The sequence below is a fragment of the Lygodium microphyllum genome, unplaced genomic scaffold, assembly GCF_053477565.2.
Source record: "Lygodium microphyllum isolate KBCC unplaced genomic scaffold, Lygodium_microphyllum_v1.1.10 scaffold_254, whole genome shotgun sequence".
Taxonomy (NCBI): domain Eukaryota; kingdom Viridiplantae; phylum Streptophyta; class Polypodiopsida; order Schizaeales; family Lygodiaceae; genus Lygodium; species Lygodium microphyllum.
In genome coordinates, this window is record NW_028229736.1 from 34,136 (window position 1) to 101,722 (window position 67,587).

A 67,587-nucleotide genomic window follows, 5' to 3' on the forward strand; every position below is an offset into this window, starting at 1 on the left:
ATCTTCTTAAGCTAAACAACTATGGAGTTATTCCAAGGCAATGAGATTCTAGCTTAAGGAGTAGTCGAGGAGCAAAGAAGCTAGGAGTTTGAAATCATACCCAAGAGAAGCACTTTGGATTCTAAACACACATTATATTCTATGCTACTTACATATGGACAAATGTTTTTTTATTGTTAGATAAAGTGAAAGGCTTGTTCTATTACAAAGAGGTTGGTATTTAGGATTAAGTTCAACATGAAGATTGTAGATTCCTCTCCTCCTTTGAACACCCATTTCTTCCATTTTTTGAAAAATGTAGAGAAAATAACATAGTTTTTTTCCTAGGGAAGAAGGAAGCAATGGTAGGTAACTACTACCAATAGAATATCATCGTCATTTATAATCTGAGGCAAGTGAAAGAATGCAAAATGAAAACATGATGGGAGAAGATGGTGTGAAAAAGTTCATGATAGTTAAACATTTGAAAGATTTACCTAATGGTCAAAGTTTTCAGACATGAATCATTAAAGTTAATTTTTTGAGCATTAGTTGTCATCAATCTACCATTAAAGGTATGAAACATCTTCATTTGAGAATAACAAAATAGTTTTTCAAAAAATAAATTTGAGCTCAAAATAGAAAAAGAGAGTTTTGAATTAATTATTTTGGAAAATTTGAACTCTCTCTCTCTCTCTCTCTAAGTTGAGTTGGCATTTCTTACAACTCTTCATAATCTCTATAGCTGCTACTCCTATGCCTATTGGTCTCCTTATCTCTATCTATGCTTCTTGTTTTCTAGTAGCAAGTCTCCTCTACTACATCCTACCATAGTCGACTGCAAGGTAGCTGACCATGTTGTAGGCAAAACATTGTCTTGGGCAACTAGTGTAGTATATCTTATGGATCATAAATTTCATGTGCACCAAGGGGATCTTGATGGCCTAAGGAAGAGAGCCAATGAAGAAGTGGGGACCATAACCTTACTAGGTGGTTGTTGAGGATGCCTCTCTATCACTGTGTCTATAAAGATCTTATCCCTTTGAATGAGCAACCCAAAAGATCTACAATCTAGACCATATGGGGAAAAAAGTACTTGTTAAGGCTAGGAAAATGCATTAGAATAGTTGCGTTGCCTATGAGCATGGAGTAGTCCTTGCCCTCAATCCACTAGTCAAAGAAGGCCATTATAGTCTACACATCTAACAAGCTAGTTACACACATCACTTTGAAACAACTTTGGTGTTGTGAAGTTGAGCCTAAAACATCCCTTCCCTAGTAGCAAACATACTTTGATAACCCTCATAGGGATGCATGGGTCAAAGTTTCAATGTGTGCATTCGTGGTTTGTCACCTTACGAATCAATATGCTAGAGATAAGGCCTCTAAGACTATCACTTTGTCTCTAGTGTGAGCTCTATATTAGGGGGGTCAAATGCTATTTATGAGATAGTATTAGTTGTGGAAGCTACGGGGGTTGCATTAGAGTGCCTTGTAGGAGAAGAGGGAATGACTACTATCTCATAAACCTACTTTTCTCCATCTTGCTAATGTGCAGGTTCTCACATTTCTAAATTATCAAAACTTTGTTGGTTCATCACTAATAGTGTGTAGGAGAGGTAGATGAATATGCCAACAAGGCAGGTGAGCTAGTAGAGTGGGTAAATGGATATGGAAGTGTGAGTAAAAGGAAGGAGATTGTGCGAGCTAGCTGGTTGAAGAAGTTAATAGTGGGGAGGAGTAGGAACATGGAAAGGAAGTGGCAACAATGGGTGGAGGCAAAAATAAGTAGGATGTGGTAGGCTAGGTGCAAGATAGAGGAGACATGAGTATTGACAACACAAGGTGAGAGCTAGAGGAGAAGATCTAGGTATTGGAGGGTAGAACAACAAGATTTGGTAGGGTAGGTGGGAGCTAGAGGAAGGCACAAGTGTTGGCATGGCAAGCTAGAGTTGGCAAAGACCATGGGAGTTGGTAGGGTAGGCAAGAGCTAGCAATGACATAGTTTGTTAGCATTGCACTTTAAGACATATGCTTATACAATGGTGATGAAAAGGTTGTGTATGTCCCAAAAAAATTACTCACTCTTACCTTTAGTTAAGTTATCCACTTAGCCCTGAAATGTGTGGATATCTTGCTTTTCGAGAGAAGAGTTTATTTTAGAAAATCAAAGAAAAAGGGTGCTCTCTCTCTCTCTCTCTCTCTCTCTCTCTCTCTTCTCTTAATAGGCAAAAAAAAGGGCAATACTCTTGCATGATAGTGCACCCTTGCAAGACAATGACATAGTTGTAGATGTTAACTACTCCTTTATTAAATCTCATAAACAATTATCACTTACTTTCATGCTACTACCCTTTCTAAAATAGGTGACATCAATTATTTCATGCTTCCATGTTGCGGGCCATTGTGATGATATCACCTTGTTATTACAAGGTTCTATCTTTTCCATCCTTTACAAATAATTGAACTATCTTTTCTAAATGTGATAGGTTTTTGAGATGCCAGGCTGCCCATATGTGCACACACACTCTCTCTTGCACAAACTAGCTCACCCTTCACAATATTTCCATATACTTCGTGTGTGTGTGTGTGCGTGTGTGTGTTTGCATGTATTTCGCTCATGAGTTGCCATTGTATTCTTGAAGGCAACTGTGACCCAATACTCAATTTAGGTTAGTTATACGTAGCCATGGGCACCCAAAAGAGGTAGCCATGTGTATAAGGCATATGTGTGGTCAATGTAGGCTGGTCACACGTCGACATGAGCGCTCGAAAGGGGCAAAGTCAAGATACATAGGGATGTGCATACGGCATATGCGTGGTATGCAGCATGCCGCTAGTGTGTGCAACCACACCCTCAATACCAATTTCAATGTTTGCTTTGGGATGGAGCCCGGGTGCCAAGGTTTTAAAAGAAAACCATCAATTTCAATGTCACAAAGTCATTCCAACAACTTTATTTTGGACCACAACATATGACACGTCAGGAAACTTCAGATGATGTGGGAAAAAGTACACCACCTTTGAAACCGAACGATGGATGCCGAGAATCCATAGAATTGCACAGCAACGAGACATAGGAAGGAGACATGGCCTCCATGCTCAGACCTTCAATTCACATCAGGCACATTCCTGCTACTGAGCTTCTGCCATCATCAAATGCAATCCACACAAGGCTGGGTATCGGTATCGGCAATCCCACCTCCAAACTGTACTCTTCTCTGCAGCAGACACGTCCGCCTTGGAGGGCTTCCAAAGACTCCGGAATCTCTACAGAAACAGAGCCCAGCTCTGTATCAGATGCCCAACTCGCTCCATCCAAAGAAACCAGCTCTGTATCAGCAACCGAAGTCCCAAGCGGCATAGAGAAAGACGCTTATGAAAGGCTTTTCTCAAACTTGAATGAGGCGAACCTGCAACACGAGCCAGGTCTGATTGAGTTTCTTAAGAGTACACTTGGTAAATTGAAATCGTGATTATCAGGATGGGGCAATTGGCAGCAAACCTGTAGGATTTCGGTCTGAATCAATCATTGGACTAGAAGCAGTTGGTTGATAATGCTTTAATTTAATCTCAATCAAGTTTTTTGTGGAAGTATTGTCTTATGCAATGATGGTGCAAGTGATGCAATCTCAGGAGCTGGAAATCCAAAACTGCATTACTGTGCATTTGCAGGTTACAGTGTTTAGGCTTGTAGCCTAACTCTATGTGGTTGTTTTTTAGTAATGAGACTTGGCAAATTGAATTCATAATTAGCAGGATAAGGGGAATTGGCTGCAAACCTGTAGCATTGCGGTCTGAATCAATCATTGGACTGCAAGCAGCTCTTGGATAATGCTTTACTTTAATCTCAATCAAGGCTTTTGCTGAAGTATTGTCATAAGTAGCCATGGTGCAAGTGATGCAGTCTCAGGAGCTGGAAATCCAAAACTGCATTGCTGTGCGTTTGCAGGATACAGTTTTAGGCTCCCAGCCTACATCTATGTAGTTGATTAAATAGCATTCAATTGTCTTGTTCTGGTAGATCTTTTAGTTGGCCATAGACTTGGGGAGACTCCCTTGAGCATTGCAAGAGCCGTTTGAGTCCTCCAGAGGCTTATGTAGTGAGTCCATATAGGTGACTCTCAAGCTTCACATCGTTCAAAGTTCATGTGATGAGCATGCTTTTGATTTCAAAGTCTTGATGCAGACTCTAGGAAAAGCTGATACCTACCAAATGCTTCATGGTGAGGCTAAGAAAACTTAAAGGAGGAACCCAGGTTAGCTTGGCAACCTCATCCAGTCAAAAAAGGCCCTACAATAAATCAGGTCCTAAGGTTCTGGGGCCAGTACAACTCCTATGAAGCAAGTTATCTGAGTCAAGTCACCGCTGCGTAACTTGCCATAGAATTCAAGAAAATTAAGGTAAGCTATTAATACAAGTACATGATATCATAAGTAACTCGTGTTTTCTTACGTGGTGAGCCATGAACAAATGACCCATGTTAAACAAGCACTCATCAAGGAGCTATCAACAAAGTTTTTATGGGTATTGCTCTCAAGTTTTTGGATACTTGAATCATTTTACAACAACATAAGATAGTAACTAAACCCATCCACAAGGCCTTTTGGACTCAAATTGAATGTAACTGCACTACTATCAAGGCATTTCTAAAATCCCTCATCCACCTATACATGATAGCACTCTCTTTGTCAATATATTCCCTCTTCAAAGCCTTTTCATGCAAGAGAGTGATGATGCTTGCATGGCTAGCTGTCTCAAGGTGTTCGCAAACACAGATTGCTATGGGATCCTTTTGTTAGCCATATATTTATGTATGCATGTGGCATTGCCTATTTCCTTATTTTCTGCATTGTCTTTTGTCAATTGAGTAGCATAATGGAATCCTGATTTAAGAAAAAGCTAAATCTTATTCCGCAAATTGCCAACCTTTTAGGCTCATGAGTTTGGCAGAAAAGGGAAGGGCATGGAGTTAGATGCTAAGATTGCGATTGAGTCCATGGAGGATTACTTTATATCCACAGGGATGAGCATCGCAAACCAAACGATGATTGCTAAGCTTAATTTGATCGATGAAATATACCTCTAGTGAAAGCAATGGTACAGAAACAGTGGCTTCTTGCAAGTCATCATTGCATGGGAAGAGATCAATAAGGCTAGCCATTGGCTTCAGACGGCCATGGCCTCCATATTCCCTTGGCCATCTCTAGTCTATTTGGCCTTCTCACCTTGGCGTTGAAACTTCTCAAAGGTCTCCAAGTATGTGAGCAAAGCTTTATCAAGGAGAGTTTGCCAATTCTCAACAAACTGTGTTGTGCAAATGTCCCTCATGCCCAAGGCTTGGGGTAAGCTCACATACTTTTGACAAATTGAGTGCTAGAATGACCACTATGATGCTTGTAGACACTTGTTGGTGTACATTTGGGACAATTTTGTCATGAGAAGGACCTTTGTCGGTGAGATCAACGGTAGCACTTTTAGGGCAAACTTGGATTCATTCGAAGAGTATGCATTGTGGAATTAGTATAGTTTAGTCACCTATATACCTCTTCACTAGTACTTCGTCTTTGACACCCTTGTGGGTGGTTGGGAAGTTTCCCTATTGATAAGCATATGAGCTAACCATCCCTTTTCCTAGATGCTCACAAAAGAAAGTTTTGGGGCTTTTTAAAAGAAAACAAATCAAAAGAAAAGAAAAAGAAAAGGCCACAAAAAATTAAATACTTTGGGCTCTTGAGAGAATACAACCATCACCTCTTTAGTCTAGGTAGGTTCTTGGGTAGCCAACGAGCACCCATTGATTAATATCCTAGCTGCTTTGGGGTGGGACTTATCAGGGTAAAATAGAGGTACTTGTTCATTGATGCGGTAGTCTTGGTAGGCCATTGGGCAGTCAACATGCACCCCTTTGTTGTCGCTGCCTTGGTTGCTTTGGGATGAGATGTTTTAGATGAGCTATGCTTTGCAGTCTCTCTTGCCTTGATTTTATGGGTTGAGAGGGGGTGCTAAGAAACAAACTTTAATCCCATTTTTTCAGCTCATTAGACATCCCCAAAACTCAAACATTAAATGTATCTAAAGTTTCCAAGAACCCCACATCTAATGCACCCAAAGTGTCTAGGGGCCACTTGAGATAGCCCGGGCACCTCCCTAGATAGTTGGTTGCATCATGTGTCTATACTTGGGGTTCTATCTAGCCGCTTTACACATTTTGAAAACCTTTTGCCATTCTCCACCATTATCTGCATTAGCCTCCACGACTACTTGAGCACCTATTCAACACACTCTAGCTACAGTCACTAAAACCAATCCTCATTCTTGGGTAGGGCGGTAGTAATCTAATTTAACAATAATTATAGCAAGTAATTAATTCAGATAAATTGAAATGCACATTTTGCTACTTTAATCTTGGACGATGGAGAGCATGTTGGCCCCAAAACTGACACCCCTTGTGGTATTTCTTTAACTTGAATTGCAATCTCGATGGAATAAAATGAGATTCCGTGAATCTCCTGTGCTCTCCAATTGCCTCTTGTTGTCATAAATGACTGAAAAGCCTTCAAACCAATTTGCCCCTTGCTTTGCTTGCAGATTGGCCTTCACCTTGCTCCTTGAAAGACAAATTAAGCCCCAAATCAGATATGGGATGGCTGGCCTCTTGAATCTCCTTGAAATTCCTTAATTTCAGCTGTTGGAATTCAAGCATGGGGGAAATTGTTCACTTGCCCAGGCGTCCTTTTACAAGGATGATGTGAAGATCATGTAGTGCAAAGGAGAAGATACACAGGGAAGACATGTTGATGATGAGGACAAGAAGACAATGTTGAGATCTATAGGCATCAAATGAAGTGTAGGAGCCCCCTCTCAACCATAGATATGGAGGGCAAAGGAGCTTGATATTGGTCTTTGTGTGGTGCCAAGAACCATATGAAGAGGAGGAAGAAGCATCCCAATTGGAAGAGCTAGGGTGAAATAGCTACCATGGTAGCATTAATAAATGCTTGACAATTCACCTGAGGAGATGAAGCCTCCATACTAGTAGATGAATCTCAAAGGAAGATGAAACTACAAGGCAATGGCTAACAACCCAAGTCTTTAGTTTAATAAGGACCAATGCAAACTTGCAATGTTAGTCCTTAACTGAAGTTTGAAATACAAAACCCAATATGTATGTACCAAAAAAGACTAGAACTTGCATACCAATGTTTCATGTTGAGGTTCTTTGATACTAAGCAAAGAAAAGTAATGGAAAGCTAATGGAAAAATAAGATTAAAAATAAATGAGTAGTCTACTAAATGAATGTGTGTAGTGGAAGAAAAAGGAAAATCCTGGACTCATTAGACTAATGAACTAAGAGTGGAAGTGAATATTACACTAGCCTAAGGATATTTCAGCCTAAGATAAGTGTGTGGCCACCAATGTGTGAACTCTTAGAAGATCTTTGCCCAAGCAAGAAGTGGACCTAAGTGTGTTGCATCATGGGCCCTTCGAAGAGTGTCCACGAAAGCATGTGGTGTGAAGTCTAATAGAGTGAGTGTGGTAGATTGATCACCCAAACATTTAGGGGTCATGAAAGGTGGGGACTATACGTATGCCACATGTCTAGTGATACACCAATGAGGTGGATGGGTATGAAGAGGAACAAGAGTAGTAGGTGTAGTTACTAGAGGACCCCCTCATGATTATCCAAGTGGAGGAACAAGAGCAATAGGTGCAGCTATTGGAGGAGGATCCCCTCTTGATTGTCAAGGGGGAGTGTTATGAGTATGTTTATTTTTCATGCTTAGCTTTGACATTTGTTAAGTTGTGGACATGTGAGGTGCACATGTCAAGTGTAAGTTAGTTATGTCACAGTGACAGCCTAAGTAACCCAAGTAAAGAGTTGCTGACATTGACAAAAGTTGTTCAAAGCTATGCTGGATAGGTACTTGTGCGTACTCGGTGTTAGTTTGGGCCTAAGCCATTAATTGGGCCATTTAATGTCCAATTGTGATGCTAGGAAACTAGATATTAATTAATAAATTAATGCTAGTTGTAGGCCAAGTAATGTTGGGATAATTAAATGCCCTATGGGGGTTAGCGCTTTATTGGAAGGCTAGTTCATGGGTAGCGTCAAATGAATAATTAATTAAATTTTAAAAAATGAATTCTGAAAGTTAATTAATTAATGTAAAAAAGTGCAATAAGAAGGTTGCCAAGTGGCAAAACAAGTTGCCACTTGTCAAAATTACCTATGAAACTGAGTGAGGATTGTTTGGGGTTGGCTGAGGATGATTCTAGCTGGTTACTGCATTGTGGAGCACAGAGAGAGAGAGAGAGAGAGAGAGAGAGAGAGAGAGAGAGAGAGAGAGAGAGAGAGAGAGAGAGAGAGAGAGAGAGAGAGAGAGAGAGAGAGCGGGCCCTGTTGAACGTTGCCTTGTCCCTGCCCTCCTCCGTCGACTGTCCAGCCTTGCCAGATTCAACTGTTTCTGCCGCCCTGACGCCCTCTCGCCCTGACGCCCTGTTTCTGCCGCCCTACCCACACCGCCCTGTCAACTTAACCTCTGCTGCGGTCCGAGGCGCCGCCTGCGTGTGCCCCTCCTTTCGTGCAGAGGCGCCCAGCTCCTGTGAAACCCTAAACCTGACCTTCGTCAGAGAGGCAGCGTCCGGGATCGCGTGCCCTCTGCTCTGTACACAGAAAGAGAGAGAGAGAGCGAGTGTGTCGGTCAGTCCTTCTGTGAGATCAGTTCGTCACACACGATGGCTGGTTTGGATCTGGATTTCCTAGACCAAACGGTGGCAGCACTTGGCCTGGACTCTGATGCGGAGGAACCCGAGGATATGGTTCCGTGCACTGAAGAATTGCCCCCGGGTCCTGACATCCAGCCTGCGAGCAAACGTACCAAGCACACCCCGGAAGAGATAGGCGTTACTCCGGATCGTTCCTATGCGCAGGTTGCTTCGGATCCGGTGGACTCTCAGGAGGTGGACTGGGAGCATCTGTTGGAATTTGCCAACACTCTGCTTGGTGAATATGTTCAACACAACCAGGAAGCCTTCTCTGCCTCTGCTCCAGACGATGTTCTGGAAGCTACCGTAGCCAAAAACTGTCCTGCGCTCCTTTTCGGTATTTTATGATCGCGCGGTGATACTCTTCTTCACCGGTCGCATCCCGCTGCTTTCCCGTATTCGCCAATGGCTGCAGAGTCTGCTACAAGGGGAATGTGTTGAAGAGATTTTTGTTGGATCCCGGGGTTTTTTTGAGGTCCTTTTGAAAACGGAGACGCACCGTGCTGCTATTCTGTCTAAACTGCCTTTGTTTTTTGATCGTCGGTTGGTTCATGTGGTTCCATGGCGCCCGATGGCAGATTTCCAGCGCCTCCTGCAACGTGAATGCCCTGTGTGGGTAGAAGTGGAAAATTGTCCGGCTGTTTATTGGCCGCTATTAAAGGATGCTATGGCCGCTGTGGGCACGGTTTTGGTCCCTCCCAGTCTCAGGGCTGTGAATCGCAACCGCTTGTGCATGTTATGGGATACTGCACGGAAACGGCCTGCATGGTTACGCCTCAATTGCGCCGGCATGCATCCGTTACATTTTCGTTTGAAATGGGGCAATTTTGTTGGCCATTGTTTTTCCTGTGGACAGTTGGGGCACTTTATGGCTGAATGCCCCGAGCAACAACACGTTTCAGATACAGCTCATGTTGCTCCGCCCATGGAAGATATGGTGTGTGATGCTCCGTCGCTGGATCCTACCCATCCGCCCCAAGTTCTGGCTAAAGGTAAACAACAGATTTCGGGTATGGATTCCCGTGCTACTGATTGGGTTGAAGTACGCGCCAAAAAAGGCAACAGGATTGGTGCAGGCATGGAGAATACTGGGCCTTCTACCTCACACGATTCCATGCGAACATATATGCGCAGGAAGGAAATGATGTCGTCAGAGCGCTCTGCTCCTGCTATGGTTTCTTCAGCCCCCCGCCATCAGCCCGCCAGGAAAATGTATTCAGATCGTCTCAAGGGTCCACCTGCACAGCTGGCCTTTGACACCAGAGGCAACGTCATTACTCCGTGGGACCGTCGTTACCCACGTTCTAACCTCAAGCAAGCCGATATGCCGTCAACTTCCAAATCTGGTCCTCAGAACTCGTTTGCGGTGTTGGCAGATTTCTTGGATGAGGGAGTCCTGGACATTCTCGCCGACAAAGTCAAATCGAGGCAAGCTGTGCCTCGTACCTGATTGGGTTTTGTTTACACATGAAAATTGCCACGTGGAATGTGCGAGGAATTTGTTCTCGTCACAAGCAACATGCCATGTGGACGGCATTGTATGAGAATCAGTGGGATGTCCTGTGTGCTCTTGAGCACAAGAGTCACAGTGACGCCGGTAAAGTTGTGGATTGCCATGGCTTTCGTTTGTTCTATGCAGGAACACAGGCCATGCGTTATTCGGGTGTGCTCATGATTGTACATGCCAAATATCAGCCGGTTCTTATTAAAAATGATGTTCATGGCCGCTTTTTGGTGGTTGAAATCTTATTCGAAGGGGAAATCCTATGGTTACTTGGCCTCTATGCTCCGAATGATTCGTTATCTCGTCGGGAGCTTTGGCAGACTTTACAGACTTCCTTGTCACTTGGCAGACGCGGCTTCTTCATGGGGGATTTCAATATGTGTGTTGATTCTTCCCAGTCTACATCGGAGCACTCGGTCATGGATGCGCCGGAAAGTCGTATGTGGCACGACTTGGCTCTTGCTGTTCTTAAGCAAGATCTTTGGTCCTGGCTACACCCGTCTTCTCCAAGCTTTACTTTCCATTCGGCTCAGTATGCCACAACATGGTCGCGGTTGGACCGCATATATATCATGCAGAATGATGATTTTCTGCCTGAGATGCTCGAAATAAAAGTGTTGCAGCAATATGTCTTGTCAGACCATTTCCCTCTGCAGTTCGAGTTGCTTGCACAACCCATTGCCCCCTTCAAGCAATTTCTGGAGAGACTCCCTTTGCGTTTCAACTCCTCCTACTTAAAGCATACTATTTTTCAGGGCTATATGCAGCAAATGCTTGACTGATTCTCCTTGGACTTTTCCTCTCAGGGCACTGCATCATTTGACCGATTGCTCTCTAATGTGCAGCGGGTTGCTCGGCAATATGGGATCTATCATGCCTCTCTTTGTCGGCGCCGTCGACAGGCAGCGGAGGACTTGCTGCTTTTGGTTCGCTCCCTGCTGATGGACACTCCGGATGATGCATTTCTGCTTGCACTGGCCCTGCGGGTGGCCGATCTTATTAAAGAATTCCAGTTAAAATCGTATCAGCAGGCCAAATTGCAACATCTAACAGAGACCTTGCAAGATAGTGCATGTCAGACCCATAAGTTCTTTCGAGCTCTCCATGCCTCTCCTGCTCGAGAGAATTTGACCAGACTCGAGGATGCACAAGGCCACCTTATCCTGGATCCACAGACCATTGTGCATATGTGCAGGAATTATTTCCGTGACCTTCTGGGTTCTGCTTCTCCTCCGTCAGCCCAAACTACTCAGGCCCGTTCGGTCTTTTATGACCTGGTCCGCAATCAGTTACCGCAGGACATGCAAGCTACTCTGGAGTCAGATATTGGTGAAGCAGAGGTTATGGATGTCTTGTTACACTTGCCCAAAGATAAAAGTCCGGGTTGGGATGGTCTCCCCAATGAGTTCTTTGAAGCTTTCGCTACCCAACTGGCGAAACCATTGCAGGCTCTGTTTCAGCAGGTGTGGGAAACGGGGATCATGCCTCCCTCATGGAAACAAGGTCTTATTAAACTGCTTCCAAAAGTTCCTTCGCCATCTAAGTTGACACACTGGCGCCCCATTTCTTTGATGGGTTCCATGTACAAAATCTTTTCCAAAGTAATGGCGAATCGGCTCCATAAGCATCTCCCTGCCCTTGTGCACCCTCTCCAGTACGGTTTCATTAAGGGCTGAAATATTCTACACAATGTCTTGAATGCCCAATTGGCCATTGATTATGCCCGGCATTCTAATCAGGAGGTGGTGTTGGTTCAACTGGACCTGGAAAAGGCTTTTGACTATCTGGACTGGTCTTTTGTTGCTGACCTTATGTCCGCTATGGGCTTTGGTGCTCGGATGTCTCGTCTGATCTACACCATTAGTGCTGCGGCGCCTTCGCGAGTCATGCTGAATGGAGGTGTTACTGAGCCTTTTGTCCTTGCCCGTTCTGTCAGACAGGGGTGCCCTTTGAGCCCTTTATTCTTTGCCCTTGCGACACATCCAGTTCTTTCCATGTTATCACATATGGCCGCCTCTTCCCAGCTGGCCGGACTGTCGCTTCCTACAGGGCAACATTTCATTAGCCAATCCCTGGCGGATGATACTTTTATGGTTTTGCGTGCGGATAAGGATAACCTTCGAAAAGCATTGGATGTTTGGGGTCTCTTTGGCCAGGCGTCAGGCCTTCGTATCAATCCGCTCAAATCAGCCATTCTAAGCTGCACGGAGTCGGATTTGCAGTCCTTGGACTGGCAAGGTTTGGTTGTTCCTCGAGGTTCCATTGTCAGGCATCTTGGATACCCATTGGGGGTTGATGTTCCCCCGAAGCAGTTCCTGCAGTGGATTTCTCAGAAGATGATGGCCAAGTTTATGTACTGGATTCTCAGGCCTGGCCTTTTCATGTTTGCCTCAAAGTAGCCCAGATAATTATGTTGCCAATGATCACATATTTCTTGCCATTGTTGCCTTGGACTCCTACGACTCTGAATGCTCTCACTCAGTCTATTCGCTTCATGCTCTGGAAGAAGGACTCATTGAATGCAGGTATTTCCTGGATCTCGTGGTCGCATGCGTGCACCCCCAAAAGCATGGGTGGCGGAGCTATATTAGATGCCCAAACCCACATGCAGGCACTCCGTTGGTCCCTTTTCCGCGCCATGTGCTCGGATGATCATCATCCGTGGGTCGCTATCGCCCGTTCTTTCCTTGAGGGTCATGGGCTTCGGCATGGCAATACCCGACTCCGGAGTTCTTGGTGGCACGTTCTTAATGCGGATTCGCGGTTTTCCAGTTCTTCTTCATCGTTGCTTACTCATTTGGTGTGTTCCTGGAAACATGTCCTTCGAAAGGCTCAGTGGCACCCAACGGAGGATCGCTTGGCTACTAACTCTTTTCAATTGGAATTACTGGCAGTCTCGCATCTACTTTTGTGGGAAGGTAAACATGAGCTTAGACCACAATTCAACCGGATGGCACGGTTGGGCCTGTCTTCAGTTGCGGATGCCACCCTTGCCAGTCGCAATGTGCTTATCTCGTTTCGTACTGCTAGGAGGATTTTCCGGATCCCCCGTGGTTATAGGCCTTTATGGGATCAGCTCGTGACGGTGCTCCAGAACAGACAACCCTTTCCTGCTCTTGCTTTGGATCATCCCTGGCAGGATTGGGACCTACAAGGCCGGCTGCCTTTCAGCAAAGCTTCAGCTAATCAAGTGTATCATCTCCTGATTAAAGACAATCAATGGCTAGTTACTAAAGCAAATGCTTTATGGGGATTGCGTAAATCCCGCTCGTGGTGGAGGGTCACTGTGATGGAGGGCTGGGTTAACAAGACACCCTTTAAATACAAAGTCTTTCTTTGGAGAGTGATAATTGGGGGTCTTCCGCTTGCTTCGGCTCTTTCCAAGCGACGAATCTCCAATGGCACCTGTTTCTTTTGCACCACTACTATGGAATCCGCCCGCCACCGATTTATATCCTGCCCCGTCGCTAAGAAGGTTTGGTTATTTTTGTCGGCCATTTGGCGAGGGGTGGTTGGTATCACACTGCGCCCCTTTGATTGGGTTTTGGGCCAGCCTAAATACCCTTCTCCCGCACAGCCACATATGAAGCTCATGTATCATTTTCTTCGCTACTGGGGCTGTTGGCATAACTGGACCATTCGGAATGCTTTTCTGTTTGACTCCGCCCATAATGTTCAGCGACATATTGTAAGGCTTAAGGGCCTCTTGTATTGGCAGTTAGCTCTTCTCCATCGTTCTGATTTGCTCTCTACGGAGGACTTCCGTCCTTGGCATATGGCAATTTCCTCCTCATCCTTGCCATGAAATTGTAACTTGTAGTACTTAGCACCTCTTCGCATGATGACTTGTATTGTCGTCATGTATCTTGTAATCAAGTAATCTTGTATTTTTTTCGTAATTAATACAATTACCTTTTACGAAAAGAGAGAGAGAGAGAGAGAGAGAGAGAGTAGTGATGGAGAGAGAGATCGCGTCGCCTGTCGCGCCGCCATAGCCTGGTTCCCCGTCGTCAGCACCTGCGCGTCTGCTTCCATGTCATCGCCTGCAGCTGCTGTCTGGCCGTCGTCCGCAGGGCCGTCGTCCGTCGCCCGTCGCCCGTAGGCCCGTCGCCTGTCGCCCGCCCCTGAAGCTCCGTCGGCCGCGGCTGCCCCTGGCGCCCTGTTGCGCATCTCCCACGCCACGTCGGGCGCGACTGAGTCTCCCGCCCCGCTGCTGGTCGGCCCATCGTTAGCGGCCCCCGCCCTGCTATCGCCCGCCTGAGCGGCGGGCTCTGCACCAGCGTTTCGCTCGTTTGCCCTCTGTGTTTAGGGTTTCTGCTGGCGAGGCCCCTGCCCTGCGCCCTCGACTATCCCGCGCTGCCGTCGACTACCAGACCTGTGTTCCACCCTCAGGCCCTTGCACTGTTAGGGTTGCGCCCTGCCACACGCGTTCTTGGGACAGGCCACGACTCAGGCTGACAGGTAAAGCTCCGGTTTCATTGGCTGTGTTTGTGGAATTCGTCCTTGGACAGCGCCGCTGTACAGGAAAGAACGAGAGCGAGAGAGAGAGCGCGAACGAGAAGACAGCAGTATGGCTGGCCTGGATATGGATTTTCTCGACCAGACGGTGGCAGCCCTTGGCCCTGATTCCGATGCAAAGGAGACAGAGGATATGGTGCCATGCACGGAGGAGCTGCCTCCGGGTTCTGAACTGCCGGGTTCTGAACTGCCGCCTGCTGGCAAACGCTCCAAGCATACTTCTGATGAGCCAATGGGTCCTCAGGAACGTTCCTATGCGCAAGTGGCCTCTGATCCTGTGGATTCGCAGGAAATTGACTGGGAGCATTTGCTAGACTTTGCCAATACTCTGCTTGGCGATTATGTCCAGCATAATACTGAATCTTTTTCTGAAGCGGGAACGGATGATGTGCTGGAAGCTACGGTGGACCCTAAATCAGTCTTGAGATCCTTCTCGGTTTTTTATGATCGTGCAGTTATCCTTTTCTTCACTGGCAGGATCCCAGTGCTGTCGCATATTCGCCAGTGGATGCACCATTTATTGCAAGGGGAGTGTGTTGAGGAGATCTTCCTTGGACCTCGCGGCTTTTATGAGGTGCTGTTGAAATCGGAACTGCATCGAGCTGAGCTCCTGTCCAAGCTGCCACTATTCTTTGATCGCCGCCTGGTCCATGTTGTACCATGGCGCCCCATGGCCGACTTCCAGCGTCTGCTTCAACGAGAATGCCCGGTGTGGGTGGAAGTGGAAAATTGTCCGGCGGTCTATTGGCCAATGTTGAAGGATGCGATGGCGGTTGTGGGCACGGTGCTGGTTCCCCCAAGCCTCAGGGCAATGAACCGGAACCGTTTATGCATGTTATGGGACACGGCCAGGAAAAGGCCCGCCTGGCTTCGCCTCAGTTGTTCAGGCATGCATCCTCTGCATTTTCACTTGAAATGGGGCAACTTTGCGGGGCACTGCTTTTCATGTGGGAAATTGGGGCATTTCATGGCTGAATGCCCTGAAAGGCAACCGTCTTTGGAGGATGCGCAGGTTGTGCTGCCCAAGGATGACATGGTGCTTGATGCTCCGCCCTAGGAAGTCATGGATAAAGGCAAACAACCGGTCCTGGGTTTGGATTTCTGTCGCATGGACTGGATTGAGGCACGTCCCAAAAAAGGTAAAAAGTTGGATGCAGGCCTGGCAGATCCTGGGCCTCTTGTTTCCCAGGATTCCGTGCGCACATATACGCGCAGAAAAGAAATGGTCACTTCACAGCAGGCTCCGTGCACTACGGCCCCGTCTGCCCCCCGTAATCAGGCTCCAAGGAAAGTCTATACTGATGGTCCCAAAGGCCCTCCTGCTAAGCTGGCGTTTGATACCAAAGGTAATGTGATTACTCCCTGGGATCGGCGTTATCCCCGCCCCACTCCCAAGGCAGTGGATTTACCCTCTACCTCTAAAGCAGGTCGCCAGAATTCCTTTGCAGTATTGGCTGATTTTCTGGATGAGGGCGTCCTGGATGCTCTCACGGAAAAGGTGAAATCGAGGCAACAGGTGCCTCGTTCCTGACTTTCTTTTTTGAAGAGATATGAAGCTAGCCACATGGAATGTGCGAGGCATTTGCTCTCGCCATAAGCAACATGCCATGTGGACCGTCTTGCATGAAAATCAGTGGGATGTATTGTGTGCAGTTGAGCACAAAAGTCACGGTGAAGCAGGGAAAGTTGTGGATTGTCATGGATTCTGTCTGTTTTATGCAGGCACCCATGCTACGCACTATTCGGGCGTGCTGATGATTGTCCATGAGAAATATCAGCCTGTCCTTATTAAAAATGATGTGCAGGGCCGCTTTCTGGTTATCGAAGTCTTATTTGAAGGAGAGATTTTATGGTTATTGGGCCTCTATGCGCCGAATGATCCCGCATCCCGACGGGATCTTTGGTCCACTTTGCAGGCCTCCATGTCACGTGGCCGAAGGGGGCTTTTGATGGGAGATTTCAATATGTGTATTCACTCTTCTCAGTCCACTTCAGCGCATTCGGTAATGGATGCGCCGGAAAGCCGGGTGTGGAATTCCTTTGCTTTGCATGTTCTTAAGCAGGATCTTTGGTCCTGGCTTCACCCTTCTTTTTCGGGGTTTACTTTTCATTCCGCACAATATGCAACTACTTGGTTGCGGCTGGACAGAATGTATATCATGCATGGGGACGATTTTCTTCCCGAGATGCTGGAAATGAAGGTCTTGCAGCAGTATGCGTTGTCGGATCATTTCCCCCTTCAGCTGGAGATGCGGGCACAATCTATTGCACCTTTTATGCAGCTGCTGGATAGGCTCCCGTTACGTTTCAACTCCTCTTATTTGAAGCATTCAATTTTTCAGGGCTATATGCAGCAATTGATCGAGAGGTTCTTATTGGACTTCGCCTTTGAGGGCTTGCCTTCATTTGCACGGTTGCTCTCTAATGTACGGCGTGTTGCTCGGCAGTATGGGATCCATCATGCATCGCTTTGTCGCCGTCGTCGATCTGCAGCAGAGGAGCTACTGGCTTTGGTCCGCTCCTTGCTCCTGGATTCCCCAGATGATGATTTTCTGCTGTCATTGGAGAGGCGTTTGGCCCATCTTCTTCAAGTATTTCAGTTGAAATCTTATCAGCAGGCCAAGCTGCATAACTTGACTGACACATTGCAAGATAGTGCCTGCCAGTCTCATAAGTTCTTTCACGCCTTGCATGCGTCTCCGGCTCGCGACAATATGACCAGACTCCAGGATTCGGAGGGTCGCATGGTCACTGATCCGCAGACCATTGTCAATATGTGCAGAAATTATTTTATGGAACTCCTTGGTTCTTCTCCCTTGCCTTCTAGCCAGGTTACGCATGCCTGCTCGGTCTTCTATCATCTGGTCCGCCAGCAGGTTCCATTGGATATGCAAGCCACTTTGGAGGCGGATATTTGCGAGGAGGAGGTCATGGATGTTTTGTTGCACCTACCGACGGATAAAAGTCCTGGCTGGGATGGTCTCACTAATGAATTCTTTCAGAGCTCAGCCACGCAGTTGGTGAAGCCATTGGTGGTCTTGTTTCAGCAGGTTTGGGAAACAGGGGTCATGCCCTCCTCATGGAAAGAAGGCCTTATCAAACTGATTCCAAAGGTCCCTTCACCGTCAAAGCTGCAACATTGGAGACCAATCTCTTTGATGGGCTCCATGTATAAAATCTACTCCAAAGTGCTGGCGAATCGGCTTCACAAGCACCTTCCCGCTATTGTGCATCCTCTCCAATATGGTTTCATTAAGGGCCGCAACATTCTGCATAATATCTTAAATGTGCAAATGGCTATTGACTATGCGCGACACTCCGGTCAGGAAGTGGTATTGATTCAATTGGACTTGGAAAAGGCGTTTGATTATGTGGACTGGTCTTTCATTGCAGATCTCATGTCTGCTATGGGCTTTGGTACCCGAATGTCCCGATTGATCTACACCATTAGTGTTGCGGCTTCATCCAGAGTTATTCTCAATGGTGGGGTTACAGAGCCCTTTGTCCTTGCACGCTCAGTCAGACAGGGTTGTCCTTTGAGTCCCCTCTTCTTTGCCCTGGCGACTCACCCGGTCCTTTCAATGTTATCCTCCATGACAGATTCGGCTCAGCTGGCAGGGCTGTCTCTTCCTTTGGGTCAACACTTCATTAGCCAATCTTTGGTTGATGACACCTTTATGATTTTGCAGGCGGACAGGGACAACATTCGCAAGGCATTAGATGTTTGGACGCTTTTTGGTCAAGCCTCTGGGCTTCGCATCAATGCCTTTAAGTCCGCCATTCTCAGTTGCACGGAGCCTGATTTACAGTCATTAGGCTGGCAAGGCCAAGTGGTTTCCCGTGGCTCTATTGTCAGGCATCTTGGATACCCAGTGGGGGTGGATGTACGGCCAAAGGACCTGCTGGACTGGATTTCACAAAAACTGGCGGCAAAGTTTATGTATTGGAAGTCGCAAGCGTGGCCCTTCCATGTCCGCCTCAAAGTGGCTCAGTCAATTATGCTCCCAATGCTATTGTATTTCCTGCCATTGTTGCCATGGACGCCTACTACTTTGAAGCCTCTCACTCATCCTATCCGTTTCATGCTATGGAAGAAGGATTCTCTGCAGGCAGGCATTTCTTGGATTTCATGGTCACATACATGTACCCCTAAGCGGATGGGTGGTGGAGCTCTTTTGGATGCAGAAAATCATATGCTAGCTCTCCGTTGGTCCCTTTTTCGGGCCATGTGTGTGGATCATCACTCGTGGACCATCATAGCCCGTTATTTTCTTGAGGATAGTGGGCTCCGCCATGGTAACACCCGGCTTCGGGCCTCCTGGTGGCATGTCCTTAATGCTGACTTCCGTTTTTCCAGCTCCTCTTCCGCTTTGTTACTGCACTTGGTCGACTCTTGGAAAGTGGTGCTCAAAAAGGCCCGTTGGCACCCGGTAGGGGACCGCTTGCAGACTAACTCCTTTCAGCTGGAATTGTTGACAGTATCGAGACTACTTTCATGGGAAGATAAACATCAGCTCAGATTGCGATTTAACCGCATGGCCCGTTTAGGTGTGACGTCGGTTGCGGATGCTACCCTTGCCACGGGCAGTGTCCTCGTATCCTTTCGGACTGCTAGGCGACTTTTCAAGATCCCGCGCGGATACCGTGATTTATGGGGAAAGCTTTCGGCGGAGCTTCAGGGCAGGCAACCCTTTCCTGCCCTGGCTGTGGATCGCCCTTGGCAGGACTGGGACCTTGCAGGCCGGTTGAGTCTGGAAAAGGCCTCTACTAATCAGGTGTATCATCTTCTTATTCAGGATCGCCAATGGCTGGGTGACAAAGCTAATACTGTTTGGGGACTGCGGAAATCGCTGACATGGTGGCAGACAACGTTGATGGAGGGCTGGCTGAATAAGGCACCTTTCAAATGCAAGGTCTTTCTTTGGCGGGTAATGATTGGTGGTCTTCCTCTTGCCTCGGCCCTTGCCAAGCGTCGCATCTCAAATGGCAATTGCTTCTTCTGTACCACAACGGCGGAATCGGCTCGACATCGTTTTCTTTCTTGCCCGCTCGCCAAGAATATCTGGTTACTCTTGTCGCACATTTGGCGCACTGTGGTGGGCTCCTCGCTAACTCCTTTCGACTGGGTTTTTGTGCGCCCGAAGTATCCCACACCGCCACAGTTGCATATGAAGATATTATTTCACTTTTTCAGATACTGGGGATGCTGGCACATTTGGACCACGCGCAATGCTTTTCTCTTTGATTCGGCCTCTAATGTACCGCGCCATATTGCCAGGCTTAAAGGCCTCTTGCACTGGCAGTTAGATCTCATCCGACACGCTGACTTGCTCCCTCGGGAGGATTTGCTTCCTTGGCATATGGCAATTGCCTCTGGGTCGTTGCCATGATTCGTGTAACTTTTTAGTGCATTACTACTGGGATTTTCCCCACGTTGGCCTAGGGCCCTCGTGCCTCTTGTAATCAGAAAGAGAGAGAGAGAGCAAGAGAACTTCTTCACCTGATGGCTTAGTGTCATCAACTATCTTGTAATCAAGTAATCTTGTATTTTTCGTAATTAATATAATCACCTTTTACGAAAAAAAAAGAGAGAGAGAGTAGATTTTAGTTATATCTGTGTTTTCTTTTATGCTGACATGATGGTTTGATGCAAAAAATGTGAGACTTGTATCCTTTTTGTTTGGTTGGCCTGAAGGCCAGATGTAAATATTCCAATATTAATATACACTTATTCATGAAAAAGAGAGAGAGAGAGAGAAACCAGCGTTCTCGAATATGGTGGTAAAACTTGATCAAGCACTTAATTGCAATAATTAATAATTTAGCATAAATTGAAATGCACACATTACCTTAGCAATCTTGGACAATAGACACCTTGTTGACCCCAAAACTGGCGCTCCTTTCAGTGGTTCTTTAACTTCAATTGCCAATGGATCAATTACAAGCCGAGATTCTTTGATCTCCTTAGCTAATCCAAAAGCCCCTTGCTGTACAAACAATTAGGAAGCAATTTGGGCCAATTGCCTCTCGATGTTTACCCAAGACTTGCACAAATGGAATCACCAACTGGCCAAATGTTGCCCCAATTCACAATGGATGACCTGACATTTGAAATCCCTATCAATTCAACAAATTGCAGGTGGTGATTTCAATGTATGATGCCTTATTCTATTGGCCCGAGTCTTGAGGTGGCTACTAAACCCTAATTTATGCAAAAATTTAGGGTTTACAGAAGTAGAAATCCTCCCACCGCCGATGCTCACCAAATCTAGCTGAGATCTGCTAAGAATGGCTGAGAAATGCTAAGATCTTTTGAGAATTGATTAGAGAAGGTGAGACAAACCAACATGAGAGAGAAATATGATCTTTTTCGTGAGAAAACCCTAAAATCTGCCTGCTGCCTGCTTTAGCCTGCATTTAATGCAGTCACCTATTGCTAGACGCCTCCAAAATATTGTCACCTGATTAGCAATGTTGTTGCTAGCTCTTGGAAGGTGTCTTCTCGCTGTCCCTTGCTTGTTGAGGCCCTTGGATGGTTGTCTTCTGCAGCACATTGCTGTTCTTTGATCAAGAAATGGACTAGCAACTCCCTCCCTCTCTCTCTCTCTCTCTCTCTCTCTCTCTCTCTCTCTCTCTCCTAGGCTGTAAGACTAACTGAATGGCTGAGACCCAGCCTCCAAAAACATTTTCTTAGTTTGCATAGGCATTTTTGCCAAGTGGTAGTTTTTTAAATCCATTTTTTAACATTATCTAGCCATTTAATTAATTTTCAAAATTAAATAATCCTTAAAATTAATTTTAGCCCTTTTGACCATGCCCAATTAAAGGCTCCATAATTAAATTGGCTAGGCCATTTGCAACTTGGAGTGGTCGCCAACCTTTGTTGACCCTTAGATGAGCATTAATTAATTAATTAATTAATGCTAGTCCCTAGTATCACCACTAACACCACTTATTGGCCAAATAGCTGTCGTTGTTGGGTATTTGACTCACGCCTCACTTACGCCTACACTCATATGGGAGTGTCGGTGATTAGTAGGACACTGGGGCACTTTTTACTCTCAGTAGGAGAGGTTTTTTCCCCCAGACTTATAGTCTTATTGTCGCATGTGCTTATGTGCTTATGTTACACACTTATGGGCACTTACTGTGTGTCGGGTGTGAACACCCCCTACAACCCTAAGGTTTAAGGGTTGTACTTTGTACTTTCAGGTTACACTCTTTCAGTCTATTCTCTTGGGTGTCGTGCTTCACTCTGTCTCTCACTCTCACACTGTCTACTGAATCCCGGCTGCACCTCGATCCTTCCATCTCACATTTGGTATCAGAGCAGTCTTCAGTCTGCTGTCTGTAGCCCCCGCTAGCACTGCCCAGTTGAGCCGCAGCTCGTCTGCCCACCCGTCTGTCAGAAGATCGTCCTGCATTACCATCGACCAGTCAGCCAGCTCGCCTGGGAGCATTGCCTTTCTGCCTGTGCCTCCCCTGTACCACACCCGTCAGTAGCACCGCTTGTGCCTGTACCTGCGCCACCTATCCCTACCTACGAGTGATGAACCTGCGTCTCCCCTGTAGCGTGCTCGCTAGGGACATCAGCCTGTCTCCTACTCCCGTCTGCGTGTGCAGTGCCGCCTAAGCCGCCTGTCGTCCTGTTCGTCAGCGCAGTCCACGTCAGCCACGGCGCCGCCTAAGCCGCCTGTCGTCCTGTTCGTCAGCGCAGTCCACGTCAGCCACGGAGCCGCCTAAGCCGCCTGTCCTGTTGTCCTGTTTGTCTGCCCAGTCCATGTCAGGTGTGTTAAATTTTTTTTTAATTTTTTTTTTAAAGCCCAGAACAAAGCTCTGGAAGAGGAGGTTCATACGCGGCAGGCACAGCACAGGTGTGGGATAAATTTGATGCAAATTTTTGGACTGGATCATCAGAATTTTTGGGGCTTTTGTGTATTTTGAGGACAATTGCATATGAACTGCTGGTACAGTCACAAAAGACTGTTTTAACAGAAATTTTGGCAAAAATTTTGGGGATTCTGATATAACAGTGTTGCTGAGCATTGTTTGCACCTTGGGAAGCGTGCATTAAAAGACAGTTTTTTGACAGAGTACGCCCTTGCATATTAATTGCAGAAGTGTGTTTGCTGCAATTTCTGGAAATTTGCAGATTTCCAGTCAATACTGCTTTGACATTGCTCATTTTGTCTTTGGAAATTTGCATCATGGCAAATCAGGGAGGTGATGTCTTTACGTATGTATCCAAGGAAGACAGATTGGACGGAAACAATTATTCGCTATGGTCATTCATGATGAAGAATGTATTAGTGGCCAAGAATTTATGGGATTATGTCAGTGGAGAGGAAACTCGACCGGGAGTTGTAGCTCCCGTTACTCCTCCTCCCCATGGCGCACGTAGACAACGGGGACCTCAGCCCGCTCCACCTCAGCCACTTCCTCCAAGAACTGCAGCTCAAAAAGCTTGGGATACACGTGATGCACAGGCCTTGTCGCTGATTGCTTTAGCAGTTCAGCGGTCCATCATACCTCACGTCCGTTCGGCATCTTCTTCACGAGATGCATGGTTGACTTTGGAGCATATGTTTGTAGGAAAGAATGAGACTCAGATTTCTTTCTTGAAGAAAGAGTTGGAAACTTTGAAGATGAATGAGGGTGATTATATGCAGGATCACTTAAATAAGATTCAGGACTTGAGGGAGCAGCTCATGAATGTAGATGAGTATTTTTCGGATGCACAGTTGATATCCACCACCTTGAATTCCTTACCTCCTTCGTACTTGTCTTTTCATACTGCATTGAACCTCACCATGATGATTGTTGAGCACCCACTCACTTTTATTCAGCTGGTTAGTTTGCTTCTAGAGGAGGAGCAAACACGGAAAAATAGTGGTGTGGATGCTATAGTCTCTGAGCAGGCTTTTGTGGCAAGACAGAAAGGCAAAAACAGCAAGGTGAAAAATGCTCCACAGAGTTCTGGCACTTCTGGCACATCGTAGAATCAGACACAAGGGGGGACGCAAGCAGAAAAAGGCAAATGTCACTATTGTAAGAAGCCCGGCCACTATATCACTGAGTGCAGGAAGCGTATTGCCAAAGAGAAGAAGGGGTCAGGAATGTCTGTTTCTACTACTCCTTCCATTGCTAGTGAGTCCGCGTCCTTTGTTGTGGACAGGGACTATTGTTTTTACACTTGCAGTTATGACATCTCTTGGGCCGATAGAGCACTTAGCTCTACAGAGGATACTGACACTTGGTTCTTTGACAGTGGTGCTTCTAGACATATTACATCTCGCAGAGATTTGTTTGCTTCAGTTAGTGCACCTCCCGTTGGGAAATCAGTACAGTGTGCCAATAATGCATCATACCCTGTTCATGGTATTGGGGAGATTCAGCTCACAGCCATTGATGGCTCTATTCTCCGCCTGTAGGATGCTTTGTTTGTGCCTGGAATCAAGAAGAATTTGCTTTCTATTTCTTCTTTGGCACGTTATGGTTTGCAGGTCACATTTGATGATGACCGTTGCATGGTTAGAGATAAAGAATGCATGACTTTGGTCTTGACAGGATCTTTGTGTCATGGTTTATATGAGTTGGATGCTCTTTCAGTAGATCAGTCGGCATACTTGACATCCACTCTTACTCCTGCTATGATACAGGCGGAGTTATGGCATGCTCGTTTGGGGCATGTAAACTTTGGCAGCTTGATGCTTTTGCAGCGTACTCAGATGCTGGATGGCTTACCTCTCTTGGAGAGGCCTCCTGAGCACTTATGCGAGGGATGCATTTTAGGGAAAATGCATCGTTTCTCATTTCCTCGTGATGTTGCTTTCAGAGCAACAACCAGATTGCAGTTGGTGCATTCAGATGTTTGTGGGCCTGTGCAAACCATGTCATTGGGCGGTTGTTATTATTTTGTGACATTCATTGATGACTTTACACGTTTTTGCTGGGTCTACTGTTTGAAAAAGAAGTTAGAAGTGTATGATGCATTTTTGGCTTTCAGTGCACTTGTTGAAAATCAATCTGGATGCAAGATTAAGACTCTCCGTTCGGACCGAGAGGGGGAATACATGTCCTCTATGCTGAATTCCTTTTTGCAGCAGAAAGGCATAGTCCATCAGTATACTACTGCCTATACTCCACAGCAGAATGGGGTAGCAGAGAGGAAGAATCGGTCACTCATGGAGATGGCCTGATGTATGCTGAAGGCAAAAAGCTTGCCTCATAGTTTTTGGATGGAAGTAGTTATGTGTGCTTGCCATATTTTGAACAGATGCCCTACCAAAGCCTTGAAGACCATCACACCTTTTGAGGCTTGGAATAGCCGTAAACCTTCTGTTGGTCACTTTCATACCTTTGGGTGTCTTGCCTATGCCCATATTCCACAGGTACTTAAAAAAAAAGTTGGACAACAAGGCTGTTAAGTGCATTTTAAGGGATATAGCAATGAGAGCAAAGGCTACAGACTCTATGATCCCGTCACAAAGAAGGTTTTTGTCAGCAGGGATGTTGTTTTTGATGAAAAATCAGAATTATCCTTGGCTGGTTTGGACACATATCAGGCTGCCCGTGATGTTTTTGAAGGGCTGTTGCCCATTACTTTTGGTGATTCAGCTGGAGCTTCAGAAAATGAACCTAATGTTCAGACAGCTGCTCCTATGGAAAGTGCAGAAATTCAGCCATTGGCTGATCGGAATATTCAGCATCATGCTGAAACTGAAATTCAGTAAGAGCTTGCACACAGTCAGGATGCTAGACAGTTACCTAGATGGTATTTGCAGACTATGCAAGATAGTCCTTTGGATGCACCCATGGCTGGTCGTACTAGAAGGCAAACTCGGTTGCATGATTCAGCACATACCATGGAGTTTGTTATGGCAGCAAGTACTTTTGATAATGAAGAGCCTGAATGTTATGAGGATGCACAACACAGTGTGCATTGGATGGCAGCAATGTAAGCTAAATTAGATTCTATTACTAAGAATCAAACTTGGGATTTGGTGTCCTTGCCATTTGGGAAGAAAGCCATTGGAACGAAATGGGTCTACAAACTGAAAAGGAAAGCAGATGGATCCATTGATAAATACAAGGCACGGCTTGTAGCTAAAGGCTACGCACAGAAAAAGGGCATTGATTATGAGGAGACATTTGCTCCTACTTCCCGTATGATGACCATCAGGTCTATGATTGCTTTGGCTGCACATTATGGTTGGACAGTGCATCAGCTAGATATCAAGACTGCATTTTTACATGGGGAACTTCAGGAGGAAGTTTATGTATAGCAGCCCATTGGTTTTGCAGTTGAAGGCTCAGAACATTTGGTATGCAAGCTCAAAAAGGCACTACATGGTTTGAAACAAGCTCCTAGAGCTTGGTATGCAAAAATAGATGCTTTCTTGCTTGGTCAGGGGTTTCTAAACAGCTCATCTGAGTCTACCCTTTACGTATATAAAGAAGGGGGATCTATGCTGATTATATGTCTTTATGTTGATGACCTTTTGCTCACTGGAACACATGCTGATCAGATTTCAGCATTCAAACAAAATTTGCAGCAAACATTTGACACGTCTGACTTGGGAGTTTTGCATTACTACTTGGGCATCCAGTTCATACATAACGCTCGAGGTATTGGGCTATCATAGTCAAGGTATATTGGGCAGCTTCTTGAGAAGTTTGGCTTACAGGATTGCAAGCTAGTTTGTACCCCCATGGAACCTGGACTGAAACTGTCATTACATGATGATAGTGATTTGTTTGATATACATACATATGCTCCTGCAGTTGGATGTCTTATCTATCTCTGCAACACTAGGCCGGACATACAGTTTGCAGTTTCAGCTTTGAGCAGGTATATGCATCAGCCACGTATGTCACATTGGCAAGCTGTCAAGCGTGTTTTTCGCTACTTGCAGGGTACTCGATCTCTTGGGTTGCTTTATGCTAAGGGGGGACCACTGCAATTACATGCTTACAGCGATTCTGATTGGGCTGGTGATTATGATATACGTCACTCCACTAGTGGCAATTGTTTCTTTCTTGGCTCTTCTTGCATTTCTTGGCTTAGCAAGAAACAATCCACTGTTGCCACATCGTCATGTGAAGCTGAATACAAGGCAGCTTTCACTACCACAGTTGAATGCGTATGGCTTAGACGCTTGCTAGCTGATTTGGATGTATCTGTTACGGAGCCTACTCCGTTGTTCACTGACAGTCAGAGTGCCATTGCAGTGGCACGGAACCCAGTGTTTCATGCTCGTACGAAACACATTGAGATCCATTATCACTTTGTCAGAGAGAGGCTACATGCAGGTGATATCAGCCTTGTCTATTGTCCTACCACCAGTAATGTGGCAGACATCTGCACCTCAATCCTTCCATCTCACAGTCGTAGGGTCAAAACTGACACCAATTGATGCCCAAAGCCCAGTTGGCATAACTTATTATAACTTTTGCCTTTGATACCCATTGCACTGTCTGGATTCTTAGCTTGTTATCATGAAATAATTGCCATGTGCATCACATGTGCTAAACAACCTTGCACATTTGATTAATAACTTAATCAAATGTTATCGGAAAGATTAAAGCATCTCAAAATTTTACGTCCCTATGATAGACCTCCCCCTTGAAATCCTTGTAATCGTCCTCAATTACATTGCATTGTGCCAAAGGAAAAGCATATTGCACTAGAATTTCCATAAGGCATCACAGTCACAACATTGACGACTATTGTCCAACCATGCCACATGCTCCAAACCTTGTTGAAAAATTTCAGTTAGTATAAACATAAGATAATACCTAGAACTAGCCTAGAACTGTTTCTAGAAAACATTTGGATGCATCCATAACTCATGTTTCTCAATTGTTGTGACTTCATAATCATAGTAAAGCATATCCTCAGCATAAACCATGACTGAAATTGTCAATGGCATTTACTAACATGCTACTGTCCATGGAACTAGCTGTAAACCATTGAAAATCGAGCACAATGTGATCATAAAATGATCATTTCCTGATCTAAGAACTGATGGTAAACTACTGCAAATTTGACCCGAAGCTGATTGCAAAAATTGACCAATAATCGATGCAATAACTAGTGCAAAACTGATCCCAAAAGTGACCATAAACAGTTCTCAAAGTGACAAAAAATTGAGCCGAAACTTATCAAAATTTGATCTCAAAACAAAGGCAAAATCCTGTACCGAGTTGATCATGAATTGATCCCAAATTGATGCAAAAGTATAGTCTTAAGTGTCGTGGTAACAACCATACTCATCTGTATACATCTCACAACGACTAGTACATTGAGTAGTGACCCCATGGTAGACATATTGTCAACACAATACCTTGGATACATGCTAAATACATTCGAGATCCAGTACATATGAGAGCTGCCCACAATTGGAGGAGTGGAAGTGCTACCTTTCCCTTGAGCATCAGGCAATACTTCGGAATCCCTAGTTTGTTGAACTTGACCGAGCTTGAACTGAGGTCGGCTCTAACTGAAAGGCATCTAGGTAAAGCTACAGCAACTGAGGATGGTTTGTCAAGTTATCCTCTTCCATCCATTTTGCATCGAATAATTTTGAAACTTCACCAAATATCTCATGAAAACTTTACCTCTAAGCTTTCTTTCCTTATGTGCAAGATCTATTTAGATACCAAAATCTCATCTAGCTCCTCAACCTTGAATTGAATTTTAGCAGACATATCCTCTGGCACACCACCATGAAAAGGCCTCAATAAATTGATATGAAAGGTGTGTATTTGCCAACATGGAGGTAATTTCAGCTCATATGCCACATCGTTGATCTTCTCCTCTCATCCTTTCATCTTTTTCAGCCTTGCCTTTTGAATACCAACAATACATAATCACTCTTTCAAGTTGCAAAGCACATCTATAGCGATCAACTGCCTTTTTTTTCTTTTCTTATGATCTCTGAAGTGCATACTTTATCTTTGCATAGGTTGCATCCAAGTTTTTTATATAACAATCAGCCTTAAAGATCTTATCCTTAGTCTACAAGATAGGTAGTACCTTTTGCCACCCTCAACCACCTCAAATGGAGCTTTGTTAGTGGAACTATACATTGTATTGTTATATGTAAACTCAAGTAATGGCAAATAGTGCTCCCACTGTGTCTTGTGGTTGCAAACTTAGCATCTCAAAAGATGTAACACTGTGGACTTGGCTTTCTCCTCAAATTGACCATTTGTCTGTGGATGGAAGGATGATGAGAATTTCAACGTGGTATCCATATTCTCAAACAACCCCTTCCAGAATAAATTGGTCATCTGAGGGTCTCGATCATTGACGGTCGGCTTTGGTATAATACCATGACACTTAAAGATGTGTTGCAAAAACAATTGTGCCATATGATCAACCTATATTTTCTTACTCACCAGAATGAAATGGGCCTGTTTGCTAAACCTGTAAATGATAGTTAATGTACCATCATTCCTTGTAGGTGTCCTAGTAAGCTCAAATATAAAATCCATTGCAATGCTTTACCAAGGCCTATCTGAAATAGGCAAGGACTGCAACAAGCTCGGCATCTTTTGCCTATCATGCTTTACCTTCTGACATATGATGCATGTTCTAACAAACTGCTCTACATCATGCCTCAAAGCTGGCCAATAAAAGAAATTCTCCATTGCCTTGACTGTGGCATCAATACTTGTGTGTCCTGGATACAGAGGAGCATGACTTTCAGTAGTAATTCTAGGCCTCAATTGCTTTGTGGCACACAATTGTCCATGCATCATTAGAAATCCATCTCTAAGCACAAAGTGCTCATGCCTCTGACCATTGCAAAGTTGATTATAAACATTAGTAAAGTTTGCATTAATAGCATATTGCTCTTTCATGGCATCCAACTCACATTGATAAACCATGTTTATGACTAAAAGTTGTGGCTTATGTGATAGTGCATCAATCACCACATTCTTTTTACTATCAATATGTACAATTTGAAAATGAAACATAGAGAGAGTGTTCACCCATCTCATATGCTTCTTTGACAACTTTGTCTACATTAGAAAGTATCTGAAAGTTTGATGATTTGTCTACATTGTAAAATCAGCCCCCAACAAATAATGTTTCTACGTAGACTGTGCATGAATTACAGCTAAGAGCTCTTTCTCATAGATCTACAAATTCTTCTCTACATTGTAGAGATTCGGCTCTCATAAGTCACAAAACGGTCATCTTGCATAAGAATAGCCCCAATGTTGTTACCACATGCATCACACTGAACGACAAATAACTTCCTTAGATTGGGCAATACAAACATAGGATTTGAAGTCATCTTTTCCTTAAAATTTTCAATTGCTGAAATTTCCACTGCTATCCATCTAAATGTCACATTCTTCTTTTATAAAGTATGCAATGGAGATGCAATTTCAGCAAATCCGCGTACATACTTCTTGTAGTAAGAACATAAACCCAAGAAGTTGTGGATCTCATGTGCATTTATCAAAGGTGGCCATGAGCATATTTTGTCAACCTTTGCAGGGCCCATGTGAATACCATCACTTGATACCATATACCTCAAAAAGTGGATTGCATGCAAAAACAATTTACTTTTCTTGCCATTGATAACCAGCCTATACTTACGCAGTTCATTGAACACAATGTCCAAGTGTCTTCTATGCTTTGCCTCATTCTTTGAATAGATGATCATGCCATCAAAGAAAGTGTCCACAGATCCTGTATGTGGTCTGAAAATGCAATCCATTATCCAATTGACCATAGCATAATTGTTGCTCTCTCATCGGAAAATGGACCAGTGGCTCCCTCTCTTTCTCTCTCCTAGGCTGTGAAACTAATTGAATGGCTAAGACCGAGCCATCAAAAACATTTTCTCAGTTTGCATAGGCGTTTTTGCCAAGTGGTAGTCTTCTAAATCCATTTTTCAGCATTATCCATCCATTTAATTAATTTTTAGAATTCAATAATCCCTAAAATTAATTTTAGCCCTTCTAATCCTGCCCAAAATTAAAGGCTCCATAATTAAATTGGCTAGGCCATTTGCAACTTGGAGTGGTCGCCAACCTCTGTTGACCCTTAAATTGGCATTAATTAATTAATTAATACTAGTCCCTAGTATCACCAGTGACACTTATTGGCCAAAGAGCTATCCTAGGGTCAAAACTGACACCAACTGACCCCCAAAGCCCAGTTGGCATAACTTATCACAACTTTTGCCTTTGATACCCCACTGTACCCTCGAGATCCTTGGCCTGTTATCATCAAATAATTGCTATGTGCATCACATGTGCTAAACAACCTTGCACATTTGATTAATAACTTAATCAAATGTTATTGGCAAGATTAAAGCATCTCAAAATTTCACGTCCCTATGACAGAGAGTGTTGCTATAGTTGGCATCGGTAGTTCGTGTTGTGCATTTTGAGCTAGTTAGAGGGGCTTCTATAGTAGGCAACTACTCTCACGAGGTGATCAACATCAGGTAATTTCAGTTTGGGACTGGCGACGACCATCTGGGGTCCATAGATCAATAACAAGTGACATCATTTTTGTTGTTCTAGATTAGGGCAACAATTGGTATAAGTAGTTTCTAGTGATAGGATTGGGGAATTTATTCTCTATAGCTTTCTTTCTCAATTGCCATCAATTTCTTGATAGTTCTCAACCATTTTCAGCTTGGGTTAAAGAGCAATTGAAGAAAATCTGGTTGAAATCCTAATTCACAATATAAATTACGGTTTCCAAAGCCGCCTCAAGATGTGTGCCTAATTATTGAAGGCCCAAGTACTCATTTTAGCAGCTGAGGGTATTAACGGCCTACAGTTACTTTGTACATAGTGCATGCACACTTGTACATTGCAAGTGGTGGCCATCTATCATTGTCACTTTATTCTTTATTCTTTCTATGACAATAGAATAAGGAAAGGCAGATCACACATTGTGACTGTTGGAGTTTCCACATACTATCTTGCTCTTTCTTGCTTGAACCTCCATACCTCTTGCTTCTACTTGTGCTCTCACTCTTACTCCACCTTTTAACTGGTATTAGAGTGGGCATCTAAGGAGCTTCAGTGACATTCACTTCAGCCCGCGAGAGCTTCGTTTTGAGTTTTCATGGTAGCCACTCCATAGTTGTCTCCGTACGTCGTACAGTACTGATCGTACCGTACGATCCGTATGGTGCGGTACGGTACGATACACATTTGTACGATAAAATGGGGCTACTTTTGCTGCCCCATCTATGTGTCCTCCTGGGTTCTGTTGTCTTTAATCCAGTGCGTTCCACGTGCGTGGCACTTTTTGGGGGGGATCCCTCCTTGGATTCCATCTAGCTGGTAGCCCTCTTTGATCCTTCTCTCATCTACAAAAGGTACTCCTCTCCTCCATGCTTCCACACCAATTTAGCAAGCATTTACCATTCTCATCTTCCTCTCTTAGATCTTGAATGGACTTGTGATTTGTCATTTTCATCTCCCTATGAAAGCATTTGCCATTCTCAAATCTCATCTCCCATCCCCTCTCTCTCACTCTTGCTCTTTCAACTTTACCCCAACCCTCAGGCCTTTCCCTCTCTTTTAACTTTCAAGTTTCAAGAGTGGAGACTCAAGCATCACACACACACACACACACACACACACACACACACACTCTCTCTCTCTCTCTCTCTCTCTCTCTCTCTCTCCCTTGGGCCTCTTCATCCGTCATCGGCACCATGACTTGTGAGAAGCACAAGGCCTTCAATTTACACGCAATCTATGTGGAGAGGGACACAAAGTAGTCAAACTCCCACCATTAGACATGCAAGTATTGTGGGAAGTGCTATACAAGTGGTACAACTTGACTTCTCCAATATCTTTCCAAGACGGGGGGGCAAGTTGCTCCATGCAAGGAGATCTCTTAAAACATTGCGGAGGAGATTCTCTTCAAGATGAGAGGGCAATCCACAAGAGGAGAAGGAAGTGGCTTATTGGCACCAACTGCTATGCCTACCAACAAGGAAGTATCGAATGTGGGGGTATCTTCAATCGATGTGGAAGAGGCCTCTACCATTGGTGGTGGGGGCTCCACATCCACATTTGGCTCCAGTAAAAGACAAAGAGTGGAGGCTCATGCGATGCCGAAGAGACAATTCTCTCTCTCTCAAGCTCTCGGTCATGTTCGTGGATTGATTGCCTTTCTTAGAGAAAGGCAACGCCTTGCAAACATTGAAATTGCACGCACGGTGATTGAGTGCAATTTTGCATTGAGTGTCCTAAAGTTAGAGCAATGGAAGAAGATGGTAAAAGCCATTGCCAATGTGGGTCCATGTGAAGGATGGGGATCGGTGTCGCGTACGACATGAGGATGATTGATAAAGAGAAGGAGAGGATTGATAAAGTCCTCGATCCGATTTGGGCCGCATGGATAAAATATGGTTGCTTCATTCTCATCGACGAATGGAGTGATCATAAGAAGAGGGGCATCATCAACATACTCATCTCATGTCCACTTGGCACTTACTTTTTGTGGGCTGTAGATACCAACAAGAGGGAGAGGAAAACGATGGGCGCATTCATCTACCGCCACATTCGGTAAACTATCATTGAGGTATACATTTGTCATTGCCTTTTAAATTTGTTTCACTTTCTTTCATTATTATAATTGATTTATGTATAACTATCTATTTCCCTATTCTAATTTCTAAATTTTCTCTAATATCTATCTCGATTCTCTCTTTTCCCCTGGGCCCCAACCCCATCTCTCTTTATTCTTGAATCTTGAAAGTTGAAACTTGAAAATTTCAACTCTCGAGTCTCTCTTTCTCTCTCTAACCTCCAAGTATTGTTAGTATACTTGTAATTTGTAAATTGTGGTTGTAGGTAGGCCCCTTGAATGTGGCGCAAGTTGTTACTAACAATGCATTGAATTGTCGGCGCATGGGCCATTTGCTTAAGGTCGAGTTTCCCACAATTATGTGGACTCCATGTGCAAGTCATTGTTTGGACTTGCTCATGGAGGACATTGGAAAGCTTAAGTGGGTGAAGAGGGTGGTCCGCAAAGCTACATCAGTTGTCATCTTCTTCACAGTAAAGGTAAAGGTGCTTATGATGTATCGTGAGCATAGTATACTGGAGTTGAAGAAGCCTTTTTCAACTCACTTTGCTTACATGTGGTTATTGTTGGAGCGCCTTTATGAGGTGCTGTCCAGACAATGGTGTCTACTCTATGGAATGAGTGGGATGAGCATGAGATAGAGGAGGCCAAAGCCATGTAGCGCTTGTGCCTTAATGAGCAGTTTTGGCAAAAACTCCGTGCTGTTGTCGTTGTCATAACTTCTTTTATAGGGTGTTATGTATGGGCCTTCTTGTTCACTTCTTTAGAGTGGCATTGGTGGAGGCACGTGCTTGTACAGTGATCACAGAGACACAATGTGCACATGTTTTAGAGATAGTAGAGAGGAGATGGGCATGTGCATCCATGCCCATCTCTGGTTTTGCCGCATTGGTATATCTAGCCTACAAGTTGCTGGTGGTCATGGATGATAGAGAGTTCCGTTCAAACCAACTTGCTTATTTGACTCATGTGGTCTCTATGGATGACCACAATGCAGTGCTGGAGGAGCTAGGATGCTATGCAGATCAGAGAGGGCATGTGGCTTTTGCTTCTCCCACTTGTTGGAGGAGAAAGTCACTTGTGAAGCCTTTATTTTGGTAGCAAAACTTTGGATAGGCATTGGAGACCCTTTAGCCCTTAGCCATGACGGTCCTTGCCCAGGATTACTCTTTGGATGCATGTGAGAGAATCTGGAGTGCCTATTCTCTCATTCACACAGAGATTCGCAATCGGCTTAGTACATGACAGTTAGAGTGGCTAGTCTATTGCTGCACTAAATTACGCATGATGAGGGCTATGATGAGCATGGGTAGTTTGAAGTAGGTAAATTTTAAACACTTAATCATAAAATTTAAAATTTGTTGTTTTAAACTTTGAACTTTGAAGTTTATACTTTACAATTTAGACTTTATCATTTACAATCTTACGTGCATCACTGTATTGTGTATGTGAATGTTGATACATTCAAATTGATGGGCGACACTCTTCCGAGTGTACATTAGGAGGTGGACAAGGATGAGATGATTTTTGTAGAGCTCTATAGTGAGCTTATAGCAGCAGATACTCGTGACACTCACAATCAACATGCTCGTGGGCGAGGGTTCAAGTAGGTGGTAGCAGGGGCATGGTCATTTGATTCCCTCCCAACATCGAGGAGGGGTGGTTCGAGTGGCTTACAGACATATGTAAGGTGGGGCTCTCGTAGCTCATCCTGTGCCTCATGATGACATCCCCCCCTTGCCTACACAACCGCCACCTAGGGAGCCATCATTTGATGATGATGGTAACCTTATCAGTGAGGATGAGTATGAGTGCATCTCATCATCCGATGCCAAGGAGTCATCTTCAGACTCTCTTAATGAGTACTCAGATGGTTGTGATGATGATGATGATGATAATCATAGTGATGCCTCATCATAGATTCTTAGGTCTCTCTCTTTTTTGTATCTACTATCATTGTAGCCACTATGACACACTAGAGTCTAGATTGTAGTCTGTAGTTATATTGCATGTTTTGCACAGCCCATGCGACCACGATGGTCACCCTCATGTATTCATCTTATTTTGTAATGAAATGGCTATTTTCACTCTAAACATGTTTTCTATCATTTGATGATTTATGGTTTTAAAAAAATCACGTTAATTTTTTTTGGTACTAGTATTGTACCATACCTTATAAAATCATAAGGTACTATTTAGTACCGTATTTTATCGTACCTTACTGTATTGTACCTCTTATACCTGACAACTATGAGCCACTCAATGAGGTATGCATCAGTCCCGCTGCTTCTCCGATCACTTCTACCCTTTCAAGCATTGATCAAGGCCTTCCTTTGGACCTCTTGAGCCTTGCCAAGTGAGCCTTCAGCCACGACTTGCCGGACCTTAGGTGCAACTAGTGTGAATTGTGCCATTTTGGGTTCTTTTAGCTCTTGCTAAGCGCTAGCATTAGTGGTCACTTGCTTGGTATCCTCCTCGGCATTGAAAGGCTCGACTTTGAGCATTGTTTGGACTGTTTGAAGTCAGCCATTGACCTACTGTTCAGGATAGACCTGTTGTTCGTTGTTTGGACTGCAAGTATTTGCTTGGTTAATGTTCTCGTGATGCTTATGGGGCAAGTTTGTTATGCCCGGATGATGTATTGATGCTTAGGAAAGCCTTTTGGAGCGATTAGAGCTTATCTAGCTTAGCATTTGGAAGGTTCTTTGTTGTAATACCGTGTGGGCAGCAAGCATACACAATGAATGCTTATGGATTGAATGGGTACAGATGCTTTGGGGATGTTACATGGATGTATTGATGCTTGACATTTATTATTATGCTTGGATACATTTATGTAAATTCTCATTGTTGCAGAGCTTGGTTATTCGGGACAATGGGAGTCTCTTGCCTATGTATATATGCTCAGTTGGTTTCGGTATGCACTGTCCTTGTAGACATTGATGATTGTGGGCTGTTTTAGCTTTGGTTTGTATACCTGGCACTTTCTTTGATCAGACGGGTTTGTCAGCTTTGCTGCATTCTTGGTTATGTAGTTGAGCTTTATTGTTTATATGCAATGAGTTAGTTATAGATTGATGGATTTTTGTTGCTTTCAGAGATCTCTTATACATAGTTGGCTTATTTACATGGTAATCTTTTGCTTGGTTTGCATCTATGTATTTGACATACATATTTGGGTCTCTAACAACATTTGATACCTTGGTGGTTTTATGCTCTTTCTTGCATTGCTAAGCAAAGCAATAAAATTTCACGTCCTCGTGATAGACCGTCCCCTTCAAATCCTTGCAATTGTCCTCGATTGCATTGCAATGTGCCAAAGGCTACAACATCCATTGCCACTATTGGAAATACATGTTGGTATCGTAATCAAACAACATGTGCACCTATTGCTTAACTGCACGTGAAATTCTAGTTACTTAAACTAGTTACAATCCATACACATGAATCATAACCACTGTTAGAACCATGAGGGATACATCCACATACCAAAATCCAAGAATGTTTTGACCATAAGGCATTGTAATGCATAAACTTATGCAATTGTACTTCTTTTGCATCACTTGCAAATGTACATTGCATACCATCCATGTATCCCATACATGCCTTGCAAATGCACATCAGATCCAAATATACATTTCATGTATTGCACTATATGTATACCAAACCACAGTGACTAGTACATTGAATAGTGATCCCAATGGCAGAAATACTATCAGCATACAATAACATGGATGCAAACCAAGTATATCCAAGATTCACTACATAACCGAGTTGTCCATCATTAAGAGAGTGGAGATGAAACCTCCCCCTTGAGCATCGGGCAATACACTGGACCTTCTATGCTCTAGTGAACTTGAATGAGCCCAATCGGGCCTAACTAAAATACATAAAGAACCTCTAACTTTACTTGCCTCAAAATCTTCGTCAGGTTCTATGCCTTTGTCTTTTTGGAGTATGGAGCTCCTTTGTACTTTCACATTGTTGCAATTCTATCTTAACAAGCATGAAATCTTGCATCCAATAGACAATTACAACAAGTATAAAATTCACATAAACTAAAAATACACACGGCATGCATTGATATCCTTTGTCGTGGTGTACATTTGAATTTCATCTCTGTTGACTTCCCATCTTGGTATTAGAGAGGATGAGACAGGACCCATGGGTGACTTTGGTGTGGCATGCAAGGGGCATGCAAGGCCCCCTACTTCTATAATTAAGAAGCTTTGCTTGCACATTCAGAGTTATGTGGATAGTAAAGAGTTCTTCATAGCACCATTGGAAGGATGTGATATATTTTACTTAGAATGCATTGGTGCCATCATATGCATGCAATGCTTGATATCCATGACAAAGTTGTAATTCTTCATCATAGGGGCAAAGTCCATACTTTGGATCTAAAATTGAAATGGGAATTTGTCTCTATTATATTAGCTTTTGCTATTTCAAAAGTAATGAAAAATCATCTCTCCACATTTTTATTAAGGATAAAGATCATAATGAAAGTGTTGGAAATGTGTCTAACTTGGATAAGGATCACATTTCATTTATGAAAATGTATGTTGATTGCTTTTCTTAGGCACTTGGGGGCAGTTATTACTTGACAAGCCAGAGGATCATGCTTTGAACTACCATGGAGTCCACAAACCTTGTAAGATCTCACGAGTTGAATACGATCTCATTCTTATGTATCGAGCTCAATAACAACAGATTGGTAAATTTGAGTTTCCCCTTTAGATCCGGTGCACCAGTCTAGTGATTTTGCAGGAAGGAGAGAGGCTCCATATCGGTCTGGCCATTGTGATGTGGAAATTGGCATGGAGTACAAACCATATTCCTCTACCACCATCATCTCCATCCTTACATCTTTCATCTTTTTCACACACTTCTTCACCTTTATTCACTCCCATGTCACGTACGCATGCTACTTCTTCTCAATCTTTTGAGTTTGTTTCCTCTTTTCCGCAAGGTATCAGAGATGCTTATGATATAAGGAACTCTTCAAACTAAGTATTGGTTCATTAGCCCCAAAGAGGATAGGTTTTTCCAATTGCACTCAAAAAAAGGTAAATTAAGATACAAGTTTTATGGCGAGTACTCCATCTTTTCCTTTAGCTTTCACATCTCATGGTCAATTTGATTTTGGTGATTCATCTTTTTCATCATTTGCATTTAATGGATAAAAGGAACCTAACACATTTTCCACATCTACACAAATGACAAATCCATTTAATCTCCGACCCATCCCACCCATTAGTTCCATTGCACCGTCCTTTCAACCTCCATTAAGTGCACCTTACATGTCTTCACACATCACATCGGGGGGTTCTTCACCCTTAAGTACGCCCTTCAGGATATCGTCTTTTCTTCAGTCAGGTGGTGTCTCCTTGATGGAGGCTCATCCTTCCATCCCTATACTTTTGGATTTTTCATGGCTTGGGAATGGCACCTAGCCTTCACCGAGTGTGCATCAGTTGTTGGTACCACAATTTGCATCCATGGCATTACCTAGTGAGCCTTTTGGTCATTTTGTTGTGCCCTAGCCAAGGGCTTACTTGTCCGAGTGCCTCTACCTCCATTGGCACTTTATAGAAACATTTGTGTTCTTGTGCTTTGTGTGTGTATCAATTGGCATCCATGGGACCTTATCAGTCTATTTCTGCCTATCCCCCTCCCCCTCCTACTTATTCTCCTTCATCACCTCCTCCTTATTCCACCTATTTGACACCTCATAGTTCTTCCTTCTCATTAGCCAAATATGCCTTTAGTGATAAGACTCGTTTTAATGAGTTGAACTTCACTATTCCCAAAACCTATGGGATCTTGTGTAGGGGTTGAAATGCCAACGTGATCCAACACTTGTTTCATATGAGGTTGTCTGCTCATGGAAGGCTAGGAATGCCTCCACTATTGTCAAGTTGACGCAAGGTCTCTTACCTAAATTTTATTCATAGCTTCAACATTTTGACTTAGTATTTGAGCATTGGGTATACTTGACTGACTGCTATGCGGCTCAGGATGGGACTCGTTGCATCAATTTGGATCATGAGCTCCTAAACATTAAAATCATTGACCGGGATGACTTGAAAGTCAAGCTGGACGAGTATCGGTAACTTCTCACCGAGGTCTCTACCAAGGCCTCTTAAGTCCTTGAATAATCAGGTCACATTATTTCTAAACAAGTTGTTGAGGAAATACTTTCATTTTGTGCAAAAGGTAATCTCATTGTCCACTATGCCCACTTTCTATGAGTTTGGGTGTTAGCTATTATGTTATGCTCGATTGTTCGATCAGTTTTATCATTTGACTCTATAGAGGGGACTCTTGTTGCTTCTTCTCAAAAGGAATAGCAAGGGAAGAGTAAACAAAATCAAATTTCCAAATTCCAATCAAAATAAAAAACAACATCAAAATGAGACTAGAGAGACCCAAGAAAACTCCTAGTCATCTTTAAAACCTGGGTGGCAAAGTGTATCGAAGAAAAATTGGTATTGTCAACATTGTTAGAAGGCTGGCCACTTTGATGACGAGTGTTGATAGAAGGCAAGAGGCACAACACCAAAAGCCCAGACCCTTGCCTCTCAATCGAGCAATGCCTAGCAAGGGAGGAAAGGTGGTAGCAACCCTCAGGAGGGGTAGTGGTGAGGCTAGGTCCATGCTATCACCAATCAGCCATCATAGTCAACAACGTTTTCAATGCCAGAGGGCTTGTTTGATTGGTTTGCAGAGGCCCACTTATCATAGCCAAGTACTTTAGCTACTCCTTGGATTATGGATAGTGGAGCCACCCATCATATGACTCCCATTGTGGACATTTTCATTTCCCGAACCCCTACAATTGAGCATGTTTGAGTTGGAAAGGGGGATCAGATTGTGCTACACTGGATGATGTATACTATGTTCCCTAGCTAGGGGTGAACTTATTATCCATTTAGCATCTTTGCCGACGTCGAGCACTCTTCTTTATAGCGACCACAGTTAAGGTCCTTGACTCTCAGATTGGTTTAGTGATTGCTCACGGTGAAGCACAACCTAGTAGCCTGTACCACATGACAATTTCTTTTCGAGCTGAGAGTTGAGAGCTCTAAGTTTCACCACCTCTAGGCTTTAGCCGCTACATGGGAGCCTACAACCGCTAAGCCTCTTTGGCATTTTCACTTAGGACATCTTGGATACGACTCTCTTGATGAGTTGTTGTGTCGACAGATGGTTGATGGCCTTCCTCGCCTCCTGAAGCTATCACAAGATGTCTGCAAAGCTTGTCAACTCCATTTCCTCACTAGTCTACTCATAGAGCTCAGGTGCCTCTTTGATTGATTCATGTTGATCTTTGTGGTATGACATGCATCGGCACCTTGAACGGCACACTATACTTCTTTTTGATTGTGGATGATCATTCTCGTTACATATGGATGTACATTCTTGAGCATAAGTCTTCACATATTTTTTTTACTTCGGTATTGCTAGTGCACATCTAGACTGGTTGTCATGTAGGATGCATGAGGAGTGACAGTGGGGGTGAGCTCATTTCTACGAGTTTTTGGAGTTGCTATAGGAGCATAGTATTTCATGCCAACTTATCTCTATCAACTCCCCTTCACAAAATGGAGTCGTAGAGCATAGGAACCGAACCATCATGAACATGGCACACTCTTTGTTGTTCGTAGCAAAGCTCCTTGAGTGCCCTTGGGTTGAGGCTATTAACACTCTGATGTACATCCTCAAATGGTGTCCGATTGCGGTGGTCCCTTAGAGGATTCTGTACGAGGCATTCTTTGGCTCTCAACTTGTAATTTTCCACTTTAGAGTCTTTGGGAGTCGCTTTTGAAGCAAAAGCTTATCATCTATTTGATCCTTGGATAAACAAGATGATTGTTATGAGAGATGTAGTGTTTGATGAGAGGGACATTGTACTGTCTTTTGTACGAGATTCCAAGCCCTTTTCTCACATTATCCCCTTGGAGATAGTTCCTTTTGAGCCAGGTCTACTACCCACTCATGATCCACCCGTAGATTTATCATTTTCTAGGCCCCCTTTATGAGACCCGTTACCTCATTGGTACTAGCAGACCATGCAGGATTTGGGAATCTCTTCACCGGATTTGACTCTGCATGGCCCTAGAAGATCTACTCGGCTTACATCTTAGGTATCATGCATCATTGTTTACAACCAATTATATAGCGCATTTTGAGCTGGATAGTTGGCAAGAGGCTCTTCAGTACCCCCAATGGCGAGAGGCCATGGAAAAGGAGCTAGAGAGTATTGACCGAAATGACTTGTGTTAAGCTAAAACACGCTTTACAGATGATTAACATCTTTAAACAGCCTCAAAACATGCTTAATTAATGAAAAATGCAAATTTGATGCGTGGTTCGAAAGAGTTTCAATGTTTCCCCAAAACCCTAATTTTTTGGGGTATCCTTCAATATCTATAAGTAGATGGGCTGCCCACCATTCAGCCTTATCCTTTTGTGCAAGTTTCTCATGCTACTGTGCAGATTTCAGCCATCAACCACCTACCATCTGCTATCTAGCCATCATCGACTGCAACCCATTACTATCTAGCCCTAGGCGGCGTGTTTCCAGCCATCGCCTTGTTGTTTGGAGGTCTCCACTTGCTGCATCATCTTAGCACTTGATCACCTTGCGTTTTCATCATTTGGTGCCAAGTGACATGCTACTGCCATCTTTGCCATCAGGCGACTATTGCAGTACCTGTGTTTTTGCTGTCCAGCAGGCCATCTACATCAGCAAACACATCTCCTGTTGTTGCCTGACAGTTCTCTGCCTCGAGTGATTAGTTTTCAGTTTTCCTCTGGTGGTACATTGCTGCACTTACTAGATTTCAGCTATCAACTATTGTGCTTTGGTGACCAACCTTTTGTCCTTCATTATTTAGCACTCTCTCATCTTTGATTTGTGGTTACTGCACTTTTGGGATCTATCTTCGGTGGATGTCATTTTTTGACACTACATTGCTCTGCCCTTGGGCATTCTGTACACTCTTACATTCATTTGCAGCATTCATTGACTTCAGAGTTTCTTCTCTTTGTGTTTGAGTTTTGAGTTTTTGTGTTTTGCGTTTTGGGTTTAGAGTTTGAGTTTTGCTTGTCTCTATCTGAGTCTTTGTGTTTTAGTCTTGGTTGTTTATACTAAAAGTTGATGGGACTTTAGACAAGTACAAGGATAGCCTTGTGGTATAAGGGTTTCGATAGAAGCAAGGTATTGACTATAAAAAGACCTTTGCTCCTACTGTGCGGTTGACATCCTTTCGTTTGTTGGTTGCACTAGCCGCTCACTACGGTTGTCCAATCTATCTGATGGATGTCAAAAGTACATTTTTGAACAGTTATCTAGAGGAGGAAGGCTATATGAAGCAGCCTCTCGGATTTTCTTCTATTGATTTGAAAGATAAGGTCTTGGTTTCATAGGATAGAGGGGTTTCTTAGAACTCACAAATACCATTCTACCCCTTATGACCCAAACTTATGTGTTTGTACTACTTCAAAGGGTGTCAGCTATATCTTGCTATATGTAGATGATTTACTTATCATTGGCTCAGATTTTGCTGCCATAGTAGAAATAAAGGTCTAGCTTTGCTCGACTTTTGAGTTGACAAATCTTGGTTTGTTGTCTTATTTTTTGGGGATGGAGATGGTTTGATTTTGGGATAGTATTTTTGTGTCTCAATAGAAGTATGCTCTTCAGTTAGTGAACCAGTATTACACGAATCAGACATGATTTGTGACCATACCCCTTGATCCCACAGTTCATCTTTCTAAGGATACCCTAGGGCAGGAGCACACCTATAGATCTGTGGTAGGGAAGTTGTTTTGATTGATTCACAGGAGGCCACATTTAGCTTACTCAGTTAGTTTGCTTAGGTAATATTTCATTGCACCTAAGATGTCACATTGGATTGTATATCTTTGTGTTTTGAGATATTTGCGGTGTACCTATTCTTATGGCCTAACTTATGGATTTGGTTTATATTTACAGAAATAGCAAGAGATCCTAATACCTAGCGTTCCTATGGTGGCTACCTCTTTACCTTGGACACACACTTATCTCTTGGGCCAACCATAAGCAATAGAGTGTGATGGCTTCCACATTCGAGGCAGAGTATTGGACTCTTTTTGATGATACTACGGAGGCCATCTACTTGAGGAGCTTATTTGCGGTGCTTTATTTTCCATCTAACTCTCCCACCGTTGTCTACAGTGACAACGAGAGTGCCATTGCCCTTGCGAATAATCTGATCATTACACCACAAATCTGGCATGTGGGGGTCCACTTCCACTTTACCAAAGAGCAGGTTGAGCTAGGTACCATATGTCTAGAGTTTGTATCTTTATTCGTCAACTTTGTAGATATATTGACCAAGGCGATCAGTCGACCGAGTTGTAGAATATTCTACCCAAGATCCGGCTTAGGTACACTCTCCCCTACTTCAGATTGATGGGGAGAGGGTGATTTCCTCCAGCTTTCCCTTCTAGTTTGAGAGGAGGCAGTTTTTTTCTCTTAGTGGTGATAGGATGTTGGTTACATTTTCTTTTTTAGACATTATGTATATTGTATTTTGTATCTTCAATTGTGTCATTAGGATGACATGATTGTAAAAGGACGCTTAGCAAGTGAACAATTCCCTTGCGAGGACACTATTCAAGTTGCACCGTTGCATAGCACTTTGCATGAGCATGATCACATTTGCATTGCCTCCTACATAACTCCAGTGCATTCACATTCTGTTTTATAAACATGTATATGTGCACATTTGTCCCTTTTCGGTCTTTCTGAGTGGTCAACTTTGGATCTACCATATTCGTTGCATTACACATGGCAGTCTCCCTTTCTTACTTAGCGTCGGTAGCTTGCTTTTCACACATCTTTTTTATCTCTCCAATATTCACCATATTTGCCACACACCACTAGCCTCTTTCTTTGTTATCTCCATCTAGTAGTGGTAGGGATAGCTTGCTTAATCTGTAAAAACAGTTAGATTTGGCTACTAGTCTCCCGCTTGTTACTTAATTGATTGCCATCTCACCTTCTTGAAACAATCATTATCAAATCCAAAAAAAAAAAAAACATTGTGGTTCCATTCGCCTTTGCAAGACTTGGTACGTCATTGGGCAGTTGATGCACATCCTTTGCCCGATGCTCTGGCCTCTCTGGGGTGACTCCTTGGACTCCCTTGGTAAGATAACCATCGCCTTTGTAGTCTAGGTAGGCCATTGGGCAGCCATTGTGCACCCTTTTTCCGATGCTCTAGCTGCTTTGGGTGGGAGGCCTTTGGGTAAAAACACTTCAAAATAAAAACACTTAAAATTTTGGGTTGGCCTTTCTCTCTAGCTCAGTTTTTGGGCTTGAGAGGGGGTGTTGAGCTAACATAAGCATTACATGCTAAATTAGCCATTGAAACAATCCCAAAAACCCTAAAATAATACACCGTTTGAGAGAGTTTTAAGATAGTGCGTGGTACAAGGTCCGGAAAATTTCTATAAATAGGCATGCTATCCTCCATTAGGCTCAATCTCGCTTTTGCAGGTTTGAGGCACTCTAGCTTTGCTGCCCACACCTTGTTTGTGGAGGACATTTCAGCTGAAGTTGCCCATTGCTGTTTACATCCATTAGGCGCTTGTTTTCAGTCTCTATTGTGCAATCTATATCAATTTCTATTATGTTTGTTAATCAGCCACATCGTCTACAGTTGGTGAAGTGCTGAACTATTGCATTTGTGATTTGCGGTTGCTATACGGATTGCCATGTCATCATATCTACGTTTCTACTGCCATCAGCTTGCCATGCCATCGTACCTGTGTTTTTGCTGCTGCCAGCTTGCCATGTCATCATCAGCTTGTTGTGTTTGCAATTTTCTCTCATCTGCCTCAATTCAGCACCACACACTGTCGCCTTTCTTGCTGTTCGACATCTGGAGGTTACCTTGATGTGTTTCAAGATCCGATAGGAGTACGACACACTCTCCTGCTCAGCACCTTTGCCTTGGTCCTTGAGACGAGAGTTCAGGATACAATTTTCATTGTTGTACGGTTTGTTTGCTACACGAGCATTGTATATTGAGTATTTAGTCATTCATTCAGATTCTACTATGTTCATTGTCTCTAAGTTACACTAACCCTAATTGTGTTCTTTTGAGTTTATGCTTTGTCGTATGCTTTGATTTATGTTTCTGCGCTGGGGTATCTCTTCACACATTGACATACTCATACTAGTCATTTGTCTCCTAGATGACTTAGATCAGGATCATGCACAACAAATCTAGCAACAAAGAAGGGTTTTTGTTCATATGAATCAAAAGGATTATATGAACTTGACATCAGGCCTGGTTATGATGAAGAGGAGGTTTGCTAGTTGTCCCAAATGTGGCCCTCAGTGGAGAGGTGGCCGGCTTCACCAACTGACTTTAACTGATGCACAATTCTTTTTGAAGTGTAGAGTTCCAAAAGAGGATTTCATCAAATACTTCGTGAATTCCATGTCCAACATTTGCTCTATGTTTGTTGAAGAAGAAGGAGATGGTGCGTTGTCCTTGTTGAGACAATAATTCTTATTGAGAGCCTCTAGTGAATGAGAAACTTGAGAAGATGCCTTAGCTTCCCAAGAGTAAGGTGTCTGAGCCATTGCGAGTTGGTTATGTGTCGTACAACTAAAACACTAACCCCCCAACAAAAATGTAAAAAACACACAAATTCAAAAACAGGGGAGAGTGAAATCTGATGAAACTGAATGAATGCTGAATATACATGAGTGACTGTACATAATGCTCAAGGTTACCAACAGCCAATGATTGTTGTGGGAGTGGGCTGAGGGAGGATCTTATGTGTTTTCCAGTGGAGATGGACCCTGAGTACACTCACCATCAGGCAGAGGAGAGGCTGATGAAGAAAAGTGCTGAAAATGCAAAAACGACTTGCTATAGATGAAAACGTAGATCAAGATAATGTCGAAAATTGTTGGAAAATTGAAAATACAACAACTAGAAGTTGAAGTGATGATGTGGTAGTCAGAGCGGCCTGATCAGCAATCATGTGAAGTAGAGCAATAGCTGTGTGAAGCTGAGAAGTGGCTGGAAATTGTAAATAAAGCTTGGTTTGACAATGGTGAGACATGCTGCACAAGTGACCAGCAGGTTGCACTAGTGATGAGGAGACTGGGTGGCTCCAAGATGAAGCAAACATAGTAGTAGAGGGCCTCCAAGTGTTAGCAATAGTAAGTTGGCCTGCTCTAGACAGCAACCCCAACACTTTGAAGGATGGCAGCCAAAATTGGAGTGCATTGAATAGGTGTTGAAGTAGTCGTGGACGTTGATGGAGATGATGGTGGAGAACGGAAAAAGGGATTTGAGATGTGCAAGGTGGTTGGAAAATTCCCTATTTATAGACACATGAGCCAGCCAACCATGTAGGGTGGTGGCCGAGCTATCTTAGGTGGTGCCCGGACACTTTGGGCGCATTAAATGTGAGCCCTTGTACACTTTAGGACCTAGGTATTTGAGTTTTGGGGATGTTTAATGAGCTGAAAAATGGGGGCTAAAGTTAAGTAACCCTTTCTTGCTTAACACCCTTATCCCTCATTCCATCATTCCAGCCATCTATCGTCAACCTCTCCATGTCCGTTGATGTCTACACCCCTCTCTCAGCAGATACGTTAGTTCGTGGTGCTTTGTGGAGTGCTGTTTGAGCTGTCCATGCAGTCCTCCAGCTAGACAACCTGATTTTGGGAGTTTCCTTTGCATCATCATCATTTAACTCCCTTTGCCGAATTCCCTACAGTCTGCCTGCTGCAAGGCAACTTTTTTTTTTTTCGTGAAGATAATTGAATTAATTTTAAATATTTACATCAAACCATTAGGTCAGCATTCTTTTTTTTCGTGAAGATAATTGAATTAAGTAGAAAATATATACATCAGACCATCTGGTCAGCATTCTCACTAAATCTCTTACATTCTGTTACATCAGACCATCAGGTCATCAAAGAAAGTGACAAAAGACTATTAGGACTATAACACAAAGAGAAAATCACACTGTTGGTGTAGAGCAAACAATAGCCAGCCAAGGGGCAGCTCTCTCTCTCTCTCTCTCTCTCTCTCTCTCTCTCTCTCTCACATTAGACCATCAAATCATGAGGGAAATTGAGGAAAGTGCATTAGGACTTTAACACAAAGAAATCACACAGAAAGGATAGCTGGAGTAGAGCGAACAATAGCCAGCCAGGGAGCAGCAATGTCAGGAAGAACCAGGTCAAGTGACATCATAGATGAAATCTGCCATAGCACTAAACCTCGAACACGGGCCACATGACCATGGATGCCCGATACAAAGTCAAAAATAAAGGCATTCCGAGTACACTAAATATGCCACAGGGCAATCCATCTAAGGAAATGGAAAAGATAGGAATAATCAGAATGCAAAGAAGACATAGAGGGCATGTTTCCCATAATCCACGAACGGGCTATTATCTGGTGCTGAGTCGCAGAGAACCACACGTGGGAAATAAAACTCCAGATCTGTAAAGAAACCGGGCAGGAGATAAAAAGATGAAGCAATGTTTCATCACACGTAGTGCAGAATACACAACGACCAATAGAGATCTTTCAGGCACGCAACACCTCGCCATTTGGAAGGCCGCCAAATCAGCAGTCTCCACATGAAGACTTTACCTTGATACGAAACCTTAGACTTCCAAAGTTGAATGAATCTTTCTTGCCACTTCTTTTTGCCATCCTGAATATGCAATAGTTATTAATCTTTCTAGTGACCCATTTCTTGGCCTCCATCGTGTGATGATATATTTGGTTAGCATACCTCTTCTCGAAATCATCAGGAAGCACAATCATCCAGTCATGCCATGGATACAATGGATGTAGCGCAGGCAAAGGAGAGAACCTTTGAAGTCTGACGTGTAAGGATGACCAGATGTCACAATATCCACGGGGCACCCTAAAATTCTGACGAATACGTTGAAAAGAATAAAGACAAGATTGCCTAGGAATAACACCGTCAAGAATTGTTTGCAACCCCAAATAAGCCATCCGATTAAACTTGACTCTTTGCAAATCTTTGTCCGGCCAATCCAACAACTTGGAGGATGCAATTATTTCTCCTTGTAGCTGTGAAGGAAACTACTAGGGTTTGCACTGAGGATACACAGAGTGTACGACCATGACAGAAACACAAAGAGACAGACACAGACACAGAGGGAAAAACTCAAACCCTAAACGCAAAACTCAAAACTCAAACCCTAAACGCAAAACTCAAAACTCAAACACAAATAGAAGAAGGGAGAGAGAGAACACAACTCTGAAGTGAATGAATGCTGTAAATGAATGTAAGAGTGTATAGTGTGCTCAAGGGCAGAGCAATGTCGGAGTGCGACATCCATTGAAGACGGATCCCAAGTCTGTGACCAGCAGTCGGAGTGTAGGAGTGCTGAATAGTGAATGGCAGCAGGCTGGTCACCAAAACAAAGCAGTTTGGAGGCTGGAAACTGGTAAACGCAGCAATGTACCACCGATTGGAGGCTGGAAACTGTGCACAGTTTGCTGTAAATAGCAGGCTGAAACAGTGTCTGAGAGTGTTAGGGCCTGCAATGCTGAAAACGCAGGTTGGCTGAGCCTAGAGATGATGGGTGGACAGCAAGCTGAATTGCAGTCTGGGACAGTCTGGAGCAGTCGCCAGTAGTTGAGAGCTGTCGCCTATAGCAATGGATAGGTTGAAGATAATGTGGTTGCAGTCGATAATGGCTGGACAGGATTGAGGCGGGTTGCAGGTTGGAAATTGGGCGCCAACAGCAGTAGAGGGTGTGTGGGCTGGTGTAACCTGCAAACAAGGATAACGGCTGAATGGGGGTAGCCTGTCTATTTATAGATGTGGAAGGGGTTTCCACTAAACTCCCTCGAACCGCTCTCCGTTTTAGAGTTTCCATTGAACTCTCTCGAACCGCTCCCCGTTTTAGGATTTTACTCTAAGAGAGCATTTTTAGTGTGTTTTGGGGCTGTGTAAGAGACTAATCAGCAAGTAATGCATATTTTAGCTCAACACCCCCTCTCAGGCCCAAAACTGAGCCAAAATTGGCCAGCCATTGTGATGTTTATATACCCCAAGACGTCCCACCCCAAAGCAGCCAAGGCATCGGACAATGGGTGCATGTCGACTGCCCAGTGGCCTACCAAGACTACGGAGGCGATGGTTATCTTACCAAGGAAATCCAAGTAGTCACCCCAAAGAGGACAGGGCATCGGACAAAGGGTGCACATTGGCTGCCTAGTGGCCTACCAAGCTCTACAAAGGCGGATGGAACTACATGGATTAAAAAATAAAATAAAATAAGTGAAGTAAATTTGATGGGATGCGGCCAATTGAGTAAAAGTGACCCAGAAGGCGGGAGGGTACACCCAACACATCACAAAACAGTACAAGCTAACCCATCCACTCAGGGTATCGATGACGAGGAAAAATAGGGGAGGATGTATCCATGTGATGAAGAAGGATGGTGGTGTGGTAACAACAGCCATCGGTGGAAACAACTTAGGATCCACGCAAGTGGTGCTCTGCACAATGAGATGCAAAGTATGCTATATGCTAAAGAATGATCACACAGCAGGTGCCACTATGACAGTGTCTCTTGTGGGGAAATTGTTTACTTGCCCAAGCGCCCTAGTACAAGGATGAAGTAATCATGCAATGCAAAGGATAATGTACAACAAGGGGAAGAAGTCGATGTTGAAGACAAAGTGCTGAAGCCTGTAGAATACCAAGAAGGGTAGGAAACCCCTCTCAACCTGGATGTAGATGCCGAAGAAGGAAGAGGAGCCTGATGTCGTGCTGAGAACCATAAGGAATGAAAGAAGAGGAAGTGGATGAAACACCCCGCTAGAAGAGCAAGGCAGAAGTCACCGCCATGATAGCATCGAGAGAGATGTTGCACGATCCGCCTCGGGAGGGGAAAGTGCCAAGAGCAAGCACTTCTAGGATGATGAAATCATGAAAGGAACGGTGCGCATCCCCACGTCTCTAGCCCAGGTAGGACCAAAGCGATCTGCAAGTTAGCCCCACACTGAAAGACAAAACCCTGCAATAGAGATGAGAATTTGCAAACACAGAGATTAGTGGTGAGATACTCCAAAGCAAAACAGAACAGAGAGAAAATCTAACTCAAAATAAATGCAATGAATGTGTATGTGTGTGAGTAAATGCAGCGGAAGAAAAAAAAATGGAAAAGCTAAGAACAATGAATCCTATGGGCTTGACTCTAAGAGTGCGAAAAATGAATGCTAGATTGGCCTAGGGTATCTGAAAGGACCTAGAGACATGCGAGTTGAAGAAGGTGGCTACCATCGCGTATGTCTAGTAGCAAGGCTTTGCTAAGGGAACGCCTGATGAGGTGGGAAGGAAGGTGAGATGGATGCATGAAGGTGAGATTGGCCTAGGGTATCTGAAAGGACCTAGAGACATGCGAGTTGAAGAAGGTGGCTACCATCGCGTATGTCTAGTAGCAAGGCTTTGCTAAGGGAACGCCTGACGAGGTGGGAAGGAAGGTGAGATGGATGCATGAAGTGCAACGGGATCCGAACCTGTAGACCAATCAGCCAATCCCGCAGGGGTAGGGAAAGTGATGGGCCGTTGAGGCTGTACTCGAGCCACATGTCTAGCAGCAACGGCGGGTGCTGAAGGATCAGATGAAGCAGGAGTGAAAGGCGTAGCCCCATTGGACTGTGCAGTCGCAGTGGTTTGCTGTGCTAAGGCTTTTTAGATGGAAGATCTTGGGCCTTGGAGTGACACTCCTCGTCCACATGGCCTGCTCTTTGGCAATGTGTGCAAAACCGGTTTTTCTTTGGAAGTTATTGCCAGATAGGTCTAGATTCTTTGGTTCCATCTGAGGAAGAGGAGTCACCCTTTGATCGGCTTGTCTTTGCATCTAGTGAGTTCTTGCCACTAGTGATTGTCCCTCTCGAAGAAGAGGCAACCAACCCCCTCTGCTCTGAATAAGGCTATGATGAGGATTTTTTGTGGACTTGATCATACAGCCTCGCGTAACGCAAGAACTGGCACTCAAACTCGTAGAAGGTTGGCAATCTAGGTTGGGAGATGATGTGTTGAATGAAATTGAAGTACTTGTCAGGCAACTTATTCAAGAAGAATGTAACCTGATCGTCATCTGACTTTGGAGAGCCAGTAGTGGCGAACTCGGCAAGTAACCGCCGCCTATATTAAGCTAGCTTGACTTTCAGATCATCCCCTTCCTTAATAGAGAACTCTTGAAGCTCAAAGTCGAGATTGATGCGGTGAGTACGATCACGAGCCGCATAGCGGTCAAGAAGGTGATTCCAACGCTCTGACGCGAGCGGAAAGTGCTGCAACTAAGAGTGAAACTGAAGAAGCAATCCCTGCATCAGCTCAACATTGGCTGTGGCATTGCAGGCTCTCCAATGATAGATGTAATCAGGATGAGGTATTCGATGGTCCGGCATAGGCTCTAGACCAATGACGAGGTCTCAAAGACCCTGAGACTCAAGCACTTATTGCATGAAATTAGACCAAGTGGTGAAATTCGACCCGTTAAAACGTGTCTTATCGGTGAAGGTATTCTTGGCCGTTGCAACAAGAGTGGTAGTGCTCGGAGATGGATAGTGTGAAAAAGTGTAGTGTGGGTAGGATGGGGGAGTGGAGTACACTTGGGAATGAGCCCCAGAGTGCCCACCAAGCATGCGTGTAGTGTGCAAGGGGGATCCATAGGTAGGGATGGGTTGACTAGGCATGGGTATGGTAGCCACATGAGGAACCCAAAGAGGTGGGACGGGAACATGGTGAGCAGAAGATGGGAATCCTTGCGTAGGTGTAATCCAAGGAGAGTGTGAAGACGCACCATAAGCTGAGGAGGGAAACTCCTGCGTATGAGTGGTCATGTGAGATGTGAAGCTGGAGAGAGTGAGGGGGATGCCTAGTACAATCGACCCAGGAGTTATGGGTGTGCTTCTTTGTTGAAAGGTGAGAGGCACTGTGTTAAAGGGTTGCATTCCCCCTAACGAAGTACCATGGTGCAAAGAGGCAGAGAATGGGGTGGAGAAGGAAAATGTGCTAGGAGTGGAGATGGAAGGTCCAACCCCTAGGGTGTGTGATGCAGATGTGGAGTGTAATCCAAGGTTTTGGAAAGATGATGAGAGGTGATCAAGGTGTGATATAGAAGAGGGTGGGATGGGAGGGAAGTGAGAAGTGTATGTGACATGCTCAAATGAAACAGAAGCTGTAGATGTACCTGAATTTCGTCTACTTTGTGAGCCCCCTCTATTGAACTTCACATACGCAAAGCCATCTGGATCCTGTACCTCAAAAGAAGAAACATGCAAGGGTTTTGATTCATGCAACATAAAAGAATTGTACAAATGTGACATTGGACCTAGCTGAGATGATGAAGATGGATCGCCAGATGTTCCGAATGCCGTATGTCCTCCATGATCGGAGAGGTGGCCAGCCTCACCAACCGGTCTGGATGTGGTAGCAAAACTGGTAGGAGGGGTGTAAACATCACCGTACTTGTTGCGATAGTACTCCTCAAAGTCCTCCTCCGTCGTGTTAATGAAATCTGGTGAAGGTGGAGTGTCGTCCTCCTCACGGAGTCCATAATGCCATCTCAGGGTCTCCAATGATAGAGAAGCCTGATAAGACATCATAAGAAGTGGAGAAGGTGGTGTCTGGGACATTGTGATTCGGTTACGAGTCGTATTGTGTGCCTCGCACAAAGACTAGCTCTTCACAATATCCGCAGGATACTCTTTACAAGTGAAGGAAATTGCTAGGGTTTGCACTGAGGACACACAGAGTGTACGACCATGACAGAAACACAAAGAGACAGACACAGACACAGAGGGCAAGACTCAAACCCTAAACGCAAAACTCAAACTCAAAAACAAAAACTGAAACACAAACAAAAGAAGTGAGAGAGAAAACACAACTCTGAAGTGAATGAATGCTGTAAATGAATGTAAGAGTGTACTGTGTGCTCAAGGGCAAAGCAGTGTCGGAGTGTGACGTCCACCGAAGACGGATCTCAAGTCTGTGACCACCAGTCGGAGTGTAGGAGTGTTGAATAGTGAATGACAGCGGGCTGGTCACCAAAACGCAGCAATCTAGAGGCTGGAAACTGGTAAACGCAGCAGTGTACCACCTACCGGATGCTGAAAATTGTGCACAGTTTGCTGTAAATAGCAGGCTGAAACAGTGTCTGAGAGTATCAGGGCCTGCAATGCTGAAAATGCAGGTTGGCTGACCCTGGAGATGATGGACAGCAAGCTGAACAGCAGTTTGGGATAGTCTGGAGCAGTCGCCAGCAGCTGAGAGCTGTCACCTACAGCAATGGACAGGCTGAAGATAATGTGGCTGCAGTCGATGATGGCTGGACAGCAAATGGAGGCGGGCTGCAGGCTGGAAACTGGGCGCCAACAACAACAGAGGGTGTGTGGGCTAGTGTAACGTGCAAACAAGGATAATGGCTGAATGGGGGCAGCCTGTCTATTATAGATGTGGAAGGGCACCCCAAAAATTAGGGTTTTCACTAAACTCTCTCGAATCGCTCCCGGTTTTAGGGTTTCCACTGAACTCTCTTAAACCACTCCCCGTTGTAGGGTTTTATTCTAAAAGAGCATTTTTAGTGTGTTTTGGGACTGTTTAAGAGGCTAATCAGCAAGTAATGCATAATTTAGCTCAACTGTAGCGAATTCACCTCTTTACGAATATCAGTAGGGTGCTAAACTAAAAAACATAAGATCTCTTGTCAGGATGCTATCAAATGAGAAAGGAGAAAAGACTGGGAGACCTTAATAGGCCTCGAGGAATTAAGCATTTGCCACTAGGAAGCATGAATAACCGTGCTACCATGAGAGATGCCAGTTTTTTCAATGGAAGATTTAGCAATATCTGATCAAGGATGACTTTGTACACATAGAGTCTACAAAAGGGCCAACCTCAAGACTACCATATGCAAATTAACATCCAACAAAGCTGCATCCCCCATCCGTTTAGGCATAGTCACATGCTGCCACGAAATCCATACCTGTCCTAAACGATTGCCTTTTTTTTTTCCACAACATGAATCTGATAGCCTGAACCAATTCGAAAAGGGACTTCTTAGTCCAAGGAAACAATGGCAGAAAGAACGATATCATATTGATCATAATACATTGAGCAACTTTAAGTCCGACATGTAAAGGCCAATCTTGAGATTTCGAGTACATGAACCTGTCATGAATCCGGGAGGCCATCCAATCCAGTAAGGCACGGGGAGCTACCTCCACACCGATAGGATATCCCAAGTGTTTGGTTATATTTCCCTTTGAGATCACAATTCCATGCCAGCCCAAGGCTTGTAGATCATTCTCCGTACAAGAGAGTAGTGTAGATTTCTAAGTATTAATATGAAGACCGATGCCAAGGCAAAAAGATTCAAGTGGAACCCTTGCCCGATTAACATTAGTGTGATCATCCTTAAGGAACATAAAAGAATCATCTGCCAAAGATTGACCCACAAGTTGAGTACCACTGGGAAGAGACAAGCCAACTATCTCGCCTCGATCAACCAACTTATCCAACAATGAGAGCATCGGGGGAGTGACGAAAGCAAACAACAAAGGGCTGAGAGGGCAGCCTTGCCTAAGAGACCGAGATAAGGCAATTTCCTCCGTGATTCCTCCATTAAGAGAAATACGAGCCACAACATCTTGACTAATGGTATCAACAAGAGAAATCATGCGAGGACCGAATCCCATTGTAGACAATAATTACTGCAAAAATGACCAGCTAACATGAACAAATGCCTTCTCAATATCAAGATGAAGCATAACTACCTGCTGGCCTGAAGCTTTGGAATAGTCAATTCCCAATTAAACATTCAAAATGTTATGCATTATATTCCGACCTTTAATGAAACCATATTGACGTGAATGAACCAGGTGTGGAAAAACTTTTTGCATTTTGTTGGCAATGATTTTGGAGAAGATTTTATATAACGAGCCCATAATAGAAATGGTTCTCCATTGTTTCAAAGAGGTTGGTGAGGGAACCTTGGGCAATAACCGAATGACAACAATCTTCCAGTCTAAAGGCATCAAACTAGAATTTCACACTTGCTGACACAGGCAAGTTAATGGGTCTTTAAGTTGCTCCCCATGAGTTGAAAACAACTCATTAGGAAGCCCATCCCAACCAGGACTTTTCCTTCAGGTTAGGTGGGACATCACCTCTTCCACTTCATCTTTTGAAATATCAGCCTCCATTAAATCCGCCCATTGTGGTTTAACCTGATTACTAACCAACTCGCAAATATATCGGTGAGCAGAGTGAACAAGCTAACAGTATCAGAAAAAATCTATTGCGGCCCAACAAGGACTTATAAAAGTCAACACTCATCCGAATGATGGAGGCAGGATCAATTACCATAGCACCTTGCTCATCCATTAAACGCACAATATTTTCCTGAGTATATTTCTGGTGCAGATGAGCAAAGAATTGATGGGATTGACAGTTATTATCGTATGAACCTTCAGCTCTGGCCAGCAATTTGTATTTTGCATATTCCTCTTCCCGAAGAGAATGAACCCTGCCTTTCAACCATTCAATGCATGTGAGCAAGTCATCATTAGAATCTCTTGATTGGCTCAGAGACAAGGAGTGGGCCAATAAAGATTAGGCATGCTGCAATTCAGCTCGTAAAGAGGAAGCATGCTGAATGCCATACTGACGAGAAAACTCTTGCGCATTATCCCTAAAAAGAGCCCATGCGTCCATCCCTCTAGATAGGACCTTCAAGCTAAAAGAAGTGATCAGTTGCTGAACACATTCCAAAAACTGATTTTGTTGCAGAAAGGATTGATTAAAACGAAGAGGCAACCAAGCAAGGAGAGCCTTAAATATATGAACAAGTCTATGGGTCATTTCCAAGACCAAAGGGTAGTGATCTGACAAGACATGTCGTTCCACCTACATGTCAATGACTGCAGGAAGAAAGGAATCACTCTTGCAAATGTAGATCCTATCCAATCTGGTCCAGGTGTTTGGATGCTAAAAAGAACGATAGGTATATCTTGATTGTGATTGATACATTCAGGACCACATGTCTTGTTTCAAAGATACAGTTGAAAGGGCATCCCAAGCCTGTCACTTAGGACCATCCATGACTGAGTGTAGAGAAGTCGCCTGATCCCCAGATACACATGCATTAAAGTCACCCATGACAAAACCTTGACGAGCCATGGCAAATAGTGCAGGTCATCCCAAAGTTGACGATGTTCCCTTGCAGTAGAAGGAGCATACACGCCCACCAACCACAAAACCTCTCATTCATATAGTATTTCCAGAATCACAAACTGGCCATTTGGGTCATGAGAAACCACCCAAAGAGATACCTTTCACATTCCACAAAGCAATTTTCATGATAAATCTGGAATGAGAAAAACTACTGAACCATCGCTTTCCCTTTTCCTTTTACATCTATAGCTTGAGCTGTCTGGAATCTCTCCATCTAACTTCGGATTACATCTACAAGATCTGCCCTCTATAAACCAGTAACCGAAGCACGAGAAGAAAATTGTTGTTGCTGTGAATAAAAAACATCCCTAGGAGGCACAAGCCTCCCCCGCACATCAAAGCACAAAGCAGAATAAGATGTCCTTTTATCATCCATTGCCGGTGTAGGTGAAGATTGAGGATTCATGCAAAACCCCTTACCTCTGCATTGAAAGGTCTGAGTGATTGGGTGTATCGATGGGTGGGCAAGAGTTGAACGAGAAGCTTGTTTGGCATTAGGTCTAACCACTGAGACCCAAGAATCCTCCCGAGGACACATATTCCGCTCAACTGCAAGAGAAGCACGCTCAAGACCAACTTGAGAAACTTCCTTCTTACCTTCATCACGACCATGTTGAGGAAGCATCTCAGGATCAGCTTGTGGCTGTTGAAGTATGTGTTGAGGATGGTGGTCTTGCATATCCATGGTATAGTGCGTTGCAATATCTCAAGATTTTTGCCACATTTTGAAATGAAATGGCCCAATTGACCACATTTGAAACAGTGTATGGTAAAAGTACCCCATTTCAACTCATAAACCAATGTTTGCAGTCTTGAAACCTCAAAACGAATTTTAGTCGGGCGAGGTTTCCCTATATCCCGAAGCATGCATGCCCTGTTCCTATTGCGGGAAGCTAGCCGAGGCTCCACCAACACCTCACCAAGGGTTCTCAGAACCAGAGGGAGGAGTCTCCAAAGATGTGTAGGAAAATCAACCACCTCCACCCAAATTGGGCATGCCTGCCTCAACACCTCCTAAAACTTGGCCATGGGCCTCCAAGGGACCATATGAACAAGCTGCCCATTCAAGAACAAAAGAATGCACTACATAATGAAAGCCCACACTTCCAAGGAATGAAAAAGAACCTCAAAAAACCCCTTTGGACCATCATAAATCTCTTCAACAAGAGGGGCCTGCACGTGCTGTGAAGCATCATCTTGGCACTGTTCAACACTTACAAGCATGGACTGCAGCCAAGCACGAATCTTGGTGATCAAGGGAGTCCTTCCTGTAAAGTAAAAGATGGCTGCCCTCTCATGGAAAGCAGCAATCTGCTGTAGGACCAGTTCCGTTTCCATGACTGCAACTACATGATCCCCATCTGGTAAAGAGTTAGCTTTACCCTCATTGACATGGACATAATCGGACATAAGATGATTAGCAGTGGCCAGCATGAACTGAAGAGACCCATCAGTCTATGAACAAGAAGCATGGACCTCAGGCTAAGGAAAATTTGGGGGACATAATACTGGTTCTTCAACTGACATCTTCCAACGTTTGCCTATCTCATCCCCATCGGTCAACGGTTTGGAATCCTCAGCCGATGAATCACCATCCGAGTCCGGCAGATCTTCGTCATTCCCATTCCCTATATGCTGGTCAAGAAAGGCCATATTGATACCATTTGACACCATTTTGTCTCCGCACCACAAAAGCGAGCATGTGTTTTTGCAATCCGAGAGAGCTTTACTCCGCGCGAAGGCCAACACCAAGGCCCTAAAACATAACCATCTTGTCTTCAAGGTTAGACCCCTTTCAATACCTAAACTTTGGAATCTTGCTAATGTTGAGTGCTCATCTTGGCTTCTCCTCATTTGGGGCCTTACAACATTTGGCAGTTGGAGCATAGGTGGGTAATTGAGAGGTGGGCAGTTGAGAGTGACATCCAACACTCTCGAAGATCATGATTGTCAGTATCATGCTTTTATGCTTGCTTGTAGCAAAAACATACTCGCAGAAATTGTTCATCTTCAAGATTTTCCATATAAGGTACAGTGTACTCCATCAAGAGCGATCATTTGTGTGTATTTGCTTGGTCATGTAGAGCTTCTTTCAAAGAATGTCATTGCAGCTTTGATTTTGTTCAAATTCAAGTGTCAAATGTCTACTTTTCCAATCTAGAGGCACATATAACTAGGGAGAGGTTGATGTTGTCATACATTCTATGATTATGATTATCAAAGTGTGTTGTTATTCATGATGTGATTACTCCATGGGTTGATGTCATTCTCACAATTCTGTCACTGTTCATGTGGGTGACTGCATTGAAGCATTCAATGTTCGGGAATTGGGATGGGGCTTTAGGAACTTCCATTTTCCTACTTGTAACCATGCTGTTGTTTAAGCTTTAGATATTGCTTTTGCATGCTGGCCAGATGACCAATTATACATCTAGTTATTCTTTAATGCAACATCTTCTGCGAGGGACACATATGGAGAGAGCTAGACATTTTTATATTTTATTTTGCAGGAAGTTTGAGCAGTGCTGTTCTTTTAGTTGCTGGCACAACAGTATGTGACCTTCTGGACCAATTATTTTTGTCTTGTAAAAATGTATTTTGTAACACAAAATGAAGCTGGATTTAAATAGAGGAACATTTTGGTAAACAATATGCAAGTTGAGACTTGCAGATTGGTGCTGGCATTCTAGCTATACCGGCAGTTACAGAAGAAGCAGGGTTTTTAGCATCATCTCTGACATGCGTGCTTTGCTGGATATACATGGTATGTGTTTAGAATGTTGATCTCATTGAAGATATGCCAGTCGATGCATTCATGGCACCAGTAATCGAAAGAGAGGAGCAATGACAAGCTTGATAAATCTGCAGGTTACGACTGGGCTGCTAATTGCTGAAGTGAATGTGAACACTATGTGTGAGCTAGGCTCAGGAGGTGTATCACTGGTAACAACACCTTGCACACTGTGCTGGGATACAATGCCCCTGTGAATCAATCCTTCAAATTTGTTACGATCACCCTCCCAGCTGCATCTAGTGTTCATGTCTTATGGTGTGAATTTTGTGTCAGGTGTCCATGGCTACGCGTACGTTGGGAAGGACTGGTGTACGGGTGGCCTGGTAATGATTTAGGCACTGTAGTAAGCATTGGAGATTTTTGAGATTACTAATTCGCATTTTGTATTCAAGACATTAATATAAATGGTGAACTTTTCAAGGATGTGGTCGAATATCTATTAGTGACTCATATCAATGATAGTATTGTAAGCAGTCTGTTAAAACCTTATGCATTTGAGGCTTGCATTTTGATGCAAGCTCTGTGATCTTTGTGACATATTCTTATCAAATTTTTCTTGTGCAGTGCATCATACCTCTTTATTCACTACGCGTTGCTGGTGGCATATGTGGCTCGATCAAGTGATATCTTGACAAGTACCCTAGATATACCTCAGTGTGTTCATAGATCTTATTTCCAAGTCTGCTGATGTCAAAGTGGCTTATTTGTCTGTCTAATCTATTCAGTGTGGCTTTGCTATCTAGATATCCACCAGTTTGTTAATAAATCTTTTTAATCAAAATAAGGCTTTATTTTCATTTGGATATGTACAAGTTGAGTCAAACCTCCTATTTCAATGCAAATTTACTTTGTCTAGCTAGTTAAAAAATGGAGTCGTCATGATAGCAATCTCTTACACAGACCAAGTTGCTTTTTTTTCCAGAGAAGATAAAAATTCTATTAATAAATCCCCTTGGCACAAAGTATCTCAAGGCAAAGCACAAAGTTCAAAGCAGCCCTGCATGGGAATTCTGTATCAAAAACGGAACACAACAAAAGGAATTCATTAGAAGGCGTAAATGATTAACCAGTCAGGAGGTCTATAGTGCCGGACTATATGGGGTTGACAATGGAAAAAAGTGCCAGAATCCCTGTACCTAACACAATGGACAAGGTCTCTATTATAACCAACCCATGTTTCAATTGCGTTTCTTCCAAGAAAAGAGAATTCCAAGAAAAGAGAATTCTATTTATAACACCTTGGAGAAAAACTTCAGGTAAAATATAAAGTACAAGAAGCTTTGTAAAGAGTAACTAAGTACATCACAAATACAATGGGTTAGAGACTGATCCAAGTCTGAGAAGTGCTTGCATCAGTCCGCCAGTGTGGTGGAACTCCTTCCATCATAGCATCAATCATGACTCTAGCTCCCCTAAGACCCTAAAGTCTTTGTCTCTTAATCTTTTGCGATGGCTCCTAGAGTGCAAAACAATCTCCCAATGACACATCGATTTGTAGAGAGAATCTCCCTATGATAAGTATGTCCTTTGTCCAAGAGCGTGGCTCGACTTTGATCTCAAAAAGTAGTGATTGAAGAGAAGAGGCTGCCTCCTCCTCTATAATTGTCGTTAGAGGTAACTGGTGAAGCCCAGATGATACAAATCTCCATGCTTTGGTAACGGAGGCAGTGGACCTGTTCTCAAAGCTCCTTCCTAACTCTTTGGTTTCGATCTCCTAAAAAATCCAGAGAAAGAGTGAGATCTTTCTTGGTCTAAAATTGTCCTCCAATCCTCCTATTGTCAACAATAAAAGGTAGTGATATACCTTGTGCATTCTAATGCTAAGTCACCACTGGCACCATTTTGATCTTGGTTATATGTGACCTCACTCCAAGGATAGTGTTGGATCCAAAAAGAGAACATCTGTCTAGGCCCTCTCTTCAAGGTTCCATCATAGTCTTTGAAGAGGCCACCTCCTGTATGTCCAATGTCTCTAGCCATCCATCATACATCTCTCAGGGCTCGAGTCTAGGTACCAAGTTTTGTCACAATGAGCCACAACCCTAATCATTTCTCGAGAGCATCCTGTGGTTTGATCCAAGTCCTCCCAATTGAGTCTGCCATCCTCCTATATTGAGAAAGTAAATAGACTCTCTCCATTGGTGGTTACCATTGTAAGAAGGATATCACCTCTAGTAAAGAGCCCAATCCATGTCCGGGAGGTTTTTGTGTCAATCCTTCACTTAGGGGATAGTATAATTTGTGCCGGACTATATGGGGTTGACAATGGAAAAAAGTGCCAGAATCCCTGTACCTAACACAATGGACAAGGTCTCTATTATAACCAACCCATGTTTCAATTGCGTTTCTTCCAAGAAAAGAGAATTCCAAGAAAAGAGAATTCTATTTATAACACCTTGGAGAAAAACTTCAGGTACAATATAAAGTACAAGAAGCTTTGTAAAGAGTAACTAAGTACATCACAAATACAATGGGTTAGAGACTGATCCAAGTCTGAGAAGTGCTTGCATCAGTCCGCCAGTGTGGTGGAACTCCTTCCATCATAGCATCAATCATAACTCTAGCTCCCCTGAGACCCTAAAGTCTTTGTCTCTTAATCTTTTGCGATGGCTCCTAGAGTGCAAAACAATCTCCCAATGACACATCGATTTGTAGAGAGAATCTCCCTATGATAAGTATGTCCTTTGTCCAAGAGCGTGGCTCGACTTTGATCTCAAAAAGTAGTGATTGAAGAGAAGAGGCTGCCTCCTCTTCTCTATAATTGTCGTTAGAGGTAACTGGTGAAGCCCAGATGATACAAATCTCCATGCTTTGGTAACGGAGGCAGTGGACCTGTTCTCAAAGCTCCTTCCTAACTCTTTGGTTTCGATCTCCTAAAAAATCCAGAGAAAGAGTGAGATCTTTCTTGGTCTAAAATTGTCCTCCAATCCTCCTATTGTCAACAATAAAAGGTAGTGATATACCTTGTGCATTCTAATGCTAAGTCACCACTGGCACCATTTTGATCTTGGTTATATGTGACCTCACTCCAAGGATAGTGTTGGATCCAAAAAAGAGAACATCTGTCTAGGCCCTCTCTTCAAGGTTCCATCATAGTCTTTGAAGAGGCCACCTCCTGTATGTCCAATGTCTCTAGCCATCCATCATACATCTCTCAGGGCTCGAGTCTAGGTACCAAGTTTTGTCACAATGAGCCACAACCCTAATCATTTCTCGAGAGCATCCTGTGGTTTGATCCAAGTCCTCCCAATTGAGTCTGCCATCCTCCTATATTGAGAAAGTAAATAGACTCTCTCCATTGGTGGTTACCATTGTAAGAAGGATATCACCTCTAGTAAAGAGCCCAATCCATGTCCGGGAGGTTTTTGTGTCAATCCTTCACTTAGGGGATAGTATAATTTGTGCCGGACTATATGGGGTTGACAATGGAAAAAAGTGCCAGAATCCCTGTACCTAACACAATGGACAAGGTCTCTATTATAACCAACCCATGTTTCAATTGCGTTTCTTCCAAGAAAAGAGAATTCCAAGAAAAGAGAATTCTATTTATAACACCTTGGAGAAAAACTTCAGGTAAAATATAAAGTACAAGAAGCTTTGTAAAGAGTAACTAAGTACATCACAAATACAATGGGTTAGAGACTGATCCAAGTCTGAGAAGTGCTTGCATCAGTCCGCCAGTGTGGTGGAACTCCTTCCATCATAGCATCAATCATAACTCTAGCTCCCCTGAGACCCTAAAGTCTTTGTCTCTTAATCTTTTGCGATGGCTCCTAGAGTGCAAAACAATCTCCCAATGACACATCGATTTGTAGAGAGAATCTCCCTATGATAAGTATGTCCTTTGTCCAAGAGCGTGGCTCGACTTTGATCTCAAAAAGTAGTGATTGAAGAGAAGAGGCTGCCTCCTTTTCTCTATAATTGTCGTTAGAGGTAACTGGTGAAGCCCAGATGATACAAATCTCCATGCTTTGGTAACGGAGGCAGTGGACCTATTCTCAAAGCTCCTTCCTAACTCTTTGGTTTCGATCTCCTAAAAAATCCAGAGAAAGAGTGAGATCTTTCTTGGTCTAAAATTGTCCTCCAATCCTCCTATTGTCAACAATAAAAGGTAGTGATATACCTTGTGCATTCTAATGCTAAGTCACCACTGGCACCATTTTGATCTTGGTTATATGTGACCTCACTCCAAGGATAGTGTTGGATCCAAAAAAGAGAACATCTGTCTAGGCCCTCTCTTCAAGGTTCCATCATAGTCTTTGAAGAGGCCACCTCCTGTATGTCCAATGTCTCTAGCCATCCATCATACATCTCTCAGGGCTCGAGTCTAGGTACCAAGTTTTGTCACAATGAGCCACAACCCTAATCATTTCTCGAGAGCATCCTGTGGTTTGATCCAAGTCCTCCCAATTGAGTCTGCCATCCTCCTATATTGAGAAAGTAAATAGACTCTCTCCATTGGTGGTTACCATTGTAAGAAGGATATCACCTCTAGTAAAGAGCCCAATCCATGTCCGGGAGGTTTTTGTGTCAATCCTTCACTTAGGGGATAGTATAATTTGAGGTTCCTATCTCCAAAAATCTCACTTAAAGTCTCAAATTCCATCTTGCCTCTTGCTTAGGTGAGTTCGATATGTATGTAATACATCCTATAATTAGTTAATGTATGATATGTAAATATGTATGCAATATGTCTCATAATTAGTTAATGTGATGTATGTATTATGTGTAAATTAGTTTAAAAAATATGTAATTAGTTAATGTATTAAATACTATTTACTATACTTAGCTTAGGTATTATGCATTAGTTCTTAGTTATAGGTATTGGTTCCTAGCTATTTACAATTAATTAATAATGGGAGTGGTTAATTTAGTGGGACTAGTTGGTTAATTAGATATGTAATTAGGTTTTTAATTAATTAATTACTTAAGGTATTAGTTACTATTACTTACTTTAGGTATTAGGTATTAGTTCTTAGTCATTTACAATTAGTTAAATAGCAGAAGTGGATAGTTAATCAGGTATGTAGCTAAGTAGTTAACTAGTTTCTAGTTAATTAGGTATATATTACGTAAATTAATTAGTAAATGGTTTTTAATTAGTAGTTAATGCATTGTAAAACTATTGATAGATATTAGATATTAGTTCTTAGTTATTTACAAATAGTTATTTAGGGAGAGTGGGTAGTTAATTAGGTATGTAATTAAGTGGTGATGTAATATTTCCCTTGTTTATTTTCCTTGCCCGAATGTATTTCCCATCTCCATGCTTTGGTAACGGAGGCAGTGGACCTGTTCTCAAAGCTCCTTCCTAACTCTTTGGTTTCGATCTCCTAAAAAATCCAGAGAAAGAGTGAGATCTTTCTTGGTCTAAAATTGTCCTCCAATCCTCCTATTGTCAACAATAAAAGGTAGTGATATACCTTGTGCATTCTAATGCTAAGTCACCACTGGCACCATTTTGATCTTGGTTATATGTGACCTCACTCCAAGGTTAGTGTTGGATCCAAAAAAGAGAACATCTGTCTAGGCCCTCTCTTCAAGGTTCCATCATAGTCTTTGAAGAGGCCACCTCCTGTATGTCCAATGTCTCTAGCCATCCATCATACATCTCTCAGGGCTCGAGTCTAGGTACCAAGTTTTGTCACAATGAGCCACAACCCTAATCATTTCTACCTCCCTGATGTGTTCTGTTTTGTCTCTAGCCCCTCTGATGCCACTAAGTCTTTGCCTCTATTCCTGAGCCAATAGCTCTAGAAAGGCAAACCACTTCCCCTTGTAGAAGCTATGTGTGAACAGAACCTTCCCATGATAATTGGATCCTCTCTCCAATGGTGTGGCCTCTCTTTGTCTTGATTATCTAGGGGAGGAGATGTGACTACCTTAAGTTCTCTTCAAAGTGGTTGGGTTAATTTGGTGCAGTTCTATAGATGCTAATCCCCAACCCCATATAATAGCTATGATAAATGTGACCTTAAAACCCTTTCAAGCCTTGTGCACAGATGTGCTGAAAAATCCAATGGATGTTGGGCTGCAATGGTCATCCATGAGCAAGAATAATTTTCTCTAATCTCCATAGTAGTAACTTCTTTCATAGCTTCTTGCTGGGTAGAAGGCCCTGACAATAATCTTCATCATCAACACTGTACTCTGATTGTCTGGGTTAATGGCCCCAAACCAACCCTAGATTTGGGGTGAATGATGACATTGTAGAAATGTGGGAAAGCTTTCTCAAATACATGTTGCGCCATTTCTCTTCAGCGATGAATCTCATAACCTCTTAAACATTTTGAGGAGCCCGAGCCTTTTGAACTACAAAATCTTCCTTGGATCTATGGCCATTTCTCTCCTTAGATAATATATGATCTAGCAACACCTCTCTCTTTGCTACAAAGATGGAATTAAATGGCTTAGAGACATTTTGAATCTTGCATATCTTTCACAACACAAATTAAGATGGTTCAAGTGCTCATGCTTACTACCAAGCACTTATAAATGTTCAATAAATACTCTCATAAAACTAGCACGAGTGAGTCTTTAAACTCAAATTTCAATACATAAAATTCTACTTTAAGATGCAAGTCTTGATTCCTTTTCTTTTGGGCCAAAAACCTTATTTAGTTCCAATCATCATGCCCTCACTATTCCTTAGACATTGGTATGGAGCATTAGCATAAGAGCAATATAGATATCTATTGGGGACACTTCTTGTTCAACCTTTTTGTTCTAGTTTGATGTTTTTAGATCTTGTCAATCTTGATATATAGCTTTCCACAACTTTTTATGCAATATATAGAAAAACTAACTTGAGTTGAGCTAGTATGGAAGTTTATTTGATAGGGATAGTTAAGACTTGAACTTGCCATGAATCTCAAGAGTTCTTGTTCATGTGCATAGAGGATCATCAATGTGTATCATTACTGTTGATCTAAAACATGCATTACTTGCTGTTTAGCCGCTTAAACAGCCCCAAAACACACTAAAAAAATGCTCTTTTAGAGTAAAACCCTAAAACGAGAAGTGGTTCGAGAGAGTTCAGTGGAAACCCTAAAACGGGGAGCGGTTCGAGAGAGTTCAATAGAAACCCTAATTTTTGGGGCGCCCTTCCACATCTATAAATAGATAGGTTGTTCCCATTCAGCCATATTCTGTCTGTGCAGGTTTCTCACTTCACGTGCAGATTTCAGTCATCAGCCTCCTCCCACGTGGCTATTCAGTCCTCGAGACTGTTGCCACTCCATCTGTGTTTGCTCCTACTGCAAGCGCCTTCATCCATGCTGACGTCAGCTGCTGGCGACATCATCATCTGCTGCGATTTGATCATCCAGTCACATCAGACACTGTTTTAGCCTGCTGTTTACAACAGGTTGTGCACAGTTTCCAGCCTTCAATTGGCAGTACACTACTACGTTTACCAGTTTCCAGCTTCCAGACTGTTGAGTTTTGGTGACCAACCTGCTTCCATTCACTATTCAGCATTTCTACACTTCGACTGGCCTCACAGACTTGGGATTTGTCTCCGGTGGACGTCACACTCCGACATTGCTCTGCCCTTGAGCACACAGTACACTCTTACATTCATTTACAACATTCATTCACTTGAGAGTTGTGTTCTCTCTCTCCCTTCTTCTGTTTGTGTTTGAGTTTTTGTGTTTGAGTTTTGAGTTTTGCATTTAGGGTTTGAGTTTTGCCCTCTGTGTCTGTGTCTGTATCTTTGTGTTTTTGTCGTGGTTGTACACTCTGTGTGTCCTCAATGCAAATCCTAGCAGTTTTCCTCACAATTACCACTCACAAAAGATGAAACCACACATAAATGTTTTCAATCTTGAAATATTTGTTAGGTAGTAGTGATGAGGATAGAAATCTAGCATAGAAAAGAGTTGTTCATATGCTTGTAGATATCAAGATGTAATTGAAGCTTTTTGGGATTCTTTGGATTCTTGGAGGCACTCTTCTTTACCACTATGGATGGTTTAGATTGCACTTTATACTCTTTTTTTAACTTGTGTTTTGTTGAAGTTACACTGTTCACACAGGCTTATCAATGATGAAAGTTTAACTTCTAGCAAATAAAAATAAGAAAACCCCAAAATTTTGAAAGATAGACTATGCCTTT

The 67,587-nt window shown here is 43.5% G+C and overlaps 1 protein-coding gene across 1 annotated transcript; it reads left to right on the plus strand.

Annotated features, from left to right (window-relative positions):
- Window positions 1-2,951: 2,951 nt before the first annotated feature.
- LOC148008225 (uncharacterized) lies at window positions 2,952-60,201 on the plus strand. Its single transcript, XM_087674390.1, has 6 exons — window positions 2,952-3,408; window positions 59,188-59,228; window positions 59,349-59,441; window positions 59,546-59,620; window positions 59,745-59,794; window positions 60,036-60,201. The coding sequence occupies exons 1-6, from the start codon at window positions 3,069-3,071 to the stop codon at window positions 60,157-60,159; spliced, it is 723 nt and encodes a 240-aa protein (XP_087530516.1). The 5' UTR covers window positions 2,952-3,068; the 3' UTR covers window positions 60,160-60,201.
- Window positions 60,202-67,587: the final 7,386 nt, after the last annotated feature.

Coding starts and splice junctions, on each gene's coding strand:
- LOC148008225 (XM_087674390.1), top strand. CDS start 3,069: ATGGCCTCCATGCTCAGACCTTCAATTCACATCAGGCACATTCCTGCT. Junction 59,442..59,545: donor TGCTTTGCTGGATATACATG/GTATGTGTTTAG, acceptor ATAAATCTGCAG/GTTACGACTGGGCTGCTAAT. Junction 59,795..60,035: donor ACTGGTGTACGGGTGGCCTG/GTAATGATTTAG, acceptor TTTCTTGTGCAG/TGCATCATACCTCTTTATTC.